This window comes from Mustela erminea, chromosome 8, assembly GCF_009829155.1.
Source record: "Mustela erminea isolate mMusErm1 chromosome 8, mMusErm1.Pri, whole genome shotgun sequence".
Classification (NCBI taxonomy): Eukaryota; Metazoa; Chordata; class Mammalia; order Carnivora; family Mustelidae; genus Mustela; species Mustela erminea.
Genome location: NC_045621.1, coordinates 2,105,458 through 2,177,546, shown reverse-complemented (window position 1 = coordinate 2,177,546; position 72,089 = coordinate 2,105,458).

Genomic DNA, 72,089 nt, shown 5'->3' with positions numbered 1-72,089 from the left:
GAAATAAAAAATAAGTAGTTTATTCAGTAACTCTTTTATGTTCATTTAAAATATCTCAGTAATTACATTTTGCATCCTTACTTTTACAGACTCATTCTAAAATACAGGCCTCTGAATGCCTGTTTCCCACTTGAATTCTTTTACATTTGAATTTTTTCCAATTCCATGTACTTAATATACTTTAATACATGTGTATGTATTTATAAGTATATTTGGATACACCTGTATCTTGATATATAATATTTTCTTTATACTTTGTTCAGAGCATATTTGACAATTAAATCTTCTAAAGTCATAGTTCCATTTAATGTTATTGAAGATTAGGGTGCTCTATTTGCCTTTGCTTGGAAAATACTTTTTTCAATTTAACCTCTTCGACATCGGCCATGGCAACTTCTTTCAAGAAACATCTCCAAAGACAAAGGAAACAAAAGAGAAAATGAACTTTGGGGACTTTATCAAGATAAAAAGCTTCTGCACAGCAAAGGAAATACAAAAACAAAGAGGCAACCCATGGAATGGGAGAAGATATTCGCTAATGACAGTATAGACAAAGGGCTGATATCTAAAATCTATAAAGAACTCCTCAAACTCAACACTCAAAAAGCAAATAATCATGTCAAAAAATGGGCAGAAGACAGGAACAGATACTTCTCCAAAGGAGACATACAAGTGGCTCACAGACACATGAAAAAATGTTCATCATCATTAGCCATCAGGGAAATTCAAATCAAAACCACATTGAGATACCACCTTATACCAGTTAGAATGGCCAAAATTAAAAAGACAAGAAACAGCAAATATTGGAGAGGCTGTGGAGAAAGAGAAACTCCCTTACTGTGTTGGTGGAAGTGCAAGTTGGTACCGCTACTTTGGAAAACAGTGTGGAAGCTCCTCAAAAATTAAAAATAGAGCTACACTATGACCCAGAAATTGCACTACCAGGTATTTCCCCAAAGATACAGATGTAGTGAAAAGAAAAGTTCATTGCACCCCAATGTTCATAGCAGCAATGTCCACAATAGCCAAACTGTGGAAAGAGCCAAGATGTCCTTCAATAGACGAATGGATAAAGAAGATGTGGTCCATACATACAATGGAGTATTACTCAGCCATCAGAAAGGACGAATACCCAACTTTTGTATCAATATGGACGGGACTGGAGGAGATGATGCTGAGTGAAATAAGTCAAGCAGAGAGAGTCAATTATCATAGGGCTTCACTGACTTGTGCAGCATAAGGACTAGCATGGAGGGCATTAGGAGAAGAAGAGAAAAATGAAGGTGGGGGGAAATTAGTGGGAAAGATGAACCATGAGAGATTGTGGACTTGGAGAAACAAACTGAAAGTTTTAGAGAGGAGGGAGTGGCAGATGGGTTAGCCCAGTGATGGGTACTAAGGAGGGCACATATTGCATGGAGCCCTGGGTGTTAGATGCAAACAGTGAACCATGGAGCACTGCATCAAATGCTAATGATGTACCGTGTGGTGACTGACATAACACAATAAAATCAATAAATTAATTAATTCGATTTAGTTAACATGTATTTTATTATTAGTTTCAGAGGTAGAGTTTAGTGACTCATCAGTTGCACAGAACACCCAGTGCTCCTCCCATCACGTGCCCTTCCTGATGCCCGTCACCCAGTCACTCTCCCCCCCAACCTCCCCTCTAGCAACCCTCAGTTTGTTTCCTGGAGCTCAGTGGCTCCTTTGGTTTGCCTCCTTCTCAGTGTCATCTTATTTTACTTTTTTTCCCTTCCCTGTGTTCATCCGTTTTGTTTCTTAAATTCCACACATGAGTGAAATCATGTGTTATTTGTCTTTCTCCGACTGACTGACTTTGTTTAGCATAATACCTGCTTGGAAAGTATCTTTTAAAGAGATCCACAGTATGAAAGGACAGTTTGTAATCTGTCACACACTGGTGATCTCTGTGTTCATATTTTTTATTTATTCATGGGTTCTTTCACTCACATCTCCCTTAACCCAAATGCACACTTTATATTTAGAAAATACATGTTGCATTAAGTACTGAATATTCATCTTACAGATTTTTGACTGGAAATGCTTTCAAGTCATAACACAAAAATTCTTTGTAAAAATTCTTGACAGACTCCAGCTCTGCTTTCACTTGTGCTCTCCATATGATACTAAAAAAAGTGTTTTTTATTGTCTTTTTTTAAGTAATGCATCCATTAACAATACATGTTCCGTAAATGTGGCTTTCCAATCATTCTGTAAAACTGATCTCTAACAGTCACTTAAAAAGAATGATAAGTAAAACTCATTAAAGATTACTTTTCGGTCATGGTCAGTTTCTTTCTAAGAGTAATTTTTAAAAAGGGTAATAATTATACCACAAGGACTTCAGCAGCCATGAGAATCTGAATCTTTCCCCCACAAAAAAGAAATCTAAACTTTGAGAATGCCCTAGGAAAGACAATGATATGCCAAAGGTAATAATTCATTATTTAATATTTAGTGAAATCCGTACCGTACTCCGTGCCTTGTCACTCATGCAATATACAAGCATCATTTCATTTTTCATATTATACTTTCTTTAGGGCCAAATATTCTTTTCCAGTGCAGAATCGTCCTTCGACCAGAGTCGTCTTCTACGCCTGCTTTCTCAGAGGGGGCTTTGGCAGGTGCTTCTTGTTCCTTCAGAGAATATTTTCTTGAACAAAAATGAAATTGAGTTCAAGGATAAGTTCTGTCACTTGTGTGTTTTCACAGCAAAAACCAACAAGACATTGTCCCATTGCTTTAAAAAAAAAAGGGAGGGGGGTTCAAAATAGGTATCTAGAAGCCATACCGTGACCTTAGTCACATAGGAGATTCAAGACATTTCCTGAGTTGGGGATCCTTTTGTTTACAGGTTATAGGAACTATAGAACTGAATAATTTTACATTCCTTCTCTCTTCCCTTTCCTACCTGTCACCCCTCCCCATTGGCTGTTTTCTCTCTGTGCTATTAGGATTTAGGCTTCTCATATTGAATTTAGTTCCACACGATCCTGAGACCGTAAGTGTATGTCCCTTCCATATTTCCTTCCAGACAGTTCTTGTTGATGTCATTCGTAGCTACTACGCTGAGCCTGCGTAGTCACAGCCATAGAGCAAGCCTGGCACGAAGAACGGAATAAAGGAATTTTACTCAGGAGGAACTTATAGGACAGAAATATCAATTTAAATGGAAGGATGTATGGTTATTTTTGAAAAGTAGAAGTGAGAGAGGTTCCTGTTCTTTGTGCATCTGGGTTCTCAGTGCTCATACTGAAGTTCTTGTTAGGTCTCTTTCTTAGCTGACGGATACTTGGACAGCAGAGGTTACCGAGCTGCCGTTGTAACTCTTGAGCTCAGCCCAGTTTGGTCATCAATAAGATGATCAATAAATATTTGACTGAACTGAAAAGAACCTTTTGTAGTTATTAAGCAGTAACTGTAACCAACACTGTAATGTTTGGGACTGAAAAGTCTATTATAAAAATCGAAAGAGTCAGATTTTCCCTGCTGAGATATTAATGTCTGCTTAGCTTGAGGAGGAGAAAAAAGCTACCCCAGGGGAGAAAGTGAGGTAATGTAGAAATTAATTTTGCCATGAAATGATCCAGAACAATCTAGGGCATTCTGAAGTTAGTGCCAAATGTAGCATATGAAAAACTGTTCTTAAAACATGTCAGCTTTCCCAAAATATGAAGTCATTGCATTTGGTACAAACTGATTGGCTTGCAAAATTCACCCTCTAGAACAGTCCTTACATCAAAAGTGAGAAGAGTGAGTTCATGAATGTATTCAAGAAATAAAGCTTGTTTGTATAAATATAATAAAAGCCTACAAAGAGAAAATGAAGTAGTAACAAGTCATCAAATCTTGTTCTTTGAAATGTAGTTTTAAAATATACCCACTTATGCAAAAAAGCTTAATCAGAATAAGAAAAGGGATAAATTCCTTTGTATAATGATTGTATTTTTGGAAAAATCTGTATTTACTGTTTTTGCTGTTTATGTGAGTGATACATGCTATTTGTAAAACTCTTAATACAGAAGACCATACAATTAAAAGTAAAAAATCGTCCTGCTAATCTGCTTGCAGAAATATTACCATTCATAGCTTCTTATATATAATTACAGAATTTTTTCATGTATATAAATGAATAGTACAGATAGACTTTTATCCATCCTCAATGTTTTATTATGCAAAGTATGCAAGTTAGATAAAAGTGTTTAATAACAAGTTTGAAAAAATTGGACATACATGAACTTGAAATATATCCATGAAGTAATTTTATACTATTTATAATAATATAGGCTTTAGTTAATCCTGGATCAATTTTAAATGTTTTATTAAGGTGAAGCTAAGTACTCTGTGAGTGGTTAAAATTAGTAACCACCACACTAACCAGCACACTAACCATCCTGTACCACTTCTAATCTCAGGAAATTATGAACTGTGGTGAGTCTTGTGAATGTATATTGAACACTTGGCTCTGTTCTAGGTGTTTTCCCATTTCTACCAACTGATTTAATTATTGCACCATCTCTGTGGAGGAGGATTAGTTTTCTGCATTTTATAGTTCAAAACACTGAGACTTAGAGGATAAGTAACTTACCAGTTACTCTGAACTAAAAGAAAATTGCAGAGCCTGTGTCCATTTTTTTAATGGAAATCCTGTTCCATTCTTAAAAGTTCAGTGAACTTTATTCAATATTGATGTTTAAGTAAATCAAGAGTAAATATATTATTGAATTTTCTAAGAACATAAGTATTAGGGCCTATCAGAATATAAATAACTTTTTTGTTTCATCCTTTTGCCTCTCTGCTTTTAGGCCTAAAGTATTAACTTTTTTTTTTCAAATAAATGAATCATATGTCACTATGTCAGAATTAGCTTTTTTTTCAGCACCTACAGCTGGGCTGCTCTTTCTTTCCATTAGTGCATACATTCTCGTGAACACAGGCATTTGATAAGTAATTCGTCAGCTACATAATTCCAGTCACTGAGTAAATGCTATGAAGAAAGTAAAGTATGGTTTAGGTACATATATTTATGTGTATGAGTATATGTGTTTGTGTAGATGGGTTGTTTACTATGTACGTGTTATGTCGTGTGTATGCTGTGTGTATGTTGTATGTGTGTTGGGGGTGAGTGTGTATATAGTGTGTATATATTTTGTGTGCAGGTTGTGTGTGTTATGTATGCCGTGTATGCGTTGAGTGTGGTGTTTGTGTGTGTGCTGTATGTGTATTTTATTTTATTTTAAGTAGAGTGGTGGTCAGAAAAGATATTTTTTAAAATGCTTTAATTGCAGGTTTTTAGAATAAGACTTATGTCATTCTGCTGGCTCAACTATAAATGGGATGGGGAGGAGAGAAGTAATACACATTGAACATCTACTTTCATGTATTATCTCACTTAATTCTCATACTGCCTCTGCGAAGTAGACATTGTTATTTTCATTCTGCAGAGGAAGAAGCAGAGTGGGAACTAGTGGTTTGCTGCACCGTCGACTGGTTTAGAAGTGGAATTCAAAAGGGGTTTCTCTGACTCCAAATTCCATTGCTCCTTCAGCTTTACTGCACTGCCTGTCGTCATCAATCTGGGCTCCTGTAACAAAACACCTGTAACTGAGGGGCTCATAAACAACAGGTCAAGGCTGTGGTGGATTTAGTGTCGCACGAGGGCCTGCTTTTAGTTCACAGATAGCCATCTTTTTGCTATGTCCTTACGTGGTGGAAGCAAGAGAAAGCTCTCAGGTCCCTTTCTAAAAGCACGAATCCCATTCATAAAGGCTTCACCTTTGTGGGCTAATCAGCAACTAAACACCTAATACCATCCCACTGGGTGTTAGGATTCAATCTATGGATCTGAGGGGGGTCACAAGCATTCAACGCATAACATTGCCTATTTCTAAAACTGGAAAAAAGGCCATGAGGAAAGAAGGAGAGATACGAAAGTGTAATTAGAGATAGAGGCATAATTTCTGATGATGGAAAGAATTAAGAGGAAGTCATTTGAAGTTTGTTATGACAAGATAGCTGACTTGCTGAATTAAATGAGTCCACGTATGTAAACTACAGAGAGCAAAGGCTGGCATATAACATGTGCTGTATGTGTTAACTTTCATTATTATTACTAGTCTGGTCAATTTATAAGTGAAGCTAGTACAGGATATTGACATATGAAGTTTATGTCTTTAATCAATGAGTGAGGAATAATTGAGTGCATAGTATAGGTTTTATATATATATCTATATGGTATATACTATGATAAGATGTTCTCATCATGCAAGCAGAAACAATGGAAAGGTAACAACATCATCCAAACATTGACTTGGTTCACTTCAGTTGACTTCATCTGACTTGTTGTTGTTGACTTGTTGACTTCAGAGTTAGGTAATGCCCATGGAACTATTACAGATACATTCGGAATGTTTGTTTTGGAATTATATAATTTTCTCAGAAACACCCAAGAGTTCATTTAGTCACATTATCATAGAACAGTGGTTCTTATCTTTATTAGTGCCAACATCCTTCTATTTTAACAAATGAAATTCATAGTTAATATGCAGTCAATTAATAAACAAAAGTCAGAACAAACATACAGATTTTTAAAACCCTTTTAGAAACCCTTTTAGAAAGAAGTTTGGATAATCACAGTCAAAATAAATGTACCAAGTTCTCCCAGTTAAAAGGCAGAGATTACCAGATTGAAAAAACAGAAATGAAATCAGCTAAGGGTGCCTGGATGGCTCAGTCAGTTAAATGTCTGTCTTTGATTCAGGTCATGGTCTCAGGGTCCTGGGGTCAAGTCCCAGGGTAAGCTCCCTAAGCGGGGAGTCTTCTTTTCCCTCTCCTTCTGCCTCTTCCTTTCCCCCTGCTCATGCTCTTACTCTCTCTCAAATAAATAAAATAAAATCTTTAAAAATAAAATCAGCTCTATGTTCTATATAAAATAAACGTGTGAAGCATAGGGCTACAAAAAGTTTGAAAGTTTAAAAAAATGGAAAAAATAAGCAAATCCCAACTGAAAGAAAGTCGGCATAGCTGTATTCATGTCAGACAAACCTATTATTAGAGAGTATTGATATTAATCAAAAGGATTTGACAGTTTTAAGAGTCAAATAGGTTAGGCCAGTTCAAAACACATGTCCGTAATATTATATGTGAGCATTATGGACACATGTTCTAACTTAAATATTTGTTAAATCACAATAACTTTCTTCTTTTAATTGAACATACATTCTATATTCTGGACTTTCAACATGTTGTGTAGATAAAAGAAGTATCACTATTTTGTTGTTAGTAACAACAGGTACGTACTGTTCTCATAGTACAAAGGAGATCCTCTCGATTGTGATGTCGTATTAGATTAATGATCTATAATCATGTTAATGAGAGAGTAACTTTAGAAAGACAGAAATCCTCAAGGAACAGTCCTTTCCTTTTTCCTTTGTAATCACCTGCATAAGCCAATTAATTGTGGTACGTGGATCAGCTAATTTATGATGCCTTCCCCCCAGGTGGACAGGACATGGAAATCTGCATCATTCATTAGAGAAGAAAAGTGTCTCATGTTTATATCCTCCGGTTATAAACTCATACCTCTCCTTTCAGCGTTTATGGTGCTTTATAAAGACCAAGTTGTTTATTCCAAATTAATACCACATCAATAAACTTTGTTTGGAAGACGTATTCTGCTGGTGACTTTATGTAGCAGACTGTGCAAAATTTTCTTCTGGTAAAGGTATTGATCTCAGTGGAAGTTAATACACACGGGGAAGCATATTCCCAGGAATTTAACTCTGAATGATGTTGGCATTTGCTTAAATGTGAATCAGTCTTTTTGTTGATGAAACCTACTAAATTATGGTATTTTTTTTCTCAGAAGACTGGTGATTTCCTTACACATGTCTGTATGGTGTGTGTTGTGCAGGACAGATGCCAGCACTTGCATTGCTGCTTGGCCTAAAGCCGCTGACATGGACAAGAATTTTCTCACAGTGTTATCACGGCAAATGAGAAACCTAAAGAACCCAGAGGTATTGAATAAAACAGGGCATTTAAGATGCATTTTTGGGCTGCAGATACAAAGATAACACTGTTATCTAGCCTCAAAAGGAGCCTGTGTGTCTTTTTCTCTTTTGATTTCAAATAGATTTTGTCATCTATACAAATGAAGGGGATAAGAACTGAGCTGTCCAGTTCACAGGGTGGATGTAAAATGATAGAAAACAAACAAAAATGTTTGTTTTATGTAAACTGGGATGAGGATGAAGGTGGGGGTATTACAGGAGCTATTTGAAGGTAGGAGAATTGGAAGATAAATCTGTGTCATAAATGCAGATATTTGACTTAAAAGCTAAAATCCATTAAAATCCAGTTTGCTTTGAACTGGGTCCTATCAAGGTAAAGACGAAAAAAAAAAAACCATGGTTGATTATTTTCAGTAATTGAAAGACCTTGACTGGCAATATTAACTCTTTGTACTGTTTTGTGAGGACGACTTAAAACATCTGAAGGGCTTGATACTGGAGATGTAAGTCAGAGCAGAGGGTTGGATTACTGGCAGCTGTGACAGCATTGAAGACATTGAAGGGTCACGACTATAGGCAGAGTTTTTAAATTGCTCTTTCTGTTGAATGAGATGCTTGTCTAGGAGCTAACGTCTGGAGAAGAAGCTCTTTGGGTGAAGCAACTGAGTCTGTCTTGTCCATTTTGTAATAATGTGGAAACTGGCTTCTTAGCAAAGGGAGTGGCCTTATGGCCAGGTGTGACAGCACCAGCAACGTAAAGGGATGGGAGTGAAATACGTCTGGCAATAATGTCCTGGAGTAATGCTCCAGTGAAGTAATCAAAAATAATGTAGCATCGAAGTCCATCTGAAATTTTGCTTTATTACAAAATTATTAAAATGGAGCTGTTCTACATGCAAAGAAACACTTGAGTAGGAATTAAATCACCAGCTGTCCTAGTTTTTCTGGGATACAGGTATTTCCCTGAACATGGGATTATCAGTGTCAACCCTGAGACTGTCCTGGCAAATTGGGACCATTGGTTACCTTAAGAGGAAGGTATCAGGGGCACCTGGGTGGCTCAGTGGGTTAAAGCCTCTGCCTTCGGCTCAGGTCATGATCTCAGGGTCCTGGGATCAAGCCCCGCATCGGGCTCTCTGCTCAGCAGGAAGCCTGCTTCCCTCTCTCTCTGTCTGCCTGCTTCTCTGCCTGCTTGTGATCTCTCTCTGTCAAATAAATAAATAAAATTTTTTTTTTTTTTTTTTTTTTAAAAAAGAGGAAGGTATCAGAGGTGCTCACGGGCTCTGAGTTATACAGGCTGTTCTGAGCCCACCCTGAGGAAAAATAAAAATGACCTCAAGCCTGTCTTTGGGAATGCGGTTTTCCCCTGAAGAGCAGGAGTGAGGGAGAATTCGTGTCTTACCACAGTGTTTTCCTGTGCACGATGTTTACTTCGCAGGTGCTCAGTGAAATAAACTAGGGTCATCTGCCGATGTTTATACCGCGTACAGCACTGTCTGGTGGAAGAGCGCACGGTCCCATCCTCGGCGTGCAAGAAGGACCAGGGAGAGGAGAAGCATGACTCACCCGATCTGGGGAAAACTGTGGCAAGGATATAATCAGGAAGACGGGCAGATCTCTAGACCAGGGCTAGCAGCGCAAAGCCCCGGTCCTTGACCTCTTGCATGTAACTGACACTTGGAGACGGGGAGCGACAGCAACAGGAAGCAGCCCGTCTTCAGGCAGTTTGCCAAAAAGAGAAACTGGAGAGAGAGGCGACTCTTCGGTAATACAAGAGACATTTCCAGGCTATCTTACAGGTTCAGTATGTATTGAAGTCGTACACACACACACACACACACACACACACACACACACACACTGTGATGGTCGCTAAGATAAGCAGAAAGAGACCAGAGTGTTCAACCTTGCACTATTGGCTTTTGGGGCTGGATAAGTATTTTTTGTGAGGGGCCATTCTGGGTTAGTGCTGGTTGGTTTAACAGCATCCTTGGTCTCTCATTAACAGAGATCTCTGGTATCCCTCCTGAGTTGTGACAACCAGAACTGTTTTCAGACACTGCCCCGCACTCCTGGGGGCAAAATAGCTCTTTCTTGAGAACCACTGCGATAGATCATAATAGTGCATAGAAGCAAAAGAGATTCAAGACACATCACAATTAATGCTGTCATTAATGCACCTAGTTGGAGAGACAATATTAATAACCGTGGCTGTCTTTTACTGAGCACTTATTATGTGTGAAGGCAGCGTGCTGAGTGCTTTACATTTAGCATTTCATTCCTTACAACAGCCTTGTGGGGGTGGTGCTACACAAGGTAAAATTAATGAAGGACTCACAAGAAACCAAGGGTACACGTACGTCACACTTTAGTCATGGCAAAGGATGTGGCGCAACAGGAGAAGGAGAGTGTGGGCAATTGTAGAAGTCAGAAAACCTCCAGGTGCAGCTCCCCCGTGTCCTTTCTTAGTTGCCCAAGATGCATTTCATTTTTGAATCATGAGCTGCACAGATCCGTGTGGGATATCGAAATTCAGTGGAGCCTAAACACAGTGGACTGAAGGATCTCTTGTACCTTATTGGTCACAGCCTGGCAGGTTAAACCAGATTCAGACCCTCAGTCCTAAACAGTGTAGCCAAGCTGATATGCAGCGTCTCTAGGAGGTTTGAACTTGAAGCAGTGCATGGTAAGTCATCAGCTGCTGTATCTCATTCTTGTTTTCATCAAGGGTCAGTACCAGACTTTGACATATCCCTGAAGATAAACATAAAGCCAGTTCACGGTTAGCCCTAGCCTCACACAGTGTTATTGTCCCCACTTCACAGATGAGGAAATTGGGATGTGAAGAGGTTAAACAACAAGCCAAGGCCATAGAGCTGCCAAGTGCCAGAAGTAGAATTACTCTTGGGAAGGTTACATGAGTTTTTAAAGTTGGTGATACCACTGGAAAAGGCTTGAGCTAGGAGGAAAATCCAGGTTTCTTAACACTGAGTAAAGTGCTCTTTTGGAAGCATTTTGTCTGTCATCTGAGATGGACCTCGAAGGTTAGAGAGAGTTCAACAGGCAAAAATGCAGAGGGGTGAGGAGTGTTCAATGGGCAGAAAAACTGCAAGTTATTGTCCTAAAAAATGACTGACAGCAGGGCAGCCTGGAAGCTCATACAATTTTGGCAGTCATTGTAAACAAAAAGAATAAAAAAAAATACTTATGCAAAATTAAATATAAAAGTGAATATTTATGTAGCATGAGAAAAGAAACAACAACAAAGTACAGGTTTATAAAGCTGAAAAATAACAAAACATGCAGTTCAAAAAAGTATTAAAATTTTAAAACGTATTTTAACTACCTTACATACAGTTCTCTATTTTTTTTTAAATTTTTTATTTTTTATAAACATAGATTTTTATCCCCAGGGGTACAGGTCTGTGAATCACAAGGTTTACACACTGCACAGCACTCACCAAAGCACATACCCTCCCCAATGTCCATAACGCCACCCCCCTTCTCCCAAACCCCCTCCCCCCAGCAACCCTCAGTTTGTTTTGTGAGATTAAGAGTCACTTATGGTTTGTCTCCCTCCCAATCCCATCTTGTTTCATTTATTCTTCTCCTACCCACTTAAGCCCCCATGTTACATCACCACTTCCTCATATCAGGGAGATCCTATAATAGTTGTCTTTCTCTGCTTGACTTATTTTGCTAAGCATGATACGCTCTAGTTCCATCCATGTTGTCGCAAATGGCAAGATTTCATTTCTTTTGATGGCTGCATAGTATTCCATTGTGTATATATACCACATTTCTTGATCCATTCATCTGTGGATGGACATCTAGGTTCTTTCCATAGTTTGGCTATTGTGGACATTGCTGCTATAAACATTCGGGTGCACGTGCCCCTTTGGATCACTACGTTTGTATCTTTAGGGTAAATACCCAGTAGTGCAATTGCTGGGTCATAGGGCAGTTCTATTTTCAACATTTTGAGGAACCTCCATGCTGTTTTCCAGAGTGGCTGCACCAGCTTGCATTCCCACCAACAGTGTAGGAGGGTTCCCCTTTCTCCGCACCCTCGCCAGCATCTGTCATTTCCTGACTTGTTGATTTTAGCCATTCTGACTGGTGTGAGGTGACATCTCATTGTGGTTTTGATTTGTATTTCCCTGATGCCGAGTGATATGGAGCACTTTTTCATGTGTCTGTTGGCCATCTGGATGTCTTCTTTGCAGAAATGTCTGTTCATGTCCTCTGCCCATTTCTTGATTGGATTATTTGTTCTTTGGGTGTTGAGTTTGCTAAGTTCTTTATAGATTCTGGACACTAGTCCTTTATCTGATATGTCGTTTGCAAATATCTTCTCCCATTCTGTCAGTTGTCTTTTGATTTTGTTCACTGTTTCCTTTGCTGTGCAAAAGCTTTTGATCTTGATGAAATCCCAATAGTTCATTTTTGCCCTTGCTTCCCTTGCCTTTGGCGTTGTTCCTAGGAAGATGTTGCTGCAGCTGAGGTCGAAGAGGTTGCTGCCTGTGTTCTCCTCAAGGATTTTGATGGATTCCTTTCTCATATTGAGGTCCTTCATCCATTTTGAGTCTATTTTCGTGTGTGGTGTAAGGAAATGGTCCAATTTCATTTTTCTGCATGTGGCTGTCCAATTTTCCCAGCACCATTTATTGAAGAGACTGTCTTTTTTCCAATGGACATTCTTTCCTGCTTTGTCGAAGATTAGTTGACTGTAGAGTTGAGGGTCTATTTCTGGGCTCTCTATTCTGTTCCATTGATCTATGTGTCTGTTTTTGTGCCAGTACCATGCTGTCTTGATGATGACAGCTTTGTAATAGAGCTTGAAGTCCGGAATTGTGATGCCACCAACTTTGGCTTTCTTTTTCAATATCCCTTTGGCTATTCGAGGTCTTTTCTGGTTCCATATAAATTTTAGAATTATTTGTTCCATTTCTTTGAAAAAGATGGATGGTACTTTGATAGGAATTGCATTAAATGTGTAGATTGCTTTAGGTAGCATAGACATTTTCACAATATTTATTCTTCCAATCCAGGAGCATGGAACATTTTTCCATTTCTTTGTGTCTTCCTCAATTTCTTTCATGAGTACTTTATAGTTTTCTGAGTATAGATTCTGTGCCTCTTTGGTTAGGTTTATTCCTAGGTATCTTATGGTTTTGGGTGCAATTGTAAATGGGATTGACTCCTTAATTTCTCTTTCTTCTGTCTTGCTGTTGGTGTAGAGAAATGCAACTGATTTCTGTGCATTGATTTTTATATCCTGACACTTTACTGAATTCCTGTATAAGTTCTAGCAGTTTTGGAGTGGAGTCTTTTGGGTTTTCCACATATAGTATCATATCATCTGCGAAGAGTGATAATTTGACTTCTTCTTTGCCGATTTGGATGCCTTTAATTTCCTTTTGTTGTCTGATTGCGAGGCTAGGACCTCTAGTACTATGTTGAATAGCAGTGGTGATAACGGACATCCCTGCCGTGTTCCTGACCTTAGCGGAAAAGCTTTCAGTTTTTCTCCATTGAGAATGATATTTGCGGTGGGTTTTTCATAGATGGCTTTGATGATATTGAGGTATGTGCCCTCTATCCCTACACTTTGAAGAGTTTTGATCAGGAAGGGATGCTGTACTTTGTCAAATGCTTTTTCAGCATCTATTGAGAATATCATATGGTTCTTGTTCTTTCTTTTATTGATGTGTTGTATCACATTGACTGATTTGCGGATGTTGAACCAACCTTGCAGCCCTGGAATAAATCCCACTTGGTCGTGGTGAATAATCCTTTTAATGTACTGTTGAATCCTATTGGCTAGTATTTTGTTGGGTATTTTCGCATCTGTGTTCATCAAGGATATTGGTCTATAGCTCTCTTTTTTGATGGGATCCTTGTCTGGTTTTGGGATAAAGGTGATGCTGGCCTCATAAAATGAGTTTGGAAGTTTTCCTTCCATTTCTATTTTTTGGAACAGTTTCAGGAAAATAGGAATTAGTTCTTCTTTAAATGTTTGGTAGAATTCCCCCGGGAAGCCGTCTGGCCCTGGGCTTTTGTTTGTTTGGAGATTTTTAATGACTGTTTCAATCTCCTTACTGGTTATGGGTCTGTTCAGACTTTCTATTTCTTCCTGGTTCAGTTGTGGTAGTTTATATGTTTCTAGGAATGCATCCATTTCTTCCAGATTGTCAAATTTATTGGCATAGAGTTGCTCATAGTATGTTCTTATAATAGTTTGTATTTCTTTGGTGTTAGTTGTGATCTCTCCTCTTTCATTTATGATTTTATTTATTTGGGTCCTTTCTCTTTTCTTTTTGATAAGTCGAGCCAGGGGTTTATCAATTTTATTAATTCTTTCAAAGAACCAGCTCCTAGTTTCATTGATTTGTTCTATTGTTTTTTTGGTTTCTATTTCATTGATTTCTGCTCTGATCTTTATGATTTCTCTTCTCCTGCTGGGCTTAGGGTTTCTTTCTTGTTCTTTCTCCAGCTCCTTTAGGTGTAGGGTTAGGTTGTGTATTTAAGACCTTTCTTGTTTCTTGAGAAAGGCTTGTACCGCTATATATTTTCCTCTCAGGACTGCCTTTGTTGTGTGCCACAGATTTTGAACTGTTGTATTTTCATTATCATTTGTTTCCATGATTTTTTTCAATTCTTCTTTAATTTCCCGGTTGACCCATTCATTCTTTAGAAGGATGCTGTTTAGTCTCCATGTATTTGGGTTCTTTCCAAAATTCCTTTTGTGGTTGAGTTCTAGCTTTAGAGCATTGTGGTCTGAAAATATGCAGGGAATGATCCCAATCTTTTGATACCGGTTGAGTCCTGATTTAGGACCGAGGATGTGATCTATTCTGGAGAATGTTCCATGTGCCCTAGAGAAGAATGTGTATTCTGTTGCTTTGGGATGAAATGTTCTGAATATATCTGTGATGTACATCTGGGCCAGTGTGTCATTTAAGCCCTTTATTTCCTTGCTGATCTTTTGCTTGGATGATCTGTCCATTTCAGTGAGGGGAGTGGTAAAGTCCCCTACTATTATTGTATTATTGTTGATGTGTTTCTTTGATTTTATTATTAATTGGTTTATATAGTTGGCTGCTCCCACGTTGGGGGCATAGATATTTAAAATTGTTAGATCTTCTTGTTGGACAGACCCTTTGAGTATGATATAGTGTCCTTCCTCATCTCTTATTATAGTCTTTGGCTTAAAATCTAATAGATCTTATATAAAGATTGCCACTCCTGCTTTCTTCTGATGTCCATTAGCATGGTAAATTCTTTTCCATCCCCTCATTTTAAATCTGGAGGTGTCTTCGGACTTAAAATGAGTTTCTTGGAGGCAACATATAGATGGGTTTTGTTTTTTTATCCATTCTGATACCCTGTGTCTTTTGACAGGGGCATTTAGCCCATTAACATTCAGGGTAACTATTGAGAGATATGAATTTAGTGCCATTGTATTGCCTGTAAGGTGACTGTTACTGTATATGGTCTCTGTTCCTTTCTGATCTGCTACTTTTAGGCTCTCTCTTTGCTTAGAGGACCCCTTTCAATATTTCCTGTAGAGCTGGTTTGGTGTTTGCAAATTCTTTCAGTTTTTGTTTGTCCTGGAAGCTTTTAATCTCTCCTTCTATTTTCAATGGTAGCCTAGCTGGATATAGTATTCTTGGCTGCATGTTTTTCTCAGTTAGTGCTCTGAAAATATCATGCCAGCTCTTTCTGGCCTGCCAGGTCTCTGTGGATAAGTCAGCTGCCAGTCTAATATTTTAACATTGTACGTTACAGACTTCTTTTCCTGGCTGCTTTCAGGATTTTCTCTTTGTCACTGAGACTTGTAAATTTTACTATTAGGTGACGGGGTGTGGGCCTATTCTTATTGATTTTGAGGGGCATTCTCTGAACCTCCTGAATTTTGATGCTCGTTCCCTTTGCCATATTGGGGAAATTCTCCCCAATAATTCTCTCCAGTATACCTTCTGCTCCCCTCTCTCTTTCTTCTTCTTCTGGAATCCCAATTATTCTAATGTTGTTTCGTCGTATGGTGTCACTTATCTCTTGAATTCTCCCCTCGTGGTCCAGTAGCTGTTTGTCCCTCTTTTGCTCAGCGTCTTTATTCTCTATCATTTGGTCTTCTATATCACTAATTCTTTCTTCTGCCTCATTAATCTAGCAGTGAGAGCCTCCATTTTTGATTGCACCTCATTAATAGCTTTTTTGATTTCAACTTGGTTAGATTTTAGTTCTTTTATTTCTCCAGAAAGGGCTTTTATATCTCTCGAGAGGGTTTCTCTAATATATTCCATGCCTTTTTCGAGCCCGGCTAGAACCTTGAGAATTGTCATTCTGAACTCTAGATCTGACATATTACCAATGTTTGTATTGATTAGGTCCCTAGCCTTCGGTACTGCCTCTTGTTCTTTTTTTTGTGTTGAATTTTTCCGTCTTGTCATTTTGTCCAGATAAGAGTATATGAAGGAGCAAGTAAAATACAAAAAGGGTGGCAACAACCCAGGAAAACATGCTTTAACCAAATTAGAAGAGATCCCAAATCCTGAGGGGGGAGAAAGGGGATAAAACGAGGTTCAAAAAGGAAGAAAGAAAAAAAAAGAAAAAAGAAAAAAAAAAGGAAAGAAAAGAATTAAAAAAAAAGAAAACAAATAAGAAAAATATAAAAAAGAAAAAATATATATATTAGATAAAATAGTTAAAAAACGTTAAAAAAGAGAAAGGTAAAAGTTAAAAAAAAATTTAACCAGAAGGCGAGAAAAAAAACAAAAAATGAAAATGAAAAAAATTAAATTAACTGCAAGACTAAAAAAAATCACAGGGAAAAAGCCATGAGTTCCGTGCTTTGCTTTCTCCTCCTCTGGAATTCTGCTGCTCTCCTTGGTATTGAAACCGCACTCCTTGGTAGGTGAACTTGGTCTCGGCTGGATTTCTTGTTGATCTTCTGGGGGAGGGGCCTGTTGTAGTGATTCTCAAGTGTCTTTGCCCCAGGCGGAATTGCACCGCCCTTATCAGGGGCCGGGGTGAGTAATTCGCTCGGGTTTGCTTTCAGGAGCTTTTGTTCCCTGAGCGCTTTCCGTAGAGTTCCGGAGGACGGGAATACAAATGGCGGCCTCCTGGTCTCCGGCTGGAGGAGCCGAGAGCCCAGGGCCCCACTCCTCAGTGCGCCCCCAGAGAACAGCGCCCAGTTACTCCCGTCTGCCTGACCTCCGGCCGCGCTCCGATCTCACCGAGCCTGCGACCGGTTCAAGGTAACACCGAGCTGTGAGCTTACTGTCGGCTCTGTCTCTGTAGCCGGCTTTCCCGTTCCAATACCCGCAAGCTCTGCGACACTCAGACACCCCTGATCCTTCTGTGACCCTGCGGGACCTGAGGCCACGCTGACCCCGCGTGGGCTTCGCCCCGGTTTAGCCTCTGGAGCGAAGTCCCTCAGCGGAACAGACTTTTAAAAGTCCCGATTTTGTGCGCTGTTGCTCCACCGCTTGCCAGGAGCCGGCCCCTCCCCCCGGGGTCTGTCTTCCCGTCGCTTTGGATTCACTTCTCCAACGGTCCTACCTTTCAGAAAGTGGTTGTTTTTCTGTTTCCAGAATTGCTGTTCTTCTTCTCTTCGATCTGCCGATGGATTTTCAGGTGTTTGCGATCTTTAGATAAGCTATCTAGCTGATCTCCTGCTAGCTGAAGCAGTCTCAGCCTGCTACTTCTCCGCCATCTTGACTCCCCCCCCCATCTATTTTAAGACAGTCTTTTATAGCCACATGTAGTCAGGTTTTATTTTATAATCTAACCTGAAAATTTTTTCTTTTATGAGTGTTTAATTAATTAATTAATTAGTTTTTCCTTTATTTATTTTCAGCATAATAGTATCATTATTTTTTCACCACACTGGGTGTTTAACTTATTTAAATTTATTCAAGTTACTGTTACATTAGTTCTTTCACTTTATTTTATATTTTTCATGTTTTATACTTTTGTTATTTTTTTCTCTACTTTTGCTTTCTATTGGATTGTTAGAGTTTTCTTCTGCATGCTAGAAGCAATACTTTCCATTTTTTATGGTGATTGCCTTTATCCTAAAAGTCCTACTCATGTTTATTTACTCTTATTGATTAATTGAATTTATTAATATCTATATATTCCCTGTAACAAGACAAGCCCTGTAGTAAACTCTCTAATCCCTCAGTTCCCTTCCAAAACCTATCATATGACCAAAATTTTGGTCTAGGTTTTTATAGATATACTTTATATTTTGCTTTTTAGGTGGGATTTCTATGACAACTATAAATTTTATCAAGGCATTTTATTACATTTATTTCCCATATCACTTGAAAAAAATTCCTGATTATTTTCTCTTTTTTATTTGCTTAATCTCCCCCAAAGTGTTCTCAACATGGGCCTTTGTATGTAAAACCATCTAAGGCCCTATGTCTTATGTTTGGTTACCCAGAAGAAGCCAGGGATTTATTATGAAAATATTTACTAAATAGAGCTGGTAGAGTGGAAAACAGAAGAGAAAAAGGATGAAGCATATCAGGGACTTATAGTATCTTTGTACTATCTGTAGCTCATTTTAGGAGCTTGTGTATGTTAGTAGGACATTCAGAGAGCTTCTCACTTTTTACTTATCAGTTCTGTTTATCATGTTATCATCAATATCTTGTGCCAATGATATGCTCTATGGAATGTATAGATAATCAGGATGTCTTTGGACTATGCAATGACAGAAGAGAGGTGATTAAACATACCCCTGGGTGATACAAAAAATGTGTAGTGGTTCATTTCCGGTGTGTGAGAACTGCTTTTGATACCTTCTTGTCAGGTATCCACTAGATCAATGCTCCATACCACATACTAGAGGCCATGTTGATCCATAAAAATACCACACACACACACAAACACACATACACAAAGCTGAAAAAGCAAAAAAGCTGAAATTGGGACTAGTACTTAATTAAATTATGGAGTACGCTGTCATCTGCCTTGCTCCGTCTGATTCTCTTATGGCCAGACTGGGGGCTTAGGTGGATTCTTAATGGGTAACACCATCCCTGTAGTTTTTTGTCTTTAAGGTTGACTCTAAATTCTGTCATTCCACCAGGAATACAATATTATTCTTTATTTCCCATCTTACCTGGTGTAGGGTGTTGTATTGTGGTCTCTGTTACCAGAGTCCACTTAGATCTTGAATTAAGTTGTCCTCAAAAAATCCTGATTCCCTTTTCTTTAATGCAAAGTTATTTGATAAATGACCCTAGGTCACTTTGGGGAAGGGTCGTGAATTGCTTTGGTATTTTAGGGTCTTTTCTTAGGGAGATAGGACCTCTTCACTGATGAGCTCTTTCTTAAGAGCTGGCTCAGCGTGGAATGTAGGTGAGAGAGGCTGTTTTCCATCGGGCCAGGTGATGCCCTTCTTCCGCTAGTCCATTCTAGATCTCTTTTGAATTTGTGTGTCATCTGTCTGTGTGTCTGTTTGTGTCTGTCTGTCTGCCTACCTACCTGCCAACCTGTCCACCTGTCCATCTGGTACATATCCATCATGTTGAAAACCTCCTTTGTTACTGCTAGCTGGTTTGCTGTTAGGAACCCGGTCTTCTGGTCCTCCCGATCGTTCTCTCTGGGTCAGCGCCCGGGATGCCTCTCTGCCACGGCGCCAGTGACGGTGACCACCTGCATCTGGCGTCCGACAACCGAGCGCCGCCAGCGGCCTCTGCACTTCGGGATTCCTGGCCGCCTCGGGGGTCCTAGAGAGCCCGTGGCGTGTCCGGCGAGCGGCCTCGGCCTGCGGAGGAGGCCGCTCGGCGCCAGCGCGTCTTTCTCCCCGCAGCACTCCTTCTCACGCAGCTACAGAAATGTCCGCAGCCCCTTCCAGTCTGATTCGACGGAGGGACAGAGGTCGCAGAGGCAGAGAGAGGGGAGCAGGCTCCCCGCTGAGCAGAGAGCCCGGTGCGGGGCTCGACCTGCGACCCTGACACCCTGACCTGAGCCAAGGCAGAGGCTGAGCCCGCTGAGCCTGCACTGGAGGTTCTCAAGTCTCCGGAATCGACGCGGAGCATCTTCCCTTCTCAGGACTCCGCTGCTTCCCGGGGCTCGGCCGGACGTTCTAGCGCCTGGAACGCCACGGAAGGAAGACGTGTTTCCTTGTCACGCGTCCAGCAGCGGCCGGGCCGAGCGTCCAGCTGCGGGGCCGAGCGTCCAGCTGCGGGGCCGCGACGTCCAGCAGCGGCCGAGCCGAGCGTCCAGCTGCGGGGCCGCGACGTCCAGCTGCGGGGCCGCGAAGTCCTGGAGCCCAGGCGGTGCCGCGTCCGCAGACTGACCCCGCGTCAGCCCCGGCCGGCCTGGCCCCGAGTCCCTGAAGCCCCGGCTGCCCCGCTTCCCCCGTCGCACCGCAGCACCTGCGGCCGCGCTGCCGGACCGTCCCCCGAGCGTCCGCGGCAGCTCCCGGAGCGGGCTGCGGGCGTCCGTCCGCGTCGTCGGGGCCGGCGCGAGGCGAGGCCGTCCGCGGGGGCAGCGCTCTCCGGCCCCTGCCGCGCTCGGGCTCCTGCGGGGCCTCAGGCCCCCACGGCCGTCGCTGTGCGGAGACCGACGGATCGGCTTCCGACGGCTGCACGGGGCGCCCAGCGGCCCCTTCGAGGTCGCGCGGCGTCACAGCCGGGTTCCGGCAGCGCCCGGGGCTCCGTCCGTGGCGCGTCTGCCTCGGGCTCAGGGGTGACCCCGCCCGGTGCCGCCCCGCGGGCCTCCCGCTGCCCCAGGGCCCGGCTGCTCCCTCTCCCATCCCCTGCTCGGGCTCTTTCTCTGCCAAGTGAATAAGTAAAATGTTTAAAAAGAATAACTTAATTTTTGTTTTTCTTTTTTACTGACTTTAAATTGACACTTAAAAATAGGGGCGCTTGGGTGCCTCAGTCGTTAAGCATCTGTCTTGGGCTCAGGTCATGATCCCAGGGTTCTGGGGTCGAGCCCCACATGGGGCGCCCTGCTCAGCGGGGAGCCTGCTTCCCTCCCCTTCTCTCCCTGCGTGTGTTCCCGCTGCCGCTGTGTCTCTGTCCAATAAATAAATACAATCTTTGGGGAAAAAATGGATTCTAAATATTATTCAGTGAGATTGAAAACATTCTCAAAAATATTTGAAGTGAAAATTTACCTCAACCAGGCTTAGAACATTTAGTTATTGACCTGGATATGAGTTTGGATTCTTAATTTAAAAATACGGAGTATTTTCCTACTACCAGTTAGCACTTTCCACTGAATGTTTCCTCACCAACTGAAAATGAGGCTTACTCAGAACAGGGAAGCCGATCCGTTGAATAACTTATTGTTCACATTTGGCCCTTAACTACAGAGATGTAAAGTTAATAATATGCTTGCCAGGAAAGTTATAAATCAAAAATAAAAAAAAAAATTCTGGCGGTGAGGACACAACTGGAACATTTTGAAGTAAGAGGAGTAGTTAATCATCCAGCCGTGCTCTGGGTCAATAAATCAGAATGTAAGAAAGAAACAAATGACTGATATTCCCCATCATCGTGGTTTTAGTGTTCTGAGTTGACAGAATGATGTTGGTAAAATCAGGAGAAAAATTACAGGTAGAAGCAAAGTAGTCTCTTTGTTTAGGGCATATCTGAACACGCTTTGCAGGTTTGAAACCTTTACAACACTCTACACCCTTCTTCAACAGTCCTGTGGCTGTTTCCTAATTGATTACCTAAAGACTACATAGTTCGAAAGCTTTGTGATTGGTGGTGATTAGTAGCTTTGTGAAGACTCAAGATAGTAAATTTGTGATCTGTGGCCTTGAAATCATTGTCTTCTCATCTGCCTGTGTTCTATGCCTCCTGGCCTGTGTAAGAAAATTGACAAATGCCCTAAAGACACGATCCAGTACACAATTATCCAGCTTATGTTATACAATCATATATATTTTATTTTTCTCATCTGAATTTTATATTTATAGGTATGAAATTGAACTTTATTAATAAGCATTGTATTTTGAGTAAGTTATTCCTGATCTATGAAATTATATTATTATTTACATTTTATGAATTTTTTAAAAAGATTTTATTTATTTGAGAGAGAGAGAGAGAAAGAGAGTGCAAATGGGGGATGGGGAGGGGCAGCGGGAGGGGGACAGGCCGACTCCACGCTGCGTGTGGGTCTCCTGTGGGCTCGATCCCATGACCCCGGGATCATGAGCAGAGCCAGAACCACCGAGGTGGGCGCTCAGCTGACTGAGCCACACACATGCCCCAAATTTTATGACTATTTCAATAGGTTTCTTAAAATGGACTTAGGGCCATTTAGAAATTTTTTCTTCAACTTTTGAGTCTAGCTCCAACTTTTATTTTATTATGAATCTATTAATAAATGAATTAGTTGCTTAGTCAAAAAATATAGTGAGTACGATATTTCTCAGGCAATAAATTTGGATGTGTAATGTAACTGTGTATTTTTTTTTGTAATTCAACCTAAACTTTATTTTGAACTTCCAGTCGATCTGGAGGCAAAAATTTCATTTAATAGTTTTGCAATATACTTAGTGGATTTACCTCCTTTCTGCCTGTCCTCTTTAAAAGAGAAGATGTTTCACTCACTCATTTAACTTAAGGCTCTCCGTACTTCTTGAACTCCCAAGTGTGCGTGAAATCACCTCTGTCCTCTCATGCCATTGTTATTTGGAGCCTGAGAGCAGGCTTCCCCACAAGGCAACAGATGAGGAACACAGAATAAGCTTATAGTCCTCAAATATACTAGAAATTCTATTTATACCTACTCAGAGTGGGGCTAATAGAAAGTGGAGTCCCTGCTAATACACTCACATAGGCTTCTTACGCTATTATTTTTTATTTTTTTTTAAGTTTCTTCTTAGGGTCATCTGGGTGGCTCAGCGGGGAGCCTCCTTCTCCCCCCGCTCATGCTCTCTCTTTCTCTCTCTCAAATAAGTAAATAAAATCTTGAAAAAAATAGTTTTTCTTAAATGGGAAAGCTAATTTCTTCATCACCTTACACTGGTTAAAGCATGTATTTTTATGCTGCACATTGTAGATTTTCTGACTTTTTGTTGTTTGTGGGCTTTAAAACTTAATTTTAAAGTAATTAACTAAGAATTGCTTTCTATCGTTTGTTCTTCCTGCATTTCTGCTGGAACAACCCTGTTCTGAGGCTAAGAACAGAATTCCTTCACTGCTCCCCAGTTTGAGGAGGAAGTGCGTGTGTATGAGTGTTGGGCGCGGTGGGAGTAGGTGCAGGTTGGGAGGCGCCACATTGGTAAGTGATTCACATGATCATCTCACCACACAAATACTGATTTGCTTCTGTTAACAGGTCAGGTTCTGGTTTGGGTATAATGAAGGAAGTGAGAAGATATATTCCTGTTTTCAGGGTACTTGAAGTTAGTGAAGGGAACAAAGAACAAAGAACAAATTTACTGTGCATAAGAGAAGTAGAGAAAGAAGGGAAAACATGGGTTCTGGTAATGAATCTAAAGTTGGTCCTAAAAGTTGGATAAAATTTACATAAGATGGCAAAATGGTTAAAGACATTTAAGATGAGGGAAACAATGTGGGCTAAAATACGGAAGCAGAAATGAGTACGATAAGCATTAGGGAAGCAATGAAAGGACTGTTTTTGTTTGTTTTTTGGAAAAGAGATTGAGTGCTCGGAATTAGGTGAAAATATGTTAGGTTGAAATAACTTACATGCAAAATTTTCAGATTTGTAGAAGAATGCGTGCTTCCTGCAACAGATAACAGATTATGCAGAGGCGTCATAAAGGCTTTGCGGAGGAAAGGGATGACAGAAACCTGGATGAGCCGGAGGCTGAAGGAGGCTGTCGTGATCCATCTGTGGGATGAAAACTGCTCTGAGAAGAGTCAAATAATGCACGACTGCAATGAGAATGACAGGTGAGAGAGATCAGAAAAACAGAGTGGATAGCACACTGATATGGCAACCTACTTTTTATTTTATTATTTTATTTTTTTTAAAACTTTTTTAAAGTTTTTTGTTGGGGTTTTTGTTTTTGGTTTTGTTTTTTTGGCCACTTACTTTTAAAACCTCATGTTGTATTTTTCCTTTTCCTTCCGTTATTCAGGTAAATATCTGTTACCGGACTCACTGTCTCGGGGGAGGGGTGGGAGATGTGACGAGGTGGAAGCAGCAAACCTGGCTTTTGTTTCAGAAACCAAAACGTCTTAGAGAGGAAGGATTTGTGAAATTGGTAAAATAAAGTCATGTGAATGTAAAGGAAAGTGTCTTGGCTGGGTGTTTGCAGGGAGAATTTCTTGAGACTAGAAAGAACAGACTGGGCAGAGAAGAGAAAGCCGAGGAAGTCATGATATTCTAGAGATCTGAGGGTTCCATTCTGCTTCCTGGCAGTGGCCTTGAGGGGATGGGGTTTGATGAAATGCTATCAAGGAAGTAACTCCATGGGACTTTTAGCAGATGGGGAATGGGAACCTTTGTGGACACATTCCTGTGTTTCAAGAATGGTAAGGAAGCTGTACCTTAGGATCATAATCCTTTTTGGCTTTCTCAGTGGTAACTTTTGCATGAGAAGTGACTTCAGGACCATATTAGTTTCTTCTTTCCCCTAGTCCTTAACCCTACAAAATCCTTTACTCTTCTTAAACCCCAACACAACCGTGGAGAATTGGGGGAACCTTAAAAGAGTCTCAAGTTGAACTTTCCAGCTTGCTTTATAGACTCATAATACCAACAGTGGAGTAATAGGAAATAAGTTTGCATTTACTGCATATTTGAATTTTCTATAATAGTGACAGGTTTATTTTTTATCTTATATGAATGCAAACCATTTCTTAGGATTAATTTACTAAAAGTTAAAACATTTTTTGAAAATACTTCTGGTCATATATATTTTTTCTTATATTTACTCTTTTAACAAAGAACATTATAAACTCCTAATGGGAGTTATTCCCTAGCAATACAAAAACAATAACACATAGGCCCTAGCCTCAAAAAGCTTAGTCTAGGGACGCCTGGGTGGCTCAGTTGGTTAAGCGTGTGCCTTTGGCTCAGGTCATGATCTGATGGTCAAGGCCTGCATCGTGCTCCTTGCTCAGAAAAGAGTCTGTTTCTCTCTCTCCCACTGCCTGCCACTCGCCCTCTCCCTGCCTCCCCCCATGCTGTCTATCTTATATAAAAAATAAAAAATCTTAAAAAAAAAAAAAGCTTAGTCTAGTGAGAAAGAAGACATGAAACACATGATTCTAACAGCCTGTTTCAAATTCATTGTGGAACAATTTAGATTATAAATCAATAAATCATAAATAAAATTTTTATATATCCTATTATATATGCTAAACTATATATTAAATCCGATGGTTATATGAGGAGGGAATGGTTTATTTATAAAAATACAATATTCATTAAGAATTTACTGGGTAAGAATTTAATACAGCCACTGCTCTTGGCAGGAGGAAGCATAGAAAGAAGGGATGGATACTAAGACAACTGTAAAAATCTTCCTAGCTTGGAGGAATTTGACATTTAATTTTGAAGGTGTTGCATGAACATAATGTAAACCATGAAAGCAGGAGAGTTTAGGGAATAGTAAGTTCGGTGTTTAAACAACAATCGGTGGAAATCGTAGGCACTCAGAATGGCTACATGCTGGAAGGGAAAGAGGTGAAAAAGACAAAGGGAAGACAAGAGACAAATGACAGAAGGTAGACAAATGTTGAAGGTATAATTGTGTGAATCACCCTATAAATAAGACATTAGTGAAATATGTCATCAAGGAACCATCTGAAACACTGAGGACTCTCCACTAAGCTCTAGAAAATGCTCCTATCCAAAGCCTTGAAGGAAAATCTCAGGAAGAAGGAAAATGAACTGCTCAGAGGAGTCACGGAAGACCATGTGAGGGGACAGGGCAAGGCCGTTCACAGAAGAGGAAAGTCTGCAGTCAAGTGCCGGCTGCTACTCAGGAGTGGTTGCAAAGAGTCAGAGCTGAGACAGGCCAACCCAAGAGATGGATCTTCCCATGGTTTGGAAACTGGAGTTCTCATAATTTTCTTTTCTTTCTTTTCTCCCTCTTTCTGCCATGTCCCTTCCCAATTATTTCTTGCATGTAGTTTCCTCAGGGTCTCATTTTTAAATTTTGATTACTTTATTTTCACCAAACATGATCAATTTTTAAATAAATAATACTTGCACATGGCAACAAATTAAAGTTAAAAAGTTATACAGATGGTGGAAGAGTAGGAGGCGGTGGAGTAGGAGGGCCGTAGAACCGCCTCGTCCCGCGCACACAGCTACAGAACTATCAAGTCATCCCCGGTACTCCGGAAGTCCACCTGAAGACGGGTGAAACAAACTCCACAACTAGTGGTAGAGAAGAGGCCACATTAAAGAAGGTAAGAAGCGTGGAAATGCAGTACGGGAGAGAAATGGATCACGCCAGTATGGTGGGGTTGGAACTGTGGTTGCCAGAAAGGGCACGAGACACACTAATGCAGCACAGCGCAGCGCAGGAGGAAAACGAATCCCCATAGCAACTGGCTTGGGAAGTGAGGGGCCGAAGCTTTGGGAGTTCTTGCAACCAAAGGCCTTAACTGCTGGAGTTCTAAAGGTCAGCAGCCTGGCTTAGGAAGAGCTGGGGGACACTGCAGTGCTCTTGGAGAGAAGGAAAGCAAACAATCTGTGGACATACAGCATGGAAACAGTGGTCATCTGAGGTGTGCCTAACCTAAGGGAGGTTATTTGCTCATCTCAGAACATGTCCCAGAGAGCAACCTTCCTGGAGGGACCCCGCTAAGGACAAAGGAACTGGTAGGCACCATTTCCTCCTTCACCCTCAGCTTAAACACAGAGCCACCTTTGGGAACCAGCACAGTTCCCACATTGGGTACCTACCTTGCTTACATCAAGCCCTGCCCCTCTGCTCCAGTGGAACCATCCTTCCCAGTCTACACTTCTGTCCCAGCATGGCTGGGCCCCTCCCTGACTACACAGGTCCAAACCCCTGCCCACACTGCATTTCCTGACCTGAGAGTTTTGAGGGCCTTCATTCCAGAGGCCAGTGTAAACATAAGCAGACCAGAGCACACATAGTTAAAACTTGCCACAGACAAGGGACCAAACATTGCCACAACAGGCAAAAAGAGCCTGTGTAGAGACTGAATGATAAAATGTCTGGAACACAGTAGCAGAGCATGTGAAGCACACATTGGAGACACTTCCTGAAGCAACAGGCCCTGGGGATCAGGGGACACTATATGGTGGGGCACTAAAGACCTCTTCTTCATAAGGCCATTTTCCCCAAGAATAGAAGATATAGCTGACTTTCCTAACACAGAGAAGCAGGCACAGAGCCATAGAAAAATGAGAAGATGGGGGAATTTGTCACAAATAAATGAACAGGACAAGACCATGGCAAGAGACCTAAGTGAAACAGATATAATTAACACACATGATGAGAATTTAAAGTAATGATCATAAAGATACTAGACTTGAGAAAGGAGTAGAAGACATCAGTGAGACCCTTATCAGAGGTAAGGAATAACAGAGCAGAGACAAAGGGCTCAATACACGAAATAAGAAACATGCTTGTCAGAATGAACAGAAGGTTGCAAGCAGAAGAACGAATTAATGGGGCGCCTGGGTGGCTCAGTGGGTTAAGCCTCTGCCTTGGGCTCGGGTCATGATCCCGGGGTCCTGGGATTGAGCCCCGCATTGGGCTCTCTGCTCAGTGGAGAACCTGCTTCCTCTTCTCTCTCTGCCTGCCTCTCTGCCTGCTTGTGATCTGTCTGTCAAATAAATAAATAAAAATCTTAAAAAAAAAAAAAGAAGAACGAATTAATGACCTAAAAGATGGAGTAATGGAAAGTAATCAAGCTGAACAAAAGAGAGAGAAAAGAGTTATGCAGAATGAGACTAGGCTTCAGGAACTCGGTGTTTCTATCAAACATAGTAGCATTCATATTATAGGAGTACCAAAAGAGGAGAAGAGGGCAAAGGGAGGAGAAATATTAGCTGCACACTTTCCTAATCTGGGAAAGAAAACACATATCCAGATCCAGAAGGCACAGAGGATGCCCCCAACAATCAACAAAAAGTAAATCTGCGTCAAGGCATACTGTAATTAAACTGTCAAAATATAGCAATAAATAAAAAAATTTAAAAGCAGCAAGAAAAAAGAAGACAGTAATACACAAGGGATACCCTATAAAGCTGTATCAGTAGAATTTCAATGAAATTTTCCAAGACAGAAGGGAGAGGCCTGATATATTCAAAGTGCTGAACAGAAGAAATCTACAGCCAAGAATACTCTCTCCAGCCGGGTTATCATTTAGAACAGAAGGAGAGATAAAGACAAACAAAAACTAATCGAGTTTATGACTAGTAAATGAGCTCTGCTAGAAATATTATAGGGGATTCGACGAGCAGAAAGGAGAGATGAGGAGTGACAGTATGAAGGCAGGACACACAAAAGCAGTCGAAATGAATATTTTTATAAATAAGTCAAGGGACTCACAAAATAAAAGGCAGTAAAATCAGAACTTAAAAAACTTAAAATATGGGGGGAGAGAAGTAAAGAATGGGTTCAAACTGAATCAACCATCAGTGTCACGTAGATTGCTATAGGCAGAAGATGCTATATACAAGCCAAACGGTCACCACAAGTCAAACACCACTAATAAATATGCAAAGAAAAAAGCAAAGAAATGCAAATATATCACCAGAGAAAACCAGCAAACCACAGAAAGGGAGAAAGACAAGACTCTTCAGAAACAATCTTCAGAATCTTCAGAAAAAGTACAAAAGTAATAAAATGACAATAAATACATATCTGTTAATAATCTATTTGAATAAAAATAGACTAAATGCTCTAATCATAAAATATAGGATGACAGAGGGGCTAAAAAACAAGACCCATCTATAGCTGCCTACAAGAAACTCATTTTAGACCTCAGGACTCCTGCAGATTGAAAATGAGGGGATGGAGAAACGTTTATCACGCAAGGGTATGTCAAGAGAAAGCTGGGGCAGCAGCAGGTACATCAGACAAGATAAAGTTTTAAAAGTAACAATAGACAAAGAAAAACACTATGTAATCATTAAGGGGCCAATCCAACAAGAAGATAAAGCAGTTGTAAATGCATTCAACAATGGAGCACCCAAGTACATGGAATACTTAATAATAAACGTAAAGGAACTACTTGGCAGTGATGCAGTGGTAGTAGGGGCCTTTAACACCGCACTTACATCAATGGACAGACAGATCATCCAGAAAATGAATAAGGAAACTGGCTTTGAATGACACACTGGACCAGATGGACTTAACAGATGTATTCAGAACATTCCATCCTAAAACATCAGAATACAAATTCTTTCAAGTGCCCATGGAACACTCGCTGGAAGAGATCACGTAATAGGCCACAAAACAAGTCTCAACAAACTAAAAAAGATCAAAGTCATACCATGCTTACTGGGGGGGAAGTGGGGTGGGGATGGTTAAATAAGTGGTGGATGTTAAGGAGGCACTTGTGATGAGCACTGGGTGTTTTTTGTAAGTGATGAATCACTAAATTCTACACCTGAAACTAATATTATACTGTATGCTAACTAACTGGAATTTAAATAAAAACTTGGGGGGGAAAAACCTTCAAAAAACCCAAAGTCATACCATGCATCTTTTCTGACCCTAATGAAACTTGAAGTTCACCACAAGAAACAATCTGGAAAGAGCACACATACATGGAAGTTAAATAACATGCTACCAAACAATGAAAGGTCAACCAAGAAAGGAAAAAGGAAATAAAAAAAATCATGGAGACAAATGAAAATGAAAATGCAAAAGTTCAAAATCTTTGAAATACAGCAAAAGCAGTTCTAAGAGGGAAGTTTATAGTCATATAGGTCTATCTCAAGAAGCAAAGCAAAGCAAAACAAAACAAAACAAAACAAAAAAACGCAAGTAAATAGCCTAACCTTACACCTAAATAAGCTAGAAAAAGAACAACAAACAAAACCTAAAATCAGCAGAATGAAAGAAATAATAAAGATTGGAGTAGAAATAAATGATACAGAAACTAAAAACAAAAACAAAAACAAAAAACAATAGAACACATCAATGAAACCAGACTCTGGTTTCTTGAAAAAAAATCAATAAAACTGGTAAACCTCTAGCCAGAATTATCAAGGAAAAAAAGAGAAAGGACTCAAATAAAACCACAAATGAGAGCAGAGAAATAACAACCAACACCACGAACAATTATAAGAGAATATTATGAAAAACTGTAGGCCAACAAATTGGACAACCTAGAAGTGCCAAAGTTCCTAGAAACCTGTAAACTACCAAACCTGAAACAGGAAGGAACAGAAAATTCAAACAGAGTGATAACCAATAAAGAAATTGAATCAGCAATTAACAACTCCCAACAAACTGAAGTCCAGGACCAGACAGCTTCACAGGTGAATTCCATCAAACATTTAAGGAGTTATTATTTATTCTTCTCAAACTATTCCAAAAAATAGAACAGGAAGGAAAATTTCCAAATTCATTCTATCAGGCCAGCATTACCTTGATACCAAAACGAGAAAAGAACCCTACAGGGTTCCTGCGTGGTGCAGTGGGTTGAGTCCCTGCCTTCAGCTCAGGTCATGATCTCAGGGTCCTGGGATCAGCCCCGCATCGGGCTCTCTGCTCAGCAGGGAGCCTGCTTCCCCCTCTCTCTCTGCCTGCATCTCTGCCTACTTGTGGTCTCTGTTTGTCAAATAAATGAATAAAATCTTTTTTAAAAAAAACACCACAAAAAAGGAGATCTACAGACTAGTATCTCTGATGGACATAGATGAAAAAATCCTCAACAAAATACTAGTAAACCAAATCCAAAAATACATTAAAAAAATCATTCACCATGATCAAGGGAGACTTATTCCCAGGTTGCAAATGTGATTCAATATTTGTAAATCAATCAGTGTGATATATCACATCAATGAGAGAAAGGTTAAAAAATATATGATCATTTCAACAGATGCAGAAAAAGCATTTGATAAAGAATAACATCCATTCCTGATAAAAAGCCTCAACAACATAGGTTTAGAGGGAACAAATGTCAACATAATAAAGGCTGTATATGAAAAACCCACAGCTGACATCATCCTAAATCACCAGCTCTCAGTTTTTTCCCTAAGGTCAAGAGCAAAAGAAGGATGCCCACTCTCACAACTTTTATTCAACATAGTATCAGAAGTCTTAGCCACAGCAATCAAACAACAAAAAAGAAATAAAAGGCATCCAGATTGGCAAGGAAGAAATTAAAGTTCTACTACTTACTGAAGACATGATATATATAGAAAACCTGAGAGATCCCATCAAAAAACTGCTAGAACAGATCAATGAATTCAGTAAAGTCCCAGGATGCAAAATCAAGTTAGAGAAATCTGTTGTATCTCCATACATCAATGATGAAGCAGCAGAAAGAGAAATTCAGAAAACAATTCCATTTACAACTGCATCAAAAATAACAAGATACCTATGAATAAACCTAACCAAAGAGGTGAAAGACCTGTATTCTGAAAATTATAAAACACTGATGAAAGAAACTGAAGATAATACAAAGAAATGGAAAGACATTCCGTGCTCATTAATTGGCAGAACAAATATTGTTAAAATGTCTGTACTACCCAAAGCAATCTACATATTTAATGCAATCCCTAGCAAAATACTAACAGCATTTTTCACAGAACTTAGAGCAAACAATCCTAAATTTTATATGGAACCATAAAACACCCTGAATAGCCAAAGCAATCCTGAAAAACAAGAGCTAATCTGGAGAGATCACAATTCCAAACCTCCAGTTATATTACAAAACTGTACTGATCAAAACAGTATGGTACCAGCACAAAAACAGATGCATAGATCAGCAGACCAGAATAGAAAACCCAGAAATGAACCCATAACTATATGGTCAATTAATCTTCAACAAAGGAGAGAATATCCAGTAGGGAAAAGCCAGGCGATTCAAAAAATGGTGTTGGGAAGACTGGACTGCAACATGCAAAAAAGTGAGACTGGATCACTTTCTTACAACATACACACAACAAAATTCAGAACTGATTAAAGATCTAAATGTGAAACCTGAAACTATAAAAATCCTAGAAGAGAACATAGGCAGTAACTTCTCTGACATTGGCCATAGCAATATTTTTCTAGGTATGTCTCCTGAGACAAGGGAAACAGAAGCAAATACATATTATTGGGACTACATCAAAATACAAAGCTTCTGCACAGCAAAAAACTATCACCAAAACTAAATGGCAACCTACTGAATGGGATAAGATATTTGCAAATGAAGAATCTGATAAAGGGTTAGTATCCAAAATATATAAAGAACTTCTATAACTCACCACCTGAAAAACAAATGAGCCAATTAAAAAAAATGGGCGGAAGATGTGAGTGATATTTTTCTAAAGAAGTCATCTAGATAGCCGACAGACACATGAAAAGATATTCACTCGCACTCATCATCAGGGAAATGCAAATCAAAAGCACAATGAAGTATCACCTCACACTTGTCAGAATGGCTGAAACCAACAACATAAGAAACAACAGATGTTAGCGAGGCTATGGAGAAAAAGGAACCCGTTGCAGTGTTGGTGGGATGCAAACTGGTATAGCCATTGTGGAAAACAGTTTGGAGGATCCTCAAAAAGTTAAAAATAGAACTACCCTAGGATTCAGCAACAACACTACTGGGTAGTTACCCAAAGAATACAAAAACAAGCCAAAGGATATGTGAAACCTGACGCCTTTAGTGGCATTAGCTACATTAGCCAAGATATGAAAGGAGCCCAAGTATCCACTGATTGATGAATGAATAAAGATATATCTTCATATATACATATGTTCATATGTACATTCATACACACACACACAGACACACACACACACACACTAGAATATTATTCAGCCATAAAACAATGAAATGTTGCTGTTTGCAACAACATGGGTGGAGCTGAAGAGTATAAGCCCAAGTAAAATGTCAGAGAAAGACAAATATGATGTGATTTCATTAATATGTGGACTTTAAAAAACAAAACAAAAGAGCAAAGGGAGACAAAGAGAGAGACACAGCAAGAAACACACTCTTACCTATTTAAAAAAGCTGGTGGTTACGGAGCAAAGATAGTGGGCGATGGGTGAAATCAGTGATGGGGAGAGAAGAGTGCATTTCTTGTGATGAGCACTCAGTCCTGTACAGAACTGCTGGCTCTCTATATTTACACCTAAAACTACTGTCACATTGAATGCTAACTTGAATTAAAATAAAAACTTTTAGGAAAGAAAGTTATACAAAGCATAATAAAAAATGTGAAGTTACATAGAATATACTGTGTTAATATTTACATATATATGCATATTGGCCTAGTTCTTCATCTTATTTTTTCTCATAACAATTATTTTGAGGATTTTGTATTATCATATATAAAAAGATGCCCAGTTATTTTAAGGATTGAATATTATTTCTTATAGTGTAAAATATTCCATCAATCCCCTGTTGATAGATGCTTAGGTAATTTCTCGGTTCCCAGTCTCATAAACCTGCTGCAATGAATATCCTTATGTATACTTCTTGCGAACACATATGAAAATCTTTGGGTAATTTTCTAGGAATTCAGTTGCTGGTTTGAAAGGTGTGACTTGATCATTTTTAACATAGGGCCTTAATGTGTTACTTAGGTAACATGTAGAGGACATGTAGAATTTAGTGTTGTTTTTCTATTTGTTAGCCAGATAGAAATCTCCAGATAGTGAATGAGGTTCCCAGAGCCAAAACCTCTGCTGAGAAAATCTCACAAGTAGTGTGTAGCAAGCAGGGAAACTCATCAGTGTGGATGTGGCAGAAGGGCCAGGACTCTTATTCTGATATTAACCAGGATTTTAATTTTGTAAGTTTTGAACCATTACAGAAAGTCCTTTGTTTGAAATGTTTCAAAGCCAGGAAAAAAAAAAAAAAAGCATCATGTAGTTCAGAAGGTAGAGAAATTAGAAACATCTGGTAAGTTTGGTTGCCCACATGGCTTGTGCTGACATGGAGATGTAATAACCAGGCGGTTGACTAGTCCAGTCTAATTTGGGTGAATAATATTTTCTCAGCAGTCTCCTGGCCACAGACTATCCCAAAGCAGTGGGAACATGCTGTAAAGTGCCTTGATGCCCAGAACAATTACACTCTGGAAACATTCTCTTGGCTGGCTGACTGTGACCTATGACCACGGCTCAGTTCATTCCACAAACAGAGTTAGTCACAGAGCACATGTGAAATAACACTCTTTGTAGCACTTTCTTGTGTTAACTTTCTAAGGGCGTGATGCCATGATGGGTTCTCACACCTTGGGATGCTAGTTATTACCTTACAATAGCAGGTTGGAAAATAATGCAACACTTCGCTTTATATAATTATACAAATAGCATTTTCCCTTCTTTGAACTATCTTATATATGAATGAGGTGGGTATAAGAGTCTGACTTCAGTTTTAACGTATTTTTATTATCTTAAGGTCATGTAAATAGCATATAAGTAACTTACTGATATTCAGTTCAGCCCTGTGCTTATGGATCTTTCTGATCCCTTTTGGATCCCTTTCTGATCTCATGAGAGAAAATTAATTACTTCACTTTCATGTAATTCATATGGATTTCAAACATGATCCAGTTGATTTACTTGTTACCTTGCATTTTAATTTATCTATGTACTTGTCTCCAACTGAAAGTCTACTCATCAAAGTTAGGAGTAAATGTATTTTTGTTGACTGTCAGAGTGCCAACCTCCTAATAATAAATAAAGAATAAATGTTTATAACATGAATGAATCAGTCATCTAATCAGAGACCATCAGGTACTTTGATATGAAATTGAATCTACTACTAATAATTTTTCTCCAATGGGTACATTCTTCCATTTGGTTTCCTTAGAGCTTTTTTTTTTTTACTAATCTATATTGTTGGGTGATTTTCCAAAGGCATCTGTATGAGAAAGCATCAGCATATACTTCTGAATTAGTCAGGATGGACCGATTTCATGATGCTACTTTCAAAGACTTCTGAGAATTCTGTTACCTGATGGGAAGAGTTAATCTGCTCAAACTGAAAGTTAGTGTCTGGCTTTCTACTACACCCGGACATTATAACCCAAGAAATGCCCAAAGCATTGTGTCAAATTAAAGAACCTTTAAAAAATATTTCTTATCAGGAATTTATTTTTTTAATTATTTGTAACCATCATCATCAAAGTGTCCATCAAGTGCTATCGTGCCCCTAGGGTGTCCTGAGTACCATACCGATTAAGCTGTCTGTGCAGGCCCAGCTGATGCAACCCACACTGTTTTTACAGTTCTTTTCAATTTGGATTCGGTGTCCCTCTGATTTTGTTTGTTTAGAATTCTTTTTGCTTAAAAGTTGAACATGGTGTTAGTTATTGCTTCCTCCTTTGTCACTTTTAATTTTCAATAATACTTCCTAGTCCATTTGTTGAAAAAAGCATTTTCTTGAGCCCATTCTCCTTGTAACTCCTGCCCTGATCTTTCATGTTTTTGTGGTCTAGCTTGATCTCATGTCAAACCTTTATCCTTTCTTTTGTAGGAATATGGGTGTATTAAGGCAAGACAGAATGATGTTATAATACAGCTTTTGTATTTCAAGTGGACTAGGGGATGATTCAAAATAATGAGAAGTTAAAATTTTATTCACCATAGAGAATGTTGGGATATTATGTTAGTAATTGATCTAGCTATGTCATGTATCTTCGAGAAAATTATATTTCTGAGTTTCCTTGTTTTTAAAATGTGGTAAAGATTAGAAATGATTCTGTTGAGTGTCTTGCATAGCTGAAGTACAGTAGGCACTGAAGATGACAGCTAATAGCAGAATGTATAGTTGCAAAGTACACTGGGAGAGGGGTGCCCGGGTGGCACAGTCCGTTAAGCATCTGACTCTTGGTTTTGGCTCAGGTGACGATCTCCTGGTGGTGAGATCAAGCCCTGCTTTGGGCTCCACGCTCAATGCTGAGTCAGCTTGTGATTCTCTCTCTCTCTCTCCTTCTCTCTGCCCCTCCCTCTCATGTTCTCGCTCTCTCTCTCTCAAATAAATGAATCTTAAAACAAACAAAACGCTGGGAGAAGGAATCTTGTCTGAGTTTGATGTACACACGGTCTGCTCGCTGCCCCTCCGTGTTCCCATTGCCCACAGGACGTCCTGCTAAGGGCTCAGCACCTTTTCCATTGCTCCCACATGCAGCTTTGGGATTACTTGTACGTAGCCAGTGCCAGGTAACTGAAGAGGGAAAATGAATCGGAATCATTTTTTTCATCCCTCATACAGTCTAGTGCTTTCATATTACAGAAAGGAAAACTGAGGCCTAGAGAAGGTACATGGTTTCCTCAAGGTGATTCACATTCAGTGAGCGGTCAGAACCTGTCCTGGAGTCGGAACGCTGCAACATCGACCTTTCGTGCTCACCTTCTTTCATCACAACCAGAGCCAGGAGTCACTATCAGTTGCCAACTTTTTTCTCAAGCAAATAAATTAACCCAGGGTCTTTTTGGACTAGTCTCTGCTTGTTTATATAAATGAGCCACACTGACCACTTTCCACTGGTGATTGCATGTATTTTTTAAAAGCCATGGTGTTTGGTCAAACCTTCTGTTCGACTGGCTTTCAGAAAAGCAAAGCCTGAGGGTCAGCAGATGCTGAGGGAGGTATAATCAAGGTAAGTAATGAGATAACGAGGAAGAGGATTCCTAAGCAAGACTAGCTCTAAACATTTTCCACATCTTCTTTGATCATTTGACTTGGTTTTTCCTGGTCTGTTATAGTATGCTGAAATTTGGGGTTTAAATCCTCAGAAGCTAGCTACAGTTAAATTAGTCCTTTTTTTTTTTTCCTTTAAATTCAGAACATGATCACTAACAAGTACCAAATTAATTTAGACTTACTTAGCCAAAGGAAAAACAGGATGAGAACAGACAATGGGAATGTCTTTCCTCATCACTTATGCCTCCACCCCCACTGGTTTTTGTTTGTTTTAGTTACATTTTCAAATACTCGCTCATTTTCCCATGTTCTGCATTCACTTAGAAAATCTTCTAATAGCGCAGAGGACCAGCAGGCGCTCCAGAAGTGCTGACTCATCGAGGCCAAGGTCCAGGGCTTGGCAGGAGACTGCACTGTGAAATGCTGAGATTGGGCCTGTTGAAAATAAGTCCGTGGCAGCAGATGTCACTGTTGATCTATCTTAACTTCGGGGTCCTTCCTGAGAGCACTCTTTGTCCTGAGTGTCTGAGCCCCAGGGTTCTAGATCTTAGGCAGCACAGTCTTAGGGGACATTTCTTGATCAGTTTATGGCACTAACGTTCTCCCTGGAACCTAATTTAATTACTTAGAGTTTTTAATGTTGTAATTATGATTTTCTGTTTTTTTTTTTTTCTTTAAAGATGCATTTATTTATTTTAGAGAATGTGTGCGAGCAGGAGGAGTGGACAGAGAGAAGCTCGAGCAGACTCCCCGTTCGCAGGAACCCAATACAGGGCTCCGTGCCAGGACCCTGCGATCCCGACCTGGCCAAAATGAAGAGTCGGATGCTCAACGACCGAGCCACCCAGGCGCTCTGATTATGATTTTCATACTAATGTCATTTGCCTTTTTAAAATAGAGATCTTTTCCTCGAGGCCCAAATTTTCTTTGTTTTGTTTGTTTTTCTGGGTGTCATTCTTAAGCGTGGAATAGCTGTCTTTTTCTGCTCAGATCTGCTTAATTACTCATGTATAAATTTCCTTAATTCTTAAATTCTCTAAGATACTTTTTTCAACATTAGTTCTTTTGATATTAACTGTGATGCAGTTAACTCTTATTTTTCTGAGTAAAAAAATTGTGCCAGTTATTTAATTATTGTCTCTCAGTTCTGTGTCCACCTTTTTGGCTGCTCTGTGATGCTAGGACCCTGCAAATTTCATTCCTCAGATTTTCTTGTAAGATTCTTGAAGGCATTAGAGGGACCTGGAAGGTATTGGAGGGCAGGCTTTCTATATAATGAGAGAAGAGATAGACTTTTTTACTGCTTTAAAATTTGTACCATTCTTTGCCTCAATTCCAAGACAGCAGTTCCCCAAAGCATCAGCTAGTGGCCCCAGCTGTGGCAGTGACTCCAGCCTCCAGCTGCTTTTGGCACTTCCAGAACCATCTTCCTTGTGTTCCCTCAGAGGTACCAGCCCGGTAGCCTATGTCCATTTTTTTAAAGCATCAAATCTGGGGGTTTGATCCTGCAGCTCCTAGGTTCTAGCTATCCCCAGCTTTTCCCTTTTGGTACCCTAACCTCAGACAGTGTGGCTGCTTATGGAGTGTTCTGTGTTTGCACATGCAGACCTCTTAACATCTGCAGAACCAATTTCCTCCATTGAATTCCCTCGTTGAGTGTGGACTTCAAGAAAACAGAATATTATATGTAGTACATATATTATATATATAACAAACTACATATTTCAAATTATATTTAGTATTAAATATATTTCAAATTATACATATTTCAAATTATATTTAGTATTAAAAGTAGGAAAAAAAATAGCAAATTCACTGCATTGTGGTTTTGATCTATATTTTAAAAGTACTTCCCTGATTTGAGCCTTCAGCATGAAATATACAGTGATGGTTTTAATTACTTGATATGGAATATGTTTTGTGAAATGTACATATACACGATCAAAGGAGAAACTGATGTTAACATTGATAGCAATTTCTCCTTGCGAAAATAACTTATCCTTGCCGATGGGATTCTAGATAGGTTTGATAGTTACTAAAATCACTTGATGCCTCTTCTCTGTCCCTGATCTAATTCATACTTCATCATATGGGAAGCAAACCATGGCCTGAAGAGATGAAGGGACAACCTTAAGGTCCTCCAAGTGAGTTGTTAGAAACTTGGAGCAGAATTTAATCCAATTTTCTTTTTTTGCCTCAAGCTGCTTTTAGTGGCTCATGATTTTTGCATATCCAGTGCAAGGATTTGTTAGCAGTTGGTAAAATGAACATAAATAAAGTATTTAATACTGGGTTTGAACTAATTGTAGTTATATTAATGTACCATGCTGAGAACTTTAATTTGGAAGGGATAATGTTAAAGAAGTCGTTGCTTTTCTACGAAAGTCAGTTACTTCTTTGTACTGTGTAGTCATCGATATGCGTTCAGTCAGCTAACACTTATGAATATGTACTAATACACACGTGTCAGTGTCATTTTGACTGTTTTAGAGTTTCCAGCGTCCCGTCTTTTTGTTCCCTGCACTGCTTATATAGACTACGCTACGTTAACTTAGCGTACTTTCTCAGTTCCGTTCTATGAAGCCCATACCATCTAGTTTCTTCTCCTTTTCTATTGGAACAATCCTTGAGTTCACCAGTGACCTTCCTGTCATCAGAGCCAATGAACATCGCCCTATGGTGTCTGTCACAATGCTCAGCGCTGCTGTTGGCCCATAGAAGCTGCCATATATACGACATAAACAAATGAACATGCTTGTGTTCTAGTGAAACTTTATTTACAGGCACAGATTTGAAGCTGTAGTTTACTGACTGATGAACTTGAGCAAGCAACACCTAATTTAAAAAAAAAATTTCAGCTTTGTTGGGGATAAAATTGTAAGATATTTAAAGGATACAGTGTGGTGAATTGGTACAAATACATCTTGTGAAGGATTCCCTCACCCCCCATCTAGTTAATTAACACATGCATTACTCTATGTATTTATGTTTCTTTTTTCTGTTTTGGTGAGAACATTTAAGTTGAACTCTATTAACATTTCAATTGTACATGTGGTATCAACATGTATCAACTATAATCACCATATTTTATCTGGCAACCACTTTTCTACTCTCTGTTTCTATGAATTTGACTTTTTCCTCATCCCAGATTTCACATATAAGTGGCATCATGCAGCATTTTTCTTTATCTGGCTTATTTCACTCAACACAATGTCCTCAAGGTCCGTCTGTGTTGTTACAAATGGCAGGACTACCTTCTCACACAGCTGAATAATATTCCATGGTGTGTGTGTGTGTGTGTGTGTGCACATCGCACATCTACTTTATACTTCATTCACTCATCTGTTGATGGGCACTTAGGTTGTTTCCATATCTTGAGTTTTGTAAATAATGGTGCAATTAACATGGGAGTACAAATACCTACTCAATATCCTATTTTCATTTCCTTTGGAAAGCTCCACTTTCAGGCTAATTCTTTCAACTTTAAATATTGTCAACTAACTGAAAAAAGTTTCTTAAATGCTGTGTAAGTCAAACTAAACATGGGTTGGGGCTGGACCCAGTTACGGCATCTGTGGAGAATCTGAGCAACGACCAAATCAAGGGAGGGTGGGGTGTGGAACCTGGGGAGGAACTGCTTCGTCAAAGAAAGTGTGAAGGAACTACCAAGAGTTAGGAGAGAGGTGGAGGATTGGGCTGGGGAGTAGAGCAGTGGTGCGTCAGTCATTTAAGGAGTCAAGAGAGATCAGGTGTCCTTCCATTTACATTTCTACTAAATGAAGGAAGAGCTTTCACTGCGATAATGCTAACATATTTTATAATATTATACTTTCTTTCATGTCTGTATCTTTGTAGTTATTGTCAAGAAAACAAATAAGACCATGTGTAGATGATGGAACTGGTAGCTCATTAGTCAGGACTTTAGGAAGTAGAGAAAAGAGAACAGAGGAACTGGCGAGCAGCAGCCGATTGGCCGTGGGGGTCTCTCTGCAAGTAGAGGGGAATAGTGCCGGACGAGTATGGGAAGAAAATATCTCCAGGAGTGACAGTCAATACGTAGAGAGAACTGAGATTAGACAAAAGTGGAGGACAGCCAGGAGTCAAGTCCTGGTGGGCTGGGAGGTGTTTTGGCAGACTTGGTCAAAGCAGAAGCCAAGGTGAGGTACGGAACTGGGTGGCCAAGATCAGAGCCAGAGCTATTGAATACAGAGCCAGGGATCTGGAGGCAGTTTGGAAGTATATGCAAGACAGACTCTGCCAAGAGTATGTACCCCCTGGTTTGGGAGTTTTCAAGTGGGAAAATTGCTGAGTTCATAATACATATTATGTAACTAACAGTAATTCTTCTTAGGCTATTTAAGTCAATGTTGAATTAAGAGTTAAACTAGATTTAAAATCTGGAATTTTGGTTAAAAAATTAAAACATCCAAACATATCATCTTTCCAACAAATGTTTTTTAAACAGACCTTTCAGCCAAGTTGCCTAAGAACAACAGTTGACGAGAACTGCACGTCTTCAAACACTGTCTACGGCAGAATGGAAACAGGAACCTCTGGGAATATCTGTGAGTCATAAAATATTGTAAGGAACTTTCCAAAGACATTTTCTTGCTGGGATGGAGAGTTCTAATCTCATATTGGCAGACTCTGTTGGCGACAAGGCACCTTGTTTACTTTGATTCCTTTTCAGCTGTACTTCATGACCTTGGTTTATCAAGGTTTTGATATATTGGGCCTGAAGAGTTGCATCAAATAACAAGATTGTAACCCCTTCTGTTTTTCTAGTCTGTTCAAAGATAAAAATCATGAGCCTAATCTATGCTTCCTTTGTGAGTGTGATTAAGTCAGTTGTCTCTGAAGGAAGTAGTCTGGATTACTCCCACAATTTTGAAAGCTTATAGTACTAGTAATTGAAGACATATGTTTTCTTTTAATTAAGAAAGGATGTAAAAAAAAATTTCATAATGCTGCTGAATGGGGTATTTCTAAGTGTGGTGTGCATCTATGCATGGGGTCATTTAATCTAGTTTAAATATGAGTGCTTGATTTTGATGAGATATAGATACAAATGTGTATCCAACAAACATAGTTATCAGTGTTAAGAAAAGACCAAAAAGTAGGCCAGAAAAACATACCCAAACCTTTGCTCATTAATTCAATCTAAATCTAAATTTTCTGATATATGATGGTGTCTGAGTAATTTCTAGATTGATTTATTTACAGATTTTTTCTATTTTTATTTCATTTCATTTATTTTATTTTTTTTTTTATTGAACATATAATGTATTAGCCCCAGGGGTACAGGTCTGTGAATTGCCAGGTTTACACACTTCACAGCACTCACCATAGCACATACCCTCCCCAATGTCCATAACCCAACCACCCTCTCCCAATCCTCCTCCCCGCAGAAACCCTCAGTTTGTTTTGTGAGATTAAGAGTCTCTTATGGGGGCGCCTGGGTGGCTCAGTGGGTTAATCCGCTGCCTTCAGCTCAGGTCGTGATCTCAGGGTCCTGGGATCGAGTCCCACATTGGGCTCTGTGCTCAGCAGGGAGCCTGCTTCCTTCTGCCTGCCTCTCTGTCTACTTGTGATCTCTCTCTGTCAAGTAAATAAATAGAATCTTAAAAAAAAAAAAGAGTCTCTTATACTTTGTCTCCCTCCTGATTTCATCTTGTTTCATTTATTCTTTTCCTACCCCCCAAACTCCCCATGTTGCATCTCCACTTCCTCATATCAGGGAGATCACATGATAGTTGTCTTTCTCTGATTGACTTATTTCACTAAGCATAATACTCTCTAGTTCCATCCATGTCATCGCAAATGGTAAGATTTCATTTCTTTTGATGGCTGCATAGTATTCCATTGTGTATATATACCACATCTTCTTTATCCATTCATCTGTTGGTGGACATCTAGGTTCTTTCCATAGTCTGGCTATTGTGGACATTGCTGCTATAAACATTCGGGTGCACGTGCCCCTCCGGATCACTACGTTTGTATCTTTAGGGTAAATACCCAGTAGCGCGATTGCTGGGTCATAGGGTAGCTCTATTTTCAACTTTTTGAGGAACCTCCATGCTGTTTTTCAGAGTGGTTGCACCAGCTTGCATTCCCACCAACAGTGTCGGAGGGTTCCCCTTTCTTAGCATCCTCGCCAGCATCTGTCATTTCCTGACTTATTAATTTTAGCCATTCTGACTGGTGTGTGGTGGTATCTCATTGTGGTTTTGATTTTTATTTCCCTGATGCTGAGTGATATGGAACATTTTTTCATGCATCTGTTGGCCATCTGGATGTCTTCTTTGCAGAAATGTCTGTTCATGTCTTCTGCCCATTTCTTGATTGGATTATTTGTTCTTTGGGTGTTGAATTTGCTAAGCCTTTTATAGATTTTGGACACTAGCCCTTTATGTGATATGTCGTTTGCAAATATCTTCTCCCATTCTGTCAGTTGTCTTTTGGTTTTGTTAACTGTTTCCTTTGCTGTGCAAAAGCTTTTGATCTTGATGAAGTCCCAATAGTTCATTTTTGCCCTTGCTTCCCTTGGCTTTGGCGAGGTTCCTAGGAAGAAGTTGCTGCAGTTGAGGTCAAAGAGGTTGCTGCCTGTGTTCTCCTCAAGGATTTTGATGGATTCCTTTCTCACATTGAGGTCCTTCATCCATTTAGATTATATTTTCTTGTGTTGTGTAAGGAAATGGTCCAGTTTCATTCTTCTGCATATGGCTGTCCAATTTTCCCAGCACCATTTGTTGAAGAGGCTGTCTTTTTCCCATTGGACATTCTTTCCTGCTTTGTCGAAGATTAGTTGACTGTAGAGTTGAGGGTCTATTTATGGCTCTCTATTCTGTTCCATTGATCTTTGTGTCTGTTTTTGTGCCAGTACCATGGTGTCTTTATGATGACAGCTTTGTAATAGAGCTTGAAGTCCGGAATTGTGATGCCACCAACTTTGGCTTTCTTTTTCAATATTCCTTTGGCTATTCGAGGTCTTTTCTGATTCCATATAAATTTTAGGATTATTTGTTCCATTTCTTTGAAAAAAATGGATGGTATTTTGATAGGAATTGCATTAAATGTGTAGATTGCTTTAGGTAGCATAGACATTTTCACAATATTTGTTCTTTCAATCCATGAACATGGAACGTTTTTCCATTTCTTTGTCTTCTTCAAATTCTTTCATGAGTACTTTACAGTTTTCTGAGTACAGATTCTTTGCATCTTTGGTTAGGTTCATTCTTAGGTATCTTATGGTTTTAGGTGCAATTGTAAGTGGGATGGACTCCTTAATTTCTCTTTCTTCTGTCTAGTTGTTGGTGTAAAGAAATGCAACTGATTTCTGTGTATTGATTTTATATCCTGATGCTTTATTGAATTCCTGTACAAGTTCTAGAAGATTTGGAGTGGAGTCTTTTAGGTTTTCCACATATAGTATCATACCATCTCAAAGAGTGAGGGCTTGACTTCTTTGCTGATTTGGATGCCTTTAATTTCTTTTTGTTGTCTGATTGCTGAGGCTAGGACTTCCAGTATTATGTTGAATAGCAGTAGTGATAATGGACATCCCTGCCGTGTTCCTGACCTTAGCAGAAAAGCTTTCAGTTTTTCTCCATTGAGAATGATATTTGTAGTGGGTTTTTCAAGATGGCTTTGATGCTATTGAGGTATGTATGCTCTATCCCTACACTTTGAAGAGTTTTGGTCAGGAAAGGATGCTATACTTTGTCAAATGCTTTTTCAGCATCTATTAAGAGTATCATATGGTTCTTGTTCTTTCTTTTATTAATGTATTGTATCACATTGATTGATTTGCAGATGTTGAACCAACCTTGCAGCCCTGGAATAAATTCCACTTGGTTGTAGTGAATAATCGTTTTAATTGACTGTTGGATCCTATTGGCTAGTATTTTGGTGAGAATTTTCACATCTGTGTTCATCAAAGATATTGGTCTGTAATTCTCTTTTTTGATGGGATCCTTGTCTGGTTTTGGGATCAAGGTGATTTTGGCCTCATAGAATGAGTTTGGAAGTTTTCCTTCCATTTTTATTTTTTGGAACAGTTTCAGGTTAATAGGAATTAATTCTTTAAACATTTGGTAGAATTCCCCTGGCAAGCCCTCTGGCCCTGGGCTTTTGTTTGTTTGGAGATTTTTGATGACTGTTTCAATCTCCTTACTGGTTATGGGTCTGTTCAGGTTTTCTATTTCTTCTTGGTTCAGTTGTGGTAGTTTATATGTCTCTAGGAATGCATCCATTTCTTCCAGATTTGCCAAATTTGTTGTCTTAGAGTTGCTCATAGTATGGTCTTATAATTGTTTGTATTTCTTTGGTGTTGGTTGTGATCTCTCCTCTTTCATTCATGATTTTATTCATTTGGGTCCTTTGTCTTTTCTTTTTGATACTTCTGGCCAGGGGCTCATCAATCTTACTAATTCTTTCAAAGAATCAGTTCCTAGTTTTGTTGATTTGTTCTATTGTTGTTCTGGTTTCTATTTCATTGATTTATGCTCTGATCTTTATGATTTCTCTTCTCCTGCTGGGTTTAGGCTTTCTTTGTTGTTCTTTGTCCAGTTCCTTTAGGTGTAGGGTTAGGTTGTGTATTTAAGACCTTTCTTGTTTCTTGAGAAAGGCTTATATCGCTATATATTTTCCTCTCAGGACTGCCTTTGCTGTGTCCTGCAGACTTTGAACTGTTGTGTTTTCATTATCATTTGTTTCCATAATTTTTTTCAATTCTTCTTTAATTTCCTGGTTGACCCATTCATTCTTTAGGAGGATGCTCTTTAGTCTCCATGTATTTGGGTTCTTTCCAAATTTCCTCTTGTGATTGAGTTCTAGCTTCAGAGCATTGTGCTCTGAAAATATGCAGGGAATGATCCCAATCTTTTGATACCAGTTGAGTCCTGATTTAGGACCGAGGATGTGATTTATTCTGGAGAACGTTCCATGTGCACTTGAGAAGAATGTGTATTCTGTTGCTTTGGGAGGGAGTGTTCTGAATATATCTGTGATGTCCATCTGGTTCAGTGTGTCATTTAAGGCCTTTATTTCCTTGTTGATCTTTTACTTGGATGATCTGTCCATTTCAGTGAGGGGAGTGTTAAATCCCCTACTATTATTGTATTCTTGTTGATGTGTTTCTTTGATTTTGTTATTAATTGGTTTATATAGTAGGCTGCTCCCATGTTAGGGGCATAGATATTTAAAATTGTTAGATCTTCTTGTTGAACAGACTCTTTGAGTATGATATAGTGTCCTTCCTCATCTCTTATTATAGTCTTTGGCTTAAAATCTCATTGATCTGATATAAGGATTTCCACCCCAGTTTTCTTCTGATGTCCATTAGCGATGGTAAATTGTTTTCCACCCATTCACTTTAAATCTCGAGGTATCTTTGGGTCTAAAATGAGTTTCTTGTAGGAAACATATTGATGGGTTTGTTTTTTTATCCATTCTGTTACCATGTGTCTTTTGATTGGGGCATTTATCCCATTAACATTCAGGGTAACTATTGAGAGATATGAATTTAGTGCCATTGTATTGCCTGTAAGGTGACTGTTACTGTATATTGTCTCTGTTCCTTTCTGATCTACTACTTTTAGGCTCTCTCTTTGCTTAGAGGACCCCTTTCAATATTTCCTGTAGAGCTGATTTGTTGTGTGCAAATTCTTTCAGTTTTTGTTTGTCCTGGAAGATTTTAATCTCTCCTTCTATTTTCAGTGATAGCCTCGCTGGATATAGTATTCTTGGCTGCATATTTTTCTTGTTTAGTGCTCTGAATATATCATGCCAGCTCTTTCTGGCCTGCCAGGTTTCTGTGGATAAGTCTGCTGCCAATCTAACATTTTTACCATTGTATGTTACAGACTTCTTTTCCTGGCTGCTTTCAGGATTTTCTCTTTGTCACTAAGGCTTGTAAATTTTACTATTAGGTGACAGGGTGTGGACCTATTTTTATTGATTTTGAGGGTGGTTCTCTGCACCTCCTGGATTTTGATGGTTGTTCCCTTTGCCATATTAGGGAAATTCTCTCCAATAATTCTCTCCAATATACCTTTTGCTCCTCTCTCTCTTTCTTCTTCTTCTGGACTCCCAATTATTCTAATGTTGTTTCATCTTATGCTATCATTTATCTCTTCAATTCTCCCCTCGGGGTCCAGTATTTGTTTGCCTTTCTTTTGCTCAGCTTCTTTATTCTCTGTCATTTGGTATTTTATATCACTAATTCTTTCTTCTGCCTCATTTATCCTAGCAGTAAGAGTCTCCATTTTTTATTGCACCTCATTAATAACTTTTTTGATTTTAACTTGGTTAGATTTTAGTTCTTTCGTTTCTCCAGAATGGGCTTTTATCTCTCCAGAGAGGGTTTCTCTAATATCTTCCATGCCTTTTTCAAGCCCAGCTAGAAACTTGAGAATCGTCAATCTGAACTCTAGATATGATATATTACCGATGTTCTTATTGTTTGGGTCCCTACCCTTTGGTACTGCCTCTTGTTCTTTTTTTTTGTGGTGAGTTTTTCCACCTTGTTGTTTTGTCCAGATAAGAATATATGAAGGAGCAAATAAAATACTAAAAGCATGGCAAAGACCCCAGGAAAATGTGCTTTAACCAAATTAGAAGAGACCCCAAGTCGTGGGGTGGGGAGAAAGGGAATAAAAAGAAGTTCAGAAAAAAAAAAAGAAAAAACATAAAAAAGAAAAAATATATATATATTAGACTGTTGACTAGAACAGGGTCCCCCACTTAAATTTGGGAGTACTTTGGTCTCTTAGAAGAAGCTACCTCCCAAAATTTTAAAGAATGAAAAACATACCTCAGGGTAAACACAATGAAGAGATAGAATATGCCTATAAAGATGTAAAAATTTTTTTTTAAATTTATAAAAAAGGGGCTGATAGAGTAAGTTGGTTGGGAGAATAAAGTAAAAGAAAGTGGAGAGAATTTGCTCAAGCTGCAGACTAGAACAAGCCCGAGGCTAGATTTAGGGTATATATTGATCTATTAGAAGAAGTTGTACCCCAAATTTTTAGGAGAAAAAACCTTATGTGTATACAAAAAATAACGTTAGATACAATGAAGGATAAAAAATGACTATAATAGGGACGCCTGGGTGGCTCAGTTGGTTAAGCAGCTGCCTTCGGCTCGGGTCATGATCCCAGCGTCCTGGGATCGAGTCCCACATCAGGCTCCTTGCTCTGCAGGGAGCCTGCTTCTCCGTCTGACTCTGCCTTTCACTCTGTCTGCCTGTGCTTGCTCTCGCTCACTCTCTCTGACAAATAAATAAAATCTTAAAAAAAAAATGACTATAATAATGAAGGTTCAAAAACAATTATTTTTTTTAATGAAAGTTATTGTTAAAATAAACTAGTTAAAAATCTTTAAAAGAGTAAAGATAAAAGTTAAAAAATTTTAGCGGAAGAAAAAAAATAAAATTAAAAAAAATTAATTAACTGCAAGACTAAAGAATCATGGGAAGAAAGACATGAATTCCTTGCTTTGCTTTCTCTTCCTCTGGAATTCGGCTGTTCTCCTTGGTAAGTGAACTTGGTCTTGGCTGGATTTCTTGTTGACCTTTTAGGGGAGGAACCTGTTGTAATGATTCTCAAGTGTCTTTGCCAGAGGTGGAATTGCACCGCCCTTACCAGGGGCCCCGCTAAGTAATACGCTCAGTTCGCTTTTGGAAGTTTTGTTCCCTGAACACATTCTGTAGAGTTCTGGAGGACAGGAATGAAAATGGCAACCTCCCAGTCTCCGGCCCTGAGTAGCCGAGAGCTTGGGGCCCCACTCCTCAGTGCACCCTCAGAGAAACGCGCTCTATCATTCCCATGTCCCTGGCCTCCAACTGCGCTCTGAGCTCACCCAGACTGTTACCAAGCCTCTCTGTCTCTGGCACACAGCTCCGCCTGGAGCCTCTGAACCCTGCATACCCCTGAGCTCTTCCAGGGGGGGTCACCCCGGATCTTGTGGGGTCTCCGCTCATAGAGCAGTGGCCTGTGCCATAGATCACAGTTTAAGGTAACCCTGGGTTGAGAGCTCAGTCCTCAGCTCTGTCTCTGTAGCCGGCTTCCCTGGTCTAATACCTGTGAGCTCTGCAACACTCAGACACCCCCAATCCTTCTGTGACCCCACGGGACCTGGGGCCACGCTGACCCCATGGGGGCTTCACCCCGGTTTAGCCTCTGGAAAGATGTCCCTCAGTGGAGCAGACTTTTAAAAAGTCTTGATTTTGTGCTCCATTGCTCCATTGCTCGCTGGCCCCTCCCTCCACGGTCTAATTTCCTGTCGTTTTGGATTCATGTCTCTGCCGGTCCTACCTTTCAGAAAGCGGTCGATTTTCTGTTTCTAGAATTGTTGCTATTCTTCTCTTCTATCTCCTATTGGACTTGTAGGTGTTTGGAATGGTTTGATAAGCTATCTAGCTGATCTCCTGCGACCTGATATCGTCTCAGCCACTACTTCTCTGCCATCTTGACTCCTCCTCCTTTATTTCATTTTTAAAGCAGAGGTTCGAAATGTTTTGACTGTTGGATAAAACTGTGCAGTCATCACCCAGATCAATATGTAAAGCATTTCCGTCACCTGGTAAGCTCCCAGGTGACCCTTCTAGTCATTCTTCTACCACCACTCTCCACCAAGCACCAGGAGCAGCCAAGATTAGTTTTGCTGTTGGGCTTAACAGAAATGGGATTATACCATACATACTTTCTTAAGTTTCACTTCTTGGACCCAGCATGTTTTCAAGATTCATCCAAATTTTTGTGTGCTTGAGTCTTTCAGTCCTTTTAATTGCTTAGTAGCATTCCTCTGTATGGATATATACCGCCGTCTACTCTTTTAATGATGAACATTTGCATTGTTTCCAATCTTTGGCTATTTTAAGTAGGGGTGCTGAAACATTCTTGTGAAAGTCATTTTGCAATGTATGTTTTTATATCTCTTGGATAAATACCTAAGAACGGGATCCCTGCATCATAGGACTTTATAAGAAATGGCCAAACAGTTTTCTACAGTGATTGTATGATTTTACAATCATACCAGCAATGAATGGAATTCCATATCCTTGTCATTTTTTAGTAGTATTAATATTTTTGATTTTAACCTCTCAAGTGAGAGTGAAATGTTATTTCCGTGTGGTTTTCTTTGCATTTCTCTGATTACTAATGAAGTTGAGGAAATTTTTGTGTGTTTAAGATCATTTCTTTATCTTGCTTTATGAAGTATCTCTTCAATTCTTTTCACCTGTTTAAAAATTTTTTTTAGGATTTCTTTTTATAGTCTAAGAGTCCTTTCAGGTAAATATCTTCTAAACATTTCTCCTAGTCTGGATTTTGTCTATTTATTTATTTCCTTAATGGCTACCTTTTTTAAGTTGAGGAATAGTTAATTGAGAACTAATTAATTAACAATTAATTTAATTGAGAAATAACTCAAATGCCATAAAACTTACCCTTTTAAAGTAAATAATTCATTTGTTTTTAGTATATTCACAGTTGTTCAACTATCAGCCCTATGTAAGTTTAGGACATTTTCATAACTCCCCAAGTAAACTGCACGTGCATTAGTGTCTGTTCCCCAATTCTCTCTCCCCTGTAGATGCTGACAACTGCTAATGCAAATCTGCCTCTGTGCATTTGCCTATCCTGGACAGTTTATGTAATTGGATTATACATGGTCGTGCAGTCTGGTACAAATATGCAGCCTTTTTTCACGGTGAGGGTGATTTATGGCAAATAGTATCTCAGCATATCTGTTCATCAGTGGATGGATATTTACATTGTTTCTACTTCTGGCTTTTATGAATAATGCTGCTTTGAACATATATGTACAGGTTTTCATGTAAATGCATGTTTCAATTTTCTGAATATATTAACACTTTGACTGAATATGGCCACCCAACATTTATATGTTGAAAACCTAACCCCCAGTGCATGGTATTTGGAGATGAGAGGCTTTGGGAGAGGATTAGCTCATCAGGGTGGAACCCTAATGATGGGATTCATGCCCTTCTAAGTCATGAAAGAGCCTGCTTCCTTTTTAACTTTCTGAGGAACATCCATGCTGTTCTTCAGAGTGGTTGACCAGTTTGCATTTCCACTGGCAGTACGAGAGGGTCCCCCTTTCCCCACATCCTCACCAGCACCTGTTGTTTCTTGTGTTGATTTTAGCCGTTCTGATAGGTGCAAGGTGATACCTCATTGTAGTTTTGGTTTGTATTTCCCTGATGATCCGTGATGTTGAGCATTTTTTTATGTGTCTGCCAGCCATTTGGAGGTCTTCTTTGAAAAAATGTCTATTCATGTCTTCTGCTCATGTTTTAATTGGATTGATAATTTTTTTTGGCTGTTGAGTTTTATAAGTTTTTATGTATTTTGGATACTAACCCTTTATCAGATTTTTCATTTGTAAATATCTTCTCCCATTTTCTAGGTTGCCTTATCATTTTTTTCTTTTAATGCTCCAATGGAATAACTTGAAACTCTCAAAAATATGAGATAAGAATAAATGATTTAGGAAAAATCATTGTGGATTACACGCACACACACTCACATACACATATGAATGATTAAATGCTAAGTAGGTGGATAATGTGAAAGAAGATCTGTGTGTGTGTGCGTGTGTGTGTGTGTTGGAGAGCTATAGAATTGTTTACAGCTGTGATTTTCAAACATTTCTGTTGAAGGACCACTAAGTGGAGAAGAAACTTGCATGGCTGGGAGTAAGAGAGGAGTGACTAGGTGCAGACTCTTTCTTCAACGTGTCATGTTCTATTTTATATATTTTATTTTATTTAAAGATTTTATTTATTTGAGAGAGAGAGAGACAAGTGGGGAGGGGCAGAGTGGAGGGAGAGAATCTGAAGTGACTGCACTGAGCATGGAGCTGGATGATGGCTCGATCCCATGACCCAGAGATCAGAAACCAGGAGTCCAACGCTTAACCAACTGCACCACCCAGGTGCCCCATGCCAAGTTTTATTGTAAAAATGTATACAATATTTTTAAATTTATTTTTTATTTATTTTTGGCATCATTATTATTATTATTATTATTTGGCATTATCATTATTTTTTCACCACACCCAGTGCTCCATGCAATCTGTGCCCTCTATAACACCCACCACCTGGTACCCCAACCTCCCCCCCCCACCAATTCAAACCTCTCAGATTGTTTTTCAGAGTCCACAGTCTCTCATGGTTCACCTCCCCTTCCAATTTCCCCCAACTCCCTTTTCCTAACTCCCCATGTCCTCCATGCTATTTGTTATGCTCCACAAATAAGTGAAACCATATGATAATTGACTCTCTCTGCCTGACTTATTTCACTCAGCATAATCTCTTCCAGTCCCGTCCACATTGCTACAAAAGTTGGGTATTCGTCCTTTCTGATGGAGGCATCATACTCCACAGTGTATATGGACCACATCTTCCTTATCCATTCGTCCGTTGAAGGGCATCTTGGTTCTTTCCACAGTTTGGCGACCATGGCCATTGCTGCTATAAACGTTGGGGTACAGATGGCCCTTCTTTTCACGACATCTGTATCTTTGGGGTAAATACCCAGGAGTGCAATTTCAGGGTCATAGGGAAGTTCTGTTTTTAATTTCTTGAGGAATCTCCACACTGTTCTCCAGAGAGGCTGTACCAACTTGCATTCCCACCAACAGAGTAAGAGGGTTCCCCTTTCTCCACATCCCCTCCAACACATGTTGTTTCCTGTCTTGCTAATTTTGGCCATTCTAACTGGTGTAAGGTGATATCTCAATGTGGTTTTAATTTGAATCTCCCTGATGGCTAGTGATGATGAACATTTTTTCATGTGTCTGATAGTCATTTGTATGTCTTCATTGGAGAAGTCTCTTCATATCTTCTGCCCATTTTTTTGATATGCTTGTCTGTTTTGTGTGTGTTGAGTTTGAGGAGTTCATTATCGATTCTGGATATCAACCTTTTGTCTGTACTGTCATTTGCAAATATCTTCTCCCATTCAGTGGGTTGTTTTTTTGACTATTTCCTTTGCTGTGCAGAAGCTTTTGATTTTGATGAAGTCCCAAAAGTTTATTTCGCTTTTGTTTTCTTTGCCTTTGGAGACATATCTTGAAAGAAGTTGCTGTGGCTGGTATCCAAATTGGCAATGAAGAAGTCAAACTCTCTCTCTTCGCAGATGACATGATTCTTCATATGGAAAACCCAAAAGACTCCACCCCCAAACTACTAGAACTCATACAGCAATTCAGCAACGTGGCAGGATACAAAGTCAATGTACAGAAATCAGTGGCTTTCTTATACACTAACAATGAAAATACAGAAAGGGAAATTAGAGAATAGATTCCATTTACTATAGCACCAAGAACCATAAGATACCTGGGAATAAACCTAAGCAAAGAGGTAAAGGAACTGTACTCAAGGAACTACAGAACACTCATGAAAGAAATTGAAGAAGACACAAAAAGATGGAAGACCATTCCATGCTCTTGGATCGGAAGAATAAACATTGTTAAAATGTCTATACTGCCTAGAGCAATATATACTTTTAATGCCCTGCCGATCAAAATTCCCTCGGTATTCTTCAAAGAGCTGGAGCAAATAATCCAAAAATTTGTATGGAATCAGAAGAGACCCTGAATCACTAAGGAAATGTTGAAAAACAAAAATAAAACTGGGGGCATCACGTTACTTGATTTCAAGCTTTATTACAAAGCTGTGATCACCAAGACAGCATGGTACTGGCATAAAAACAGACACATAGTCCAGTGGAACAGAATAGAAAGAAAGCCCAGATATGGACCCTCAACTCTATGGTCAAATAATCTTCGACAAAGCAGGAAAAAATATACAGTGGAAAAAAGACAGTCTCTTCAATAAATGGTGCTGGGAAAATTGGGCAGGTCTATGTAGAAGAATGAAACTCGACCATTCTCTTACACCGTACACAAAGATAAACTCGAAATGGATAAAAGACCTCAGCGTGAGACAGGAATCCATCAGAATCCTAGAGGAGAACACAGGCAGTAATCTCTTCAATAATGTATACAATTTTTATTTTATTTCATGCCATAGCCATGTTTGTCTTGATATAAGAAAAATAACAGTTTATTTTATTTTTGAGTTTGATTAAAATAAACACCTGAAGGAGCTATGTCATATCTAGCCTTGCTTTTGAGCATTTCTTGGCATTTTAAATCCTATGTTGGGAATCTACATACTTTTGTTTAAGAAACGCAGATGTATAATGATAAATAAATGAATCATAGGTACAGATTTTGCATTTGGAGGCAGTTGTTTTAATTCTGACAGAGGTTTGCTTGTAGGTAGTTAAAGCAGCTGCATCACAATTCCAGCATATTCAAAGTGATCGTACCAACAGAAACTGCTGAACCTCACTCTATCTTTGGCTTCTTTTCAATCTCATCTCCTAGAGCTGGAAGAGAAGACAGAGTGATAATTGTTTCACAAATTAATTAAAAATAAAAGTTGGTGATAAAATTTCGTGGTTTGATTTTTAACTATTTTAAAATGACTCCATGTCAGAATAGCTTCATCAAAATATCATTGACCTGTCAGGTACTTCTATTTGATAGAGTTCATGGAGAATGGAAAACTTTGGAAAAAGTAGGCTGTGGGATAGAATAAGTTTAAAGAGTTTCTTGTTGATCCCTTTCTTTATCTTGCTTTATGAAGTATCTCATCAATTTTTTCACCTATTTTAAATTAAAAAAAATTTTTTTAAATAATATTTTAAACTCATGGCAATGAATTAATCCACTTTTTCAAAACATTGAATTAAATAACTAGAAGAGGGAGATATATAAAGGGAATCAACTAATTCAAGATTGGCATAGAAATCAGAGACCAGAAAAAAGTGCGAAAGTGGAGAATTTGGTAAAATAGGTGATGGAGACAAGTGGAACTCCCTAAACCCTTTGATTAGGTCATAAGTAATGTTATATATATTATATATGTGTGTATATATATACACACACACATATATTATATATATATTATATAGCTTAGCTTGACTCTGCTGATGAAGAAAACTTAACTGGTACTTTTATGCCTTTATATTAGTTTGCTAGGGATGCAGTAACAAAGTACCACAAACCAGGGGGCTTAACAACAGAAATTTACTGTCTCACAGTTCAGAGGCTGGAAGTCCAAGATCAAGGTGTTGGAAGGATTGGCACCTTCTTAAGGCTCTAAGGGAAGAACCAGTTTCTCTCTTTTTGTCTTACAGGTGACCATCATTATGTTGACATGGCATTCTCCCTCTAAGACTACCTCTGTAAGTAAATTCCTTCTTTTTATAATGATACTGCCACGTTGGGTTAGAGCCCACACTAATGATCTCACAATAACTTAATTGCCTCTGTAAAGATCCTCTCTGCAAATAAGATCACATTTTGAGATCCTGGAGCTTAGGATTTCAACATACAAATCTGATGGGGACGGGGGCACAATTCAATCTCTAACCCGTCTCTTTATACTTTAACTTAATTTCATACATTAGCTCCTATCAACTCTCTTCTCAGACACTAAGATGAAATGAAATATTAATGCAGTTTGAATTCAGCCCTAGCTGGGACCACTCCCATCAGTGGTTGCGGACAGAGGTGCACTACTGTGAGTCAGATACAGGGTCTAGAAAAGAATCAACATGATGGTGTCTCAGCTCCGTGTATCCCGCATCAATCTAGAGAGTTCGGGAGCTCTGAGGATAAACACTCTCCCTAAATTTAGTACTAAATTTCTCTTTAGTACTAAACAGAGAACGTTTGTTAGGAACAAGTGAGTGCTCATGTTTTTATTTCATTAAAATTATAATCTCTTCTGCTATGTCTTGATCAATCTAAGAATCTCGGACCCAGCTAATCACTTTTACAACTTATAAATTTCAGTTTGAGACATTTTGTGTGTTGACAAATTGTTGCTTTTAGTCACCTGCAAATAAGTTCTATCTCTAGTGTAACGTGAGTCTGCACTTCAAACATAGAGATATTATCCTCAATTTAAAGTCACCTAAATTTTGGATTATCTACTACTGTTTGGGATTATTTGTTTATAACTTTCCCCATTCAATCAGTGTAGATGAAAGTGGATTCTTGGTGTAAGTAATAAAAATGGCAGATTAAATGGTTTGGAAAATGTGGTAATATGTAGAAATAAGTTACTAAAAATTATGTATTATTTTAAATAAAGAATATATATTTTTTAAGATTTTATTTATGTATTTGACAGACAGAGATCACAAGCAGGCAGAGAGGCAGGCAGAGAGAGAGAGAAAGGGAAGCAGGCTCCCTGCTGAGCAGAGAGCCCGACGTGGGACTCGATCCCAGGACCCTGAGATCATGACCTGAGCCGAAGGCAACAGCTTAACCCACTGAGCCACCCAGGCGCCCCAATAAAGAATATTTTTAAGAGTCAACCCTAGTCAGTAAGAATGTGGATTCTTGAACTGGACAATCTTGGTACAATCTTAGGACCTAACAATACATGGAAAATGTTTATATTACCTGGCATAGGAAGCACTCTAGATGCAGTAGCTTTTTAAAAAAAATTTTGCTGTCAGAGAACAAAGTTTATTAAAAAGCAATAATATGAAATAACACCAAAACCAAATGAATATTTCTCATAATTTATATGGAGAAAATAATGCTATAATAATTAAAATTACTTGGAAATCTCATTCCTGATAAGATTCTAGATTAGAAAATTGGTATTTGAAGCTTTACCAGTAGGAATATACCATCCATAAAATAATGTTAATGATTTGAACTCTATGTCATTTTGATTACTAGAGAACACCATGACGATTAGTGTGTCATTCTACAGAAATGACTTCACAAGTTCTTTTAAAAAAATAATATACATTGGGCTTTATATCAAGGCTAATAGAAATAAGATTATAAATAATTTTTCTATATTTTCTAGAAAACCACCATTATTGGTGCTCCTTCTTATAAACACTTATTTGGTATATCCCTTTATAAAATATTAATAAGGAAATGCTTTTTTGCCTAACAAACTTCTCTGTTTCCTTTTATAATAAAACAAGAAGGATTAAGCCTATCTTTTCTATTTTTGTGCCTTGTAAGACACAAAAATTGCAATGTGTTCAAAGAACTACTTCCTTTTCTTTCTAGTTGCAGAGAAATACTATTTTTTCTAGTCACCTTGTATCTGGGTGGGGTTTATGACTAGTTCTGGTCAACAGAGTATGACTGGTTGTATGCCAGTCCTAGGTTTGACCTCTAAAACCTTCAAATTTCCAAATCCTGTCTGTGCTTGTGAGTTAGTTAAATGCAGTGGATTTGACAGAAAGACCCTTTCTAAGGAAGGGCCTGGAAGATGGTCTTATATAAGGTAAAATAAATTCTGATCACTAAGACACTACTTGAAGGAGAGGCGCCCCAAATTGTCTCCTGACCAGACACATACACATTGGATTTTGCATGACAAAGCAACAGCAAAACCAAAAAGACTCCCCCTCCTCCCTCGGGGGGAAAAAAAAATCATGTGTTGGTTGGTCCTAGGCCACTGAGAGATTTTTTTTTTTCCTGACATATACCTTGACAGCCAACATGTGAAACGGGTAGTGGGTAGTGATAGGAATTTATTAGTTTCATTTTTGCTTTGTGTACGAAAGTTCTTCCTTTCTCCCTGCCCTTCCTTTTTCTTTCTTTTCCTTTCACTTTTCTTACTAACTGAAGTATAGTTTACAGATATCACTATATGATTATAGATTATATTAGTTTCCAGTATACAACGCAGTGAGTTGACAATTCCATACATCATGAAATGCAGCTATCACTCTACATGTCACACCTCTGTCATCACACAAAGTTAGTGCAGTGTTATTGATCATGTTCCCTGTGCTGTACTTTTCATGCCTCCAATTGACTTTTTAACTGGAATTTGTACCTCCCAGTCCCCTTCATCTAGTTCCTCTATCCCTCCCCTCCCCTTTGGCAGTCACCAAGTTGATCTCTGTATTTATGAGTCTTTCTTTGATGTTGTTTTTATTGTTCATTTGTGTTGTGCTTTATGTCCACATATAAGTGAAATCATATGGTATTTTATGTGTTTCTTGGGATGAGTTTGAGAGGGATATAGAGTGGGTCTCTGGCTTCTGAAGCTCAGACTTTTGGTACCATTAACATGTTGCCCATTGTCCTAAAATGCTACTATGAAAATGTTTTCTCTTAACTTCAGGGAAGCTTTCACCTTCTAGATATTAGTATATAATAATTTTGGGATATTTTATGGCAAAAGTTTAAATCTTAGAATCATGATTTATGGAAATATCTCTGGGGAAATTTCAACCTTTAATAATTTGGATAGGCAAATACCTCTAAAATCTAACTTGATTAACATTACCTAATTAAATTAAAAAGGATTTTCAGTGAACTGTTAATTTTAGAATATAGGGAAATGGGAAGTTCATTATAAAATTACTAGGTTAGGTGAGGAATTCAGTACCAAACTTTATTCAAATAAAATAATCTTCTCAAACACTGGGACATAATGTCATGAGCTTCAATTTTAGCTTGATCACAATGTAAGTTCTGTCATATATGGAATCAAAATCTTATTTGTGCTTTAGTTTCTGTTTTTCTATGATTTAGGTATAGACAAATTTTTCTATTATTCACATACAACACAAAGTTCTTTCCTCCAGAAATCCCTTCTCCATTTATTTTTAGGACTTAGCTTTTTCATTAAACAAAGATTCAACGAAGTAAATGTCTTATGGAGAATATCTTATTTTATTGTTTCTTCTGGATTTGAGGAATTTTCTGTTTTAGACTTGATGAGTAAATTAAACCTCTGATAAAATTTCCTTCGAGGTTACTTTTATAGTAAAACCAGATTGTGGAGCTGTTTAACCACGTTTTTTCTTCAATGACAGCCTTTGATATAAAGTAACAGTCCATAAAATGTCAGCAGTCTCTAGTAGATACATAAATTCAGTGTAATTCATTGTACTGTAAGAAATAGTACAATTGGTAGTCAATTTCTTTTCTTTAGAAGATAAATAAAGATATGAAGGTGTTACAACTTCAAACATAAAATTACAGGAATTCTTATTTCTCAAGTCTTTAATGATCCCAGTTCTAGGAGATACTACCTTATTTTACTGGGTTTAACCAGGTCCCGTGAGCTGGGTAGGACATTGAAAGGTATATTATAAGCATGTTATTGTCCCAATATGTTTACACTGTCACATTTATGCTTGCCTTTTATTCCATGAACATTTAATGTTCTAACATTGAGATAGAAACTTTCATAGATTATCTTTTTTAATGCTCATAAAAAATCCTTCGAGGTGGGCGCCTGGGTGGCTCAGCGGGTTAAAGCCTCTGCCTTCGACTCAGATCATGATCTCAGGGTCCTGGGATCGAACCCTGCATCAGGCTCTCTGCTCAGCGGGGAGCCTGCTTCCCTTCCTCTCTCTCTGCTGCCTCTCTGCCTACTTGTGATCTCTGCCTGTCAAATAAATAAATAAAATCTTAAAAAAAAAATCCTTCAAGGTGGTACACACATGTCCATTCTCCTGGAAAGCAAACAGAGTTTAGAGACAATACATGACTTCTCCAGAGTCACCTTTGTAGTCATCAGGGTGGCATCAGAGTGAAGACCTCCCCCGCCCCATATGCCTGGCATCAGAACCTATGCTTTTTTCTGTGTTGGATCTAGTTTACTTGTGTGTTCTGGAATCATCTTGGCCATTTACTGTCAGCCCAATCACTACTTACTTCTCAGATGCAGCCGTCCTCCGGAGCTCTCCCCTCTTCTTGCCACGGCTCTTGGAGACGTGTCTGTTTCTATTCTCCGAGGACGGTCCTCACCTTATTTGGGGCAGCTTTTCTCCTCCCAAGACTGACTGAAAAGCGAAAACAGTTCTACTTTCTTCACTTCTTGCTGCTCCCCAAACAGAGTTATTTTTATTTCTCCAAGTTGGGTGACAAATGCAGAAGCTATTTTATTTTTATACCTCTAAATGCAGTGGAGAAAATACAGAAAACCTGGGAACATTCAAAGTTTCCTCATTTTGTGAAGTCTTTAGGTAAGGCACTACGCAGTTTGTGACTCTCTTCTGAGAATGTGAATAGATTTTTAAAATTCTAGCCACAGAGAAAAGACAGAAATGTGCAGAGAGATATTTCCACACAAATTTGCAGACAGGGAAAAAAGACAGATTGTAACTTATAGCATAGTAAGGGATACGTATTTTAAGTCAGAAGATTGGGAGTGTGAGTGCTTTTATTAAAGCATCAGAATGTAGACCTTACTTGGCTTAAGTGACTTTGCATAACGATACCTAAAGGGTTGTCTAACTTGAAGATTTATACACCCAATGGAAAGATGTTATGAACAGGGTTCATCTTCTAGTTTTCCTTGAGAACCGTTCTCAATGTATCCTTATGTATGATGAACTATAAAGGCCATAGAGGGCATCCCTTCATTAAGTCTCTAGTTCCACCTTGCTCCCATAGTTCTTAAAAATTCTGGATGCTGCTTTTTATTTTTTCCTCAAGGTGTTATGTGGTTTGGTCTACATTAAGAAAGATCTTCTTGATGTAGAACCACTTTTTATTAAGTTTTTGCTTATGCAGGCACTTGAATACAATATGGAAGCGCCACGACCCACTATGGAATTTAAATAAAACTGATTATTTCAGAAGACATTGCTGTCTTTCAAGGCATAAGTTATTTGTCAGTGAAAATGATGCCTTACCCATAACACGTAGGTATCTTCAAGCAGTATTTATCGCGGACCAATCATGTTTAATGGCCCAGGAAAACTGTATTCCTGTTGGTGAAATGTACTCCTAAAATACTGAAATATATTTGCTCCACAAGTTATAGGCAGAATATTAATACCAAGGTTTGGCAGTTCATCTCTGCGGATAAGACAGAATCGAGGCATATATCAGTGTCTGTTCATGGATTCGGGATGCAGAGATTTCCTAAACTTGCTGATGTCTCTACCTGTCAAAACTGCAGGATGATCTGATGTGATTCCCTCAAAGCAATGAACCAATGATCAGTGAACTAACGCAGTTTCCAAATTATTATTTTTTAAACTAATGGAATTACATATCAAAGTGAATATTAAAAACTAATTATTTAAGAACTTCAGCTTTAAATTTTAGCTTGGAGGACATTAGGAGAAGGAAAAGAAAAGTGAGTTGGGGGAAATCAGAGGGGGAAACGGAGCGTGAGAGCCTGTGGACTCAGAAACAAACTGAGGGTTTTAGAGGGTGGGGCTGTGGGGTTCGGTGAGCCTGGTGGTGGGTATTAAGGAGGGCTCGGAGCACTGGGCATGTGCATAAACAATTCATCTTGGAATACTGAAAAAGTAAAATAAATTAAAGAAAAAATACACCTTCTTGGGTAGTAATCTAGGAAATTCAAATATTAATTATGTGCAAATAACCATGGGTTCGATACAGTATTATCCTGACTGCTTTTCCAAAACACCCCAAGAAGCAGAAAACTTCAGAGAATGGCTAAAAGCTGTGGAGGAACATTAAAAACAAGAAATTTTGCTTCTGCAACAGGATATTCAGTGGGGATTCAGTGTTCTGTGTCTAGGGTCAAAGCTGAAAAATCTGAGGTTTAAATTTAAACAATTTAAAGAGAACTTCCTCAAAGAAGGAATTATTAGCACTTCCCTCAGAGCTAATGATAATGGCAGAACCAACACCATCAGCCGTCCCACCGCCACCCTCTGCATAACATGACCAGACCGGGGTGGGGGTGGGGGATGGAGGGGTCGTGGATGGGGGGGTGGGGGTGAGGGGAGACCGGAAGCGCCAGGAGCGCACTTGTCCTCAGAGGCTTCACTCTTTCCCCTCCCTGGGGGGAAGAGCAGAGATGCCTTCTTTGCTGTGGCCATACTGGGCTCCAAGAGAATCCCTGGGAAAGAATGGAGGTTCTTACCAGCCTGACATCGTGTTTCTTGATTGGATGTCGGTTTAGCCAGCAAACTTTATTTAAAGTCCAAACTATCTCTTGGCCTATTTCAACAGAGGAAAAACACAATGAGAGATTGTTGGCAAAGTGGAGAGAGCCTGTATTCTTACCATTTGGTGTGGCAAAGAGGAGACCAGGCTTATACCAACGAAGGGAAGGAGACATCACTTATCACTGCTTGCTTACTCATATGGATTGAATGTTTATTTCCCTCCAAGATTCATATGTTGAAACCCTAATCCCCAATGATAATTTTGACCTTTGAGGTAATTAGGTTCAGATGAAGTCTTGAGGATAGAGCTCCTATGATGGGATTAGTGCCCTTATAAAAAGAAAAGGAGACAACATTTCTGTGTGTGTACACATGCCAAGGAAAGGCCACATGAGGACTTAAACAGGAAGAGGGTCCTCACCAAGAACCCAACAGTGCTGGCACTCTGACCGTGGACTCTAGCCTCCCTGACTGTGGACTCTAGCCTCCAGAACCTTTAGAAATAAATGTTTTATTGTTTAGGCCGCACAGTATGTGGTGTTTGTTAGAGCAGCCTGAAGCTGAGACACTCCCCCATAGGGCTTCTTGCTAGGGAGGGAGGTCACAACAGGAGAGGGGGTAGATGAACTGCCAGTTGGGATTGGAGAATGAGGTTGACCTGGAGCTTATTCTCTTTGAGCAGAGAACTGTAGTATAAGGAAACCTCTTAAAATTTTCCAAGAACTTGTACAGCCTTCTCAGGAGAGCCAACCTTTGGATGATTGCTACACACCGGGCATCCTGTCCACCAGGGAAGCAGAGAAAGCCAAGAGAAGGCGACAGTAGCAGCCAGTTACATGAAGAGGCTCTTGTTCCTCTCCCTGTCCTTTCTCCCTGCCCCTCACAAGGGACGGAGCGAGGCCTGGAAGGAAAAGGGCAGCAGGAGGAGGATAGGGATGTACAGATCTGCCTGAGCTGCTCCTCTCCCACTTCCCCAGCTTGGGGTGATGAGATTGAGTTTGAGTTTGAAGTTTTATATTGGGCTTAATTTTAATAACAAAAACTGACTTAAAATGATCAGATCTACCAAATATGATACTATGGGATGTGAAGAAGAGAATTGAGGGGCACCTGGGTGATTCAGTCAGTTAAACATCTGCCTTCAGCTCACGTCCTGATCCCAGGACGCTAGGATCGAGACCCATTTGGGGCTCCCTGCTCAGAGGGGGGCCTGCCTCTCCTCTCCTCCCTGCTTGTGCTTGCTCTTGCTATCGCTCTTAGGTAAGTAAATAAAACCTTAAAAAAAGTAAAGAAAAAAAAAGGGGGGATTCAACAAAGCATTATTGAAAGCAGGGATTGAAAAAAAAACAAGTGATTTCATGTCTTATGTTCCAGCTGTTTGAGACTGCAGTGGTACTCATTTTGATCAAATGTTTTTCATTGTTCTGGCAAGTAAAATACAGAAATAATGGGAGAAATCTGCAATGAGAGGCCACCTCTTTTTCACTTCAGCTTCTGGAAAAATAAGAATTTTAAGACTCTGGGTATTTGATTGCAATCAGTGACATGAGTGGCATTTTTGTGGTTGTGGTTTTATATGGCATTAGACTTCTACGAAGAATGTTTAAAAGAGTATCTTGCATAATATAAAAATCATCTAGATTTTCTTCATCAAATAACAAATAAATTGTCATTTATGTGAGTGCAAAGGCGAGTCTCTGTGAATAAGTTTTTGAAACAGACACATCTAGGGGCTGCCAGTTTGCATTGATGATTCTAGAACACTGCAGAGGGTAAAGTGTGCAGCTTCGGAGAAACTGGAGCTTCCCAGAGAGCCCTAGACACCTGTGTTTTTAAGCACTGACATTCTACATTCTTGTTTAAGGAGTCCCCAATTTATGTTAAAATACAGATGTTTCTCATATGCTTTTAAGGTACTTTTCATGCATATGATCCCAAGAGTCACCTAACACTGTTAATATGTAGTGAAGTTTTCCATCTTGTTATTACCATCATCCCATAAAAAATGAAATGGAATATAAATTTCATCCTAACCAACCTCCAAATATAAAAAATGAAGCTTGAGAAACTTTCAGGCCAAACAACCTCTTTTCATCCCCACTCTGCAAATACACCCCAGAATACAAATGAAGGACAGGAACTGTATATACTTAGGGTAGCCTAGGTATCCTGCTATGGCAAAAGCCAATCAAAAGAAGTTTACTTTTTGTTATGGGAAAAATATTGAAAATTAAAAGGCAAATTAGTTAAATGGTATTATTATTTTAATTCTTGTTTTTCAACATGTTTCTCTTTTACATTTGTGCTTTTGTCCATTATAATTTAATGAACTAAATCCAACTTTGCAATATTGTAGAATTATATTTGAGAAGGTTAGTATAATAGATTGATTTTGGACCTGAACTTACTAACTTTGCAACTTTGGGAATGTTGCTTAACCTCTCTGTGCTATTTCCTCATCTGTAAAATGGAGATAAGAACACAAGGATCTTGAATAGTTGTGTGAATACTGAACAGCCATCACATGACCAGTTTAGGTGTCGAGCACAGAGTGGACACACTATAATGTTAGCTGTTATTATGTAGGTGTGAAGATGATGATTTAGAACTTGAATAGAAACGTAACCAATAGAAAAAAGTGAACAGAGACGTTTTGAGGAAAACTAGATGAAAACCAATGACAGAGAGGGAATTAAGGAAGAGATTGTGCTGAGTGAAATAAGTCAAGCAGAGAGAGTCAATTATCATATGGTCTTGCTTATTTGTGGAGCATAACAAATAGCATGGAGGACAAGGGGTGTTAGAGAGGAGAAGGGAGTTGGGGGAAATTGGAAGGGGAGGTGAACCATGAGAGACTATGGACTCTGAAAAACAATCTGAGGGGCTTGAAGGGGCGGGGGGTGGGAGGTTGGGGTACCAGGTGGTGAGTATTGGAGAGGACACGGATTGCATGGAGCACTGGGTGTGGTTCAAAAATAATGATACTGTTATGCTGAAAATAAAAAATAAAAGAAAATAAAAGTGAGTCCATCATTATCGCTTCTAATCCTGACCCCAGCTACTTGATAATTAGGCTAAGTTCTGAATGACTGTGGCTGAGAGGTATGTGTGGGGTGTCGCCTTCTGCCTACCTCCCATCATGAGTTGGAGGTTCTTCGTTGGGTCTGTCATTCTGAGAATTCTGGGACCCCGACTGCCCTTGTCCCAGCTCAAAAGGTGGTGGTTCCACACCAGAAGTGAGTTGAGAATGGACAGGTCTTTGGGGACATATAAGTTTCCTTGTATCTTACACTATAGGAAGGGGCATTCTCTCCTTTTTTAGCTAATTTTTTGAGATTGGATATAACCAGCAGTGTACCAGCTTGAAAATAAAACCAAGAATAAAGAAGGAGGAGTAGAGAAATAAGAAGAACCTAAGTCTTTGAGGACAAAGTTTAGCCATAAATGTGAAGAATTATGATTGGCAAATAGGGAGTCCAGAGGTCCAGTGACGTCCTGTCCTGGGATCTGCTGAGTCTCTGGACCTCCAGAAATGAGAGATAATGATTATTTCATTAAGCTACCTTAAGACATGGTTTCGGTTACTTGCAGCTGAAAGCATTACAATAGAAAGATATTAATTTAAAAATTATTGATTATTTTAGTCATCAAAATTTTTGTACTATGGAATGTAATTTACTGGAGTTTATAAACTTCTATCCATTTTTAATTTCTTCCTTGACCTCTTCCCTTTTTGTTATGCATTAAAGAAATTATTATGATTCTTTTTATGGTTTGTTTTGTCGTTTTCCCCTACTGTTTCTTAGGGATTTTTTCCCCCTATTTACACCTTCTAGTTCCTATTTATACCTTCTTTGCCTTTGCCAACTTCTGAATTTTCTGCCTTGTGAAAGGCGACCCAGTCAGATAACAGCTCCAGTACGTGTCTTTGTCTTCCTTTCCATGCATTCAGTTCCTCCGGTTCTTTGGGAAACCCGACACAAGAGAACAATTAGTGAAAATACTGATGTGCTCTGTTATCCCAAACTCTAACCCATTCTCCATCTCTGTTCAAAGAGGGAAATATAGAGCCATCATTTGTCCAGGGGAAGGGAGGGTGATATTGTTGTAGAAAATGGACAGCAAACAAAGGTACCAGATTCTCCTAAGTGGCATGAAGGGGTGCCTGGAGCAGCAGGGCCAACCTCCGGATGAGTTCTGTGCTGTCTGTATGCCATTGCAACACAGCCCTGTGGTCAGAGAAGCCTCCAGGCTGGAGATAAGGAGTATTTTAGAAGTAAAGAAGAGGAAACAATGTAGGCATTGCGCCTGGCATAGAGTACACACCACATGTCAAAGATATTAGAATAAAAGGACCTTGTTCCGGTCTGTCCCACTGGGTCAACAGTAGTTGCAACCTCACGGAAATGGAAGAGTGAGGGGAAGAGCAAATCCCCCCAGATTTCAGCAGGACACAGGATCTTTCCTTTGCCACCTGAGGCCATGGCAGGATGTGGACCCTTCAGAGGAGGCCCTGAGGACAGTGTGATAGAGCTGAGACCCTAAGGTCCATTACGGGATGAATTTTGTATACATTCCTGTCAGCATCAGCCTCAGGGCAGGGTGAATGGGGACAAAGAGACTATGATTGCATTTCAAACTGAGATAATTAAAAATCACTCAGTGGGATTGAGTGTGTGTAAGGTGACCCCATTAGGTTTTTACGTTTAGCAGCATGGGGCCTCAGAGTCCAAACTTTAAAGGAAAATAAAGTAAACTACATTTTTCTACATATACATTTTGTGGGATATTATAACTTTGTAGAATCTCAAATGCATTCTAGCCGTACACCTATTTTAGAAATTCATTATGCTGGAGGCATTTCTTCACTGTCTTTTCTCCCAAAATCCCAGCCCCTTGCTAAGTGCTTCTGCTTCCTGTGGCACAGCATGTCTTGGATTTATTGGCTCCTCTCCATCTTTGCCACCAAGTTAATTATCCAAATTCCAATTATTTCTCACTCGAGCTGTTGTAACATCCGTCCCTGTGTGCTCACCTTGGCTTTGCCTCATCTCAGTAAATTTAATGATCTTGAAACTCTTGGTCTTACAGTAGTGGACTGTCTTAATTCATTCTTTGATTAGGCCTTTCTAACTTTCCATGTCATACAAACATTTAGTGTGATGTGGAGACCAAGCATATATAACATCCTAATATTTTATTTAAAAATTTTTCTGTGTGTGTTTTGTGTTTCCTTCTTTTCTTTTCTTTTTTCTTTCCTTTTCTTTTACTTTTTTTTTTATTGTGTTATGTTAGTCACCATACAGTACATCATTAGTTTTTGATGCAGTGTTCCATCATTCATTGTTTGCGTATAACACTCAGTACATCCTAATATTTTAAAGTTTAAAAACTTTCATTCTTCTAATGATTCCAAATATCTTTTGGAAGCACTATTTGACACGGGTGTGAGGTCAAATCTCTTGGAGAATGTGTCTGGAATTGTGTGTCTGTCCTTAGGTTTATATTTCAGTACTTACAGAACATGATGAACTAAACTAATGCAGGTCATTATCCTCAAAATGAAAAAGAAAACCATCTAAAATAACTTAAAACTACATTTAAAATAATTTAAAATATGATATTTTCAATGAAAGAAAAGGTAACCTAAACGTGCCAGGAAGTGAGAGAAATAAAGGCAGTTTCAAAAAGTAGCTGAGACAATGAACTCTCACAAGGGTTTTGGGTTTGATATAGGCTCTTTGGGATAAGAATTTAATACCTATGTAAGGATGAGGGCCCTGTCATTTGATCCCCATGAGTGGGGAGCTGGTACTGAGTACTCAGCTTAAAGACCAGTGCTGTAAAGTAGTGATCTGATTGCAAAATGGAACCAGAAAGACTCTGTACATAAACCTTAGGAAGCAGCCTAATAATTTGCTCTCTGCTTTGGACTTCAAGTGGGAAAAAAGACAGTATGAGAAGCTGAAACCCCGGGTGTTTTCCAGTTGTGGTCACAATTGATATTTCCTGAATGGTATGGGAAATACAGGCTCAGAAACTGGGATAAAAACCAGTCAAAACCCATTAAAATCTACTGTATTCTGTCAGGCAAAAAAGTGCAGAATTTATCTGTCGAATAACTTCGGGAATGTTGGATCCCTGTGGAAAACACAAACCCCCTGAAGAACCTAAAAGTCACAACTACATTAGCAAATGCACCACTGTGCGAGTGGGGGCAGGGATAGCAGCAAACAGGAGGGTGAGCGCTCTCGAGAGTGGAGAATAACAATCGGGGTGAGTGTGAGTGTGTTCAAGTCGTGTAAAACATACATGTGCAGCAGAAGTCACAATGAAATGAGGACAATTGAAATGAACTGTAAGAAAACGAGAAGTATCATGTATAAGGAGGCATAGTTCAAGAGAGAGAACTTGTAGCAAACTTGAGGAAATAACAGAGTCTATAGCACAAGGAAATAAAGAGAGGAAAAATAATGAAAAGCAGTCAATAGATGTAAAGGATAGAACATGGATATTAATGTGTACCTACTGGGAATCTCAGTAGTGAAAATAGGGACAATGAAAAAAATAGCAATAGTAAAATAAGTTATTGGAGGAGAATTTAGCAGATGTAAAGAAGAAAATCCATCAAATCAAAATGGCGTAGAATAAAATCAAATCCCCGTCTAGAAATAGCAGAGTGGGGTTGTAGAATACAAAAGCAAATCTTAAAAGCGAGCAGAGAGAAGGACTATTACGGACAAAACATGAGGGAACAAAATAAAGACATTTTGAGATAGATAAGGATTGGGAGGATACCTCCTACAGGTTACTGAGGAATTAATTATTAGAAGACAACTAACCCTGGAAGAAAGAAAGGGAATGAGAGAAGCAAATGGAAAAGTGGTGAAGATGTAGATTAATCTAAATATAAACTGTGTGAAATGCTTACATTTTGGAGGGTTTAAAAATAAGGTAGAACTAAAATACTAGATAAAAATAATGAGGAAGATGGCTGCACAGTTCAGAGCTGTTCTACGGTTCTTGTATATTATGATGTAGAGAAAGATGATTATTTATTTCAAGTTAAATTTGTAGGTTAAGATTCTTCAGGGTAACTATTAAGAATAGAAATAGAACTATAATAAAAAATAGTAGAGATGCTCCACAAATAAGTGAAACCATATGATAATTGACTCTCTCTGCTTTTCTTATTTCACTCAGCATAATCTCTTCCAGTCCCGTTCATGTTGATACAAAAGTTGGGGATTCATCCTTTCTGATGGAAGCATAATACTCCGTAGTGTATATGGACCACATCTTCCTTATCCATTTGTCTGTTGAAGGGCATCTTGGTTCTTTCCACAGTTTGGCGATTGTGGCCATTGCTGCTATAAACATTGGAGTACAGATGGCCCTTCTTTTCACTACATCTGTATCTTTGGGGTAAATACCCAGGAGTGTAATTGCAGGGTCATAGGGAAGCTCTATTTTTAATTTCTTGAGGAATCTCCACACTGTTCTCCAAAGAGGCTGCACCAACTTGCATTCCCACCAACAGTGGAAGAGGGTTCCCCTTTCTCCACATCCTCTCCAACACATGTTGTTTCCTGTCTTGCTAATTTTGGCCATTCTAACTGGTGTAAGGTGCTATCTCAATGTGGTTTTAATTTGAATCTCCCCGATGGCTAGTGATGATGAACATTTTTTCATGTGTCTGACAGCCATTTGTATGTCTTCATTGGAGAAGTGTCTGTTCATATCTTCTGCCCATTTTTTTTTTATATGATTGTCTGTTTTGTGTGTGTTGAGTTTGAGGAGTTCTTCATAGATCCTGGATATCAACCTTTTGTCTGTACTGTCATTTGCAAATATCTTCTCCCATTCTGTGTATTATCTCTTTGTTTTGTTGACTGTTTCCTTCGCTGTGCAGAAGCTTTTGATCTTAATGAAGTCCCAAAAGTTCATCTTCGCTTTTGTTTCCTTTGCTTTTGGAGACATATCTTGAAAGAAGTTGCTGTGGCTGATATCGAAGAGGTTACTGCCTATGTTCTCCTCTAGGATTCTGATGGATTCCTGTCTCACGTTGAGGTCTTTTATCCATTTTGAGTTTATCTTTGTGTACGGTGTAAGAGAATGGAGGTCAAGGGGAGATGGAGAGGAGAAGGGAGTTGAGGGAAATTGGAAGGGGAGGTGAACCATGAGAGACTATGGACTCTGAAAAACAATCTGAGGGTTTTGAAGGGGCAGACGGTGGGAGGTTGGGGGAACCAGGTGGTGGGTACTAGAGAGGGCACGGATTGCATGGAGCACTGGGTGTGGTGCAAAAACAATGAATACTGTTATGCTGAAAAGAAATAAAAATAGTAGTGATGGGAAAAAAAGAAAAAAAAAAGAAAAAGAAGATTAATTTGATTAAGCCAATACCTTTCTAAGACAAAAAATGAAAACAAAACAACATCAACAAAAAAACACAATTTCTACCTAGTAAAATGTTTTAGAGGTTTCTTTCCATGAACTAACTTATATTAGAAGCAATTTTTGTGGTACTATGACTGGATTTTATTAGGATCATATTATTTTAAAACAGAAAACAAATGTTTAAAATACTCTAGTTAGGTCTCTTCCCTGTTTTGTTGGGGAAATTAAGACTCAGAGATTAAACGGCTTGTTCGAAGTCACACAGAAAAGGCACAGGTATAAGATTAGAATTTAGTTTCTCTGAGAGTAGTAGTGTTCATTAAATTTAGCTGAAAGCCAGAAAACATAGAGCTAATGCTGAAGCGTGGTAATCAGCTGTCAAAATCGAACCTGGCTGTCGTTGCTTCTTTCAAAATGGTATAATAATTGTCATTTAACAATTGTCAATTAATGATAATTATATTTCTTATGTATCTATCAGTCAGAATAGGAAAATTTTTCGGGCATTTTGTAGTCCTTGGATAAAAATATAGTAATAAAAATAAGCATTATAGTATACATTTTTGGGTTATGAATTTATCTAGGAAAATAATTAAAATTAAAATTAAGATGAAATTAATAATTCTTTGAGTAACTACAAGTACTTTTCATTTTCTTTTATCAATATTATTAAAATATCATTTTATATAATCTAAGATTTGGAAAAAAACATTGTAGGATATAGTAAGCTCTCTTTTTAATTGTTCATAGGGGGAAAAAAACCAAAATTTTTGAGTAGCACAGAATGAGGAAATATTTTACCAAGATGTAAAAATTCAGGTCATGATGAAGAGAAATGATCTTGTCCACACAGTGAGTCATGATTTCCAAGTGAGTTTCTTTGGGAGTGTGGCTTACAACCACACTGTATGGTACATCTAAAATATTTCTAGAATGAGAGTAACACCTACTCTGAAAGACTTTATCCATCATTAAATATAAATTTAAAATAAAATGTAGTAATAAAGTTATGGGGAAAGAGATGCCAGGAATGAAATAATAGATTTCAAGTGTAAGAAACTACAACTGAGAAAATGAAAATGTCTCAAAGTTTTATGGATTTTGTCATTTTGTACTTGAGCAGTTGTAGGAGTTAATGAATCTTCAAAGTAGCATGTGTGGCAATATGAGAAAAGGTGCTTTCTATTCACTGCCAGGGAGGCATTAAGGTTATAGAGCTACATTCTCTGAGTGCAACATTACACCTTCCAGTGTTCTGACTTGAGTGAATACAAAGATAACCACCAGGACACTTGGGTTTCTTTAAACCGTTTAGAGAGCAGACTCTCCTCACCCAAAGTGTATGAAATGTTTATTCAGGTTTATGAAATCAATCCATGGAATTTAGCTAAGAGTCACTATGACTTTCTTTAAATGAGAGTGCTTAAATGCTTTAATTAAGTGTTCTGAAAATTGAACTGGATGTTTCTTTGACATATTGTATTTTATCAGCATAAAAGAAGAACAGCACATAAAATTTTGAAACACTTTTTATTTACTAAAATATGCTTATCATCAAGGATGAAGTTCAGTACTTTGGAATCTACAAAAAACCATTATCTATGAATTTGTACATTTCTGGTGGCCTCCCTAATTCAACCAGGGGTCCTTACATTCAAAGACATTTTCCTTGGCTTTGAGGTTTAATACCATTCATGTATTTGTTATGTCTAGCATACCTCCTTCTAAAAGGGATTTGAAGTGTCCTTTGTATAATAATGTATGTGTGTGTGTGCATATGTGTGTGTTTTCAATAAATATAAGACGGAATCTCAAATTTATTTTTTCAGTCCAAATCCTTTGAGCACTAGACTCAACACTAGTTCCCAAAATACTCAAATGGGATGTTGGGAAATTCTGGAAGATAA